Here is a 64,034-nt window from a genome sequence, read left to right as displayed (position 1 = left end):
CGGCGGGTCTTAATTTGTTGCATTGCATCAACGCCATTTCAGAAATTTAAAGCGTTAGGTGGCCAGTAACTGTAGTGGATTTTCTGAAAGCCATCCACTTCGAGTCAGATTTGCGAAAGTGCAAGTCTTAAATCAAACCGATCCGTTTTCCATTTCTAGTACAAATCAAATGGAAAAAAAAAATCTCTTTTCGGATCACTACACCAACTCGTACTAAATTTTGGGATTTCCACTACACCCAAGAGATTTTTTTTTTGCAGAGTCGGGGGGAAAAAATACAGAGGGTCTGCACAATTTCATTACTTACTTACTTACTACTCCATCCATTTCCAAATATTTGATGTTGGTTAATTAGTTTAATTTTGGGCAACCAACATTAGTAACAAGAAAATCCAGTTCTTGCAGTTGCACTTAAAATGCTCATTAGCTTACAATTAATCTATCAATTTTTAGTATATTAATATTGCACTGACCAAATTAACCCCAGTCTACGCTTGCTGGAGTTCCTTCATGCTCCTCCCAGTAGTCTTGAGCTTGTGGCGACATAAAAAGGCCCAAAACGGGTGGCCTATCCTGCACTGCATCACAAAACCTCATCTAGAGCATCGAGCTGAGAGGTAAGGAAGAGAAGAAAACAATGGCGGGGAAAGACGACGACGTGAAGGTGCTCGGCGTGGTGGTGAGCCCGTTCGCGATCCGCGTGCGCATCGCGCTCAACATCAAGGGCGTGAGCTACGAGTACGTCGAGGAGGACATCTTCAACAAGAGCGAGCTCCTCCTCACCTCCAACCCGGTGCACAAGAAGGTCCCCGTGCTCATCCACGGCGGCAAGCCCATCTCCGAGTCGCTCGTCATCGTGCAGTACGTCGACGAGGTCTGGGCCGCGGCGCCATCCGTCCTCCCCGCCGACCCCTACGACCGCGCCGTCGCCCGCTTCTGGGCCGCCTACGTCGACAACAACGTGAGTACTGTACTGTACACTGTACTGGCCATGGCCATGTCTCCAAAGCTGTTCGATGAGCAGCTGCTGGTAATAAGCTTGGTTGGCTTGCAGATGTTCCCTGGAATGGCTGGCGTTCTTTTCGCGGCGACGGAGGAGGAGAGGGCGGCGAAGGCCGAGGAGACGCTGGCGGCGTTGGCGCAGCTGGAGAAGGCGTTCGCGGAGTGCGCGGGCGGGAAGGCGTTCTTCGGCGGCGACTCCATCGGGTACGTCGACCTCGCGCTCGGGAGCAACCTGCACTGGTTCGAGGCGCTCCGCAGGTTGTTCGGCGTGGCGCTGCTGGACGCCGGCAAGACCCCGCTCCTGGCGGCGTGGGCGAAGCGGTTCGTGGAGGCCGAGGCGGCCAAGGGGGTGGTGCCGGACGCTGGTGTGGCGGTGGAGCTCGGCAAGAAGCTGCAGGCTCGTGCAGCAGCGGCTTCCACCGCTGCCTGAGTGGCTTGGAATAATTATTCGTTTCGGATGGATCAAATCGATGGGTTCATGTGAAGATAAAACCGTGCGTTATATTAGAGTGCCATTTGAAGTCTTGTTTAGTTCATTTGTGGGGCTATTATGTAAAGTCTGAGCATGCGTGCGTGTGTATATATATGTATGCTCTCTGATTCATCGATCATTTGCAGATATACAGTGCTATTGTTGTGTTATTTAACGTTTTACTGCTCTACGCTCTATCACACACACACTGTATGCGTGGGGAAAAGAGAGGCCACGTAGCACTGTATTGGTTACTGCAGGAAAGGGAAACAACTACTGAATTGAGTTGAGAGTGCAGAAGATGATAAGCAGATACAGTGCTACGATTCCTGAACAGAGTAACACGCTGACGTCCCACGAAGGCGCAAAAGGTCGGTAACGGATTCTGCGGTGATATGGCAACGGATCTACTACCAATGCAGGCCGCCTTCGTCGGGCTCCGCACGGCCCATAGGCTTGGCATATTGTGCCGGGCTGAAGCCGTGAAGCCCGTCACTACCGCACGTGGAGTCTCAGGCCGCGCGCCTGCGAGTGGTTGACGGCCCGGGTGTTGCTAACTTGCGCGCGCCAGCTGCCCCCCGGCCCACGGCCTTTTTTTTTTTACTCTTTTATCGCCGATTTTTTCTTTCGTTTTTTTTTGCGATTTTTTTCCTTTTTTTTTTCGTTTTTTTCTGATTACTTTTTTTAATCTTTAGCAAACTTATTTTTTAAAAAATATTTTGAGTTGAAAGTTTTTAATCTTAACTTGAAAATTTTTAATTTTGATTTGAAAGTATTCAAATCTCGAGTTGAAAGTTTTCGAATCTGAGTTGAAAATTTTTAAATCTCGAGTCGAAAGTTTTCGAATCGAAGTCGAAAGTTTTCAAATCTCGAGTTGAAAGTTTTTAAATCTGAGTCGAAAGTTTCATATTTTTTCAAATCTTAACTTAAAATTTTTCAAATCTGTACTTGAAAGTTTTCAAATCTCGAATTGAAAGTTTTAGAATCCGATTTGAAAGTTTTCGAATCTGAGTTGAAAGTTTCTGAATCTCGAGTTGAAAATTTTTAAATCTGAGTTGAAAGTTTTCAAATATGAGTTGAAAGTTTTCAAGTCGAAATTGAAAGTTTTGAAGTCGGAGTTGAAAGTATTCAAATATGGGTTGAAAGTTTACACATATATGGAAAAACCACCTATAGGGCCGTGTGGGCCGGCGCGTACGCGCCAATTAGGATTCCTGGACAGGGGTCAGTATCAGATGGGCCTTTGACCGGTAATTTCCAAAAAAAATCAAACCTCCTAAGTCCTTTTTCCCACTAAAAAGAACTGTAGGAGATTATTATGACAAAAATAGTGACGTTCCACTAAAAAAATATAATAGCGATGTTATGCGGCTATATTTATGTGCTCAATAAATCTTGAGTATGATATTTTGTGAGGATGAAGTCGTATGGTCATACATACTCCCTCCGTCCCTTAAATATTTGATGCCGTTGAGTTTTTTAAACATGTTTGATTGTTCGTCTTATTAAAAAACTTTTGTAAAATATGTAAAACTATATGTATACATAAAAATATATTTAACGACGAACAAAATGATATGAAAATAATTAATAATTACTTGATTTTTTTAATAAGACGAACGATCAAATATTTTTTAAAAAGTCAACAGTTTCAAATATTTAGAAACGGATAGAGTAGTTAAATAAATGATGTTACAGTTCGTTGTTTCTAATATAAATATCCGGTGTCCTACTAATAGCAGTGTATTTCTCGGCCAATTTAGGTTTACTGAGAGTGGTGATCGAATTGATCGAATAAAATTCGGTTATCCAACATCTAAGATCGGCGTTCTACTGATATCAGTATAACTCAGTCTCGGTCTCGATTTCCCTATGGATAGTATCGATGTCGTTATCGTCTACAGTTTTGTTTCCGCTTCCAAGGAAAAAAATTGGAAAGGCAAACGAGAGAGGCAGTTTTCCAACATATTTCTATCTTTAATTAAGTTGGAGACCGGAGCGGAGCCCCTTCATCTTCATCCTCTTCCTAGCACTCCAGTGGACTTGGAGTTGTGGCTATATAAAGGCCCAAGACGTGTGGTGTTTATCCTGCACAATCGGTCAGTCGCACAGATAACACCATAGTATCAGACAAGACCTCATCTCAGTATCCAGCCGAGAGGAAATCAAAGGAAGAGAAGGGGAAAAGCAATGGCGGGCAAGGACGACGACGTGAAGGTGCTCGGCCTGGTGATGAGCCCCTTCGCGATCCGCGTATGCATCGCGCTCAAGTTGAAGGGCGTGAGCTACGAGTACATCGAGGAGGACCTCGCCAACAAGAGCGAGCTCCTCCTCAGCTCCAACCCGGTGCACAAGAAGATCCCCGTCCTCATCCATGGCGGCAAGCCCGTCTCCGAGTCGCTCGTCATCGTGCAGTACGTCGACGAGGCCTGGGCGCCCTCCCCCACGTCGCCCTCCATCCTCCCCGCCGACCCCTACGACCGCGCCGTCGCCCGCTTCTGGGCCGCCTACGTCGACGACAAGGTGAGTACGTACAGAGCACTGTACTATAGTGGTGTAGCTCTCGTGTTCGATCTGTGCTTCTGTTGGATCTTGGATGAGCAGGTGAATATGCTTTGCATGCTTGCTTGTTTGTCTGCAGATGGTCCCTGGTATGGTTGGCGTTTTGAGGGCGGCGACGGAGGAGGAGAGGGCGGCGAAGGCCGACGAGACGCTGGCGGCGATGGCGCAGCTGGAGAAGGCGTTCGCCGAGGTGGCCGCGAAGAACGGGAAGCCCTTCTTCGGCGGCGACACCGTCGGGTACGTCGACCTCGCGCTCGGTTGCAACCTGCACTTTCTCGAAGCGATCCGCAGGTTGCACGGCGTGGCATTGGTCGACGCCGGCAAGACCCCGCTCCTGGCGGCGTGGGCGGAGCGGTTCGTGGAGGTCGAGGCGGCCAAGGGGGTGGTGCCGGACGCGGACGACGCCGTGGAGTTCGCCAGGAAAGTCCAGGCTCGTGTAGCAGCTGCTGCTGCTTCCACCGCTGCCAAGTGAGTGGAAAATCGTTTTCGATTGGATCATTGGGTTTCTTGTAATAAAGAAAAAATCGTGTTATTACAGTGCCATTTTCAAGTCATGGTTAGTTTATTTGTGGGGTTATTAATGTGTAAAGTCTGGACATGTATGCGTGTTATGTTCTCCGGTTCATCGATCATAAGCAGCTATACAGACATACAGTGCTAGTGCTATTGCCATTGTACTGCTGCTCTACTCTCTCTCTCTCTCTCTCTCTCTCTCAAACACACATATATGCGTGGGGAAAAGAGAGGCCACATGGCACTGTATTGCACATGAGAAACAACTACCCAGTTTAGCGTGCAGAATAAGAGTAGATCCCGTCCACAACAGAGAGACCCCACGATGTCAACGGGTGACAACGCCCAAGATGCCGGGCGTCGATGGTCGTAAGACTAATCTACGTACGCCGTCCATTCAGCGTTGTAGCGACTGATCAACAACAGCTATCAAGGCAGGCCGCCTTCGTCGGGCCCTGCACCGCGTGGTTCGTGACGTTGTTTCCACCGATCCACTACTTGAGCGTCCGATTTTTTCAAAATACATTAATGGTTAAATATTTTAGTTTACTACGGAGTGAAATATTAAATAGTACGTGGTGAATCATTTTAAAAAATTAATTGGCACCCCACGTCTTTGCCGCGGGTTTTGTAGTTTTATCATCAAATAAAATCATAGTTTTAAATGGTTATATGCAACTCTACGTATATATACAAAATATATGATAATGTGGATTTATATATGTCTTATGTTATTACAATACAATTTTATTTTTCCAAGCGTCGTTGTGTATTGTTATAATATATGTATTATTTTCATGCGCAATATGGGTATCGTTAGGGTTAGACAATTTTCATTTCTCTACTTCACTTAAGTTTTTTCTGAAAATAGATTCAGGTAACGGTATGTAATAATTATATACTATCTTATCATGCATAATAAAACAAAACACATATATTAAACAATAATTTGAGCTGTATTCGGAAAACATGGTGTTATACACATAATATGTAACAGTGCTATGTGTAACTGTGAGGTGGAGCAAAGGAAGGTGAATTGATAACTAATAAATGATTGAATTGGATGAATAAGTAGTTTCTTGATCCAACGGTTATTATCTTCATACTAATCTGATCTAATGGCTTAAAATTGTTGATGATGTGGCTTCTTGCATATCTTGCTTTTTAGGAGTAAATGTCCCTTAATGGGTATCAACTATATAAAAAGATAGGATTAGCAAACACTGGAAAACATATGTTAAAACATGTCGTTATCATATACGGAACAATATGTTCCAATAATTTGAAATATATGTTTTTTTCACTAGAATATAATCACACGATATCTTATTATAAATATAGATTGATAAAGAGTTTAGATGAAAAATTGTTTTGAAGATTACTACATGCATACATATATGGATGAATATATGGATGAAGTGAAGAGAGAGCAATTATATGACATGAGAAAGAGAATGGACATGTATGTTTGCTAGCCATTGAGTCATTTATTTGACTTTTTTGAAAAACACAATAAAAAACACACTGAAACATATCGCTACATATAAACATTGATGAGTTGAACATACTATTTTTTTATCAGAATATAATCATAAGATATCTTTTATAAAGAATTAATTATAACAAATATAACTGTATGATCGAATTAAAAATTATAGTTTAGACGCTTTTTTTTTAAGATGTTCATATTTATTATATTTATTTATGTGTGTATGGATGGAATGGTGAGAAGTAAAGTAATAATATAACAGCATAGCAGGAAGTAGCTGAGCTGCGTTCCATTTTTTTTATCTTCCGTTATGCTACCGATAGGAAGCATTTTAGTTGTTTCCAGAGTATTTTTGTGGCAAGTACTTCTCAGGCCTAATACGTCCCGTTTATTTCGCTCCTACTGGGCCTGGGCCATGCTATACAAGGGGTGAAGGCCCAGTTCACAGATTCCGACCCGTCAATTTCCGGCGACCGTGGCGGCGGCGGCGTGCATCGCCACGTGAAACTCGCGCAGCCGCTCGACGCTGGGTATCGCCTCCTTGGCGGCCTCCAGCGCGGAGAACCGCGCCGCCCAAGCGGCCAGGAGCGGCGTCCGGGCCCCGTCGAGGAACGCGACGCCGACCAACGCCTCCGCCGCCTTGATCCACCCCAGGAACCCACCGAGCGCCACGTCCACGTACCCCGCGCTGTCGCCGCCGAAGAAGACCTTCCCCTTCATGGCTTCCTCCAAGGTCTCCAGCGCGGAGAACACCTGCGCCGCCGCCTCGTCCTTCTCCTCCTCCTCCTTCGCTTCTCCCATTGCTCGGAACTTCGTAGCAAACTGTAACGCACACATGTCCATGATTAGGAGCTGCATGTGAACTTCCATTGGAAGTTGTAGAACAAGTAGAGAGATCTACCTCGTCATCGATGTAGGTGGCCCAGAAGCGGGCGACAGCGCGTTCGTGGGGATCGGAGGGGAGGAGGGAGGCACCGGCGCCGGGGAACGCCTCGTCGATGTACTGCACGATGATCTGCGACTCGCAGACGGGCTTGCCGCCGTGGATGAGCACGGGCACCTTCTTGTGCACCGGGTTGGAGACGACGAGGAGCTCGCTCTTGTCCCTGATGTCCTGCTCGACGTACTCGTAGCTCAGGCCCTTGAGGCCGAGCGCGAGCCTCACCCTGACGACGAACGGGCTCGGCCATGTGCCCAGCAGCTTGAGCTCGTGGTTGTTTCGCCCTGCCATTTTGCTCCTACAATTTACAAACAAGGTGATGTTGGGGACGGAGGGAGATTGATCTGATGGCGTTTATATGCAAGCTTTTCCAGAGAATAATGACAGAGTTTCGTGTCGTTTAGACCAAGGCACGGCGATGATTATTACTATGTTCCGGGAAGTTGGCAGAAGGTTTGCTGTCCGTTCGAACCAATGATCTCTAGTTCCATTCCAGACATATCAGTCTATACTACTCTCTCTCCGTTTCACAATGTAAGTCATTCTAGCATTTCACACATTCATATTAATGTTAATAAAATCTAAATAGATATATGTCTAGATTCATTAACATCAATATGAATGTGGGAAATGCTAGAATGATTTATATTGTGAAACGAAGGAAGTACTGTACATTCCCTTTTGGAACGAAATTTCTGAAATAGCTGAAATTCTGGTTCCTCCGTTAAATAGTAGAGACGAGTATGTTCTCTTAAACAATATAAGATTATTTAGAAACCGTGTCTTTACAATAGTTGTGACGACAAAGGCTCTAATCATTAACTCAAAAAAATATTCCTTTTATTAATATTCTTTCCATTTTTTTACACCCATACAACCATATTTCCATATTACAGTAATTAAGAGTCATCGTTAAGCCGTTGTTATGTATAACAACGATGTTTTGTCTCTCCTATTTCTCTTTCTTATATGTCAACAATTATTCCTAATTAGCATCGCCATTGACCGCTAGGATGTTCTTTTGGCACTTTTTTGTATAACAAAATTAGCATCAGTTCGTCCATAGGAAGTGTTGTAATCTTAACAGTTATGTTTGCTGAAAATGTTTGAGTAAAGTGCTGTCACACCCCAATCCGGCACCGCCGTACAACGGCACCTGACAGGAGCGTGTCGTAGGAATAACGGCGCGAACCGCTTCCTACAAAACCGCGATCTCAGTACCAGTCCCAGGACATAGTGCTGGTACCCACGGTGACAAATATGAATCATTGCAAATCCTTAAAACAAATAGAGAACTTATTTACCTTAACTTAGGTTGCAGCTCAGGACAGCCTGAGAATACAACCGAAGACACAGACAAGGAAACACCAGCAACAGCAGCAGCAGCGGAACCAACGGTCTAACACCCAACACCACAGGCGACGGCTGGGAACCAAGACGAAACCCTAATCTTCACTTCACTTCATCTTCACTTCACGATGGAGGAACTATATATATTTATATAGAGCAAGGGTGAGTACTTTCGTTATCAGCAAGTCACGGGAACTTAGGTGTTTAATGCAAGCTTGGAAGAGAGGCAAGATTGTTTTGCAAATCCTTTGTTTGAAATCATTTTTGAAATCACTACGTGATTTATTTCTTTTTAAGTTTGGGTCGAAAGGAAACTTGCGTCTCGATTCGACTTAAGAGATGATTTTCAACAACTCAAATGGTAATGTACCGACCTCCCGGGTCAGATCATTACTTATCGGCTCCCAGAGCCATTTCACTTGATTAGGCGGCTCCCAGAGCCTTTTTCATTTTTGCGGACTCCCAGAGTCCAGCTGCCCAGCAGCAAAGCAATCCGCTTCCACTCGGAAAGCCTAGTCTATGATGCCCGTAGACATCCCGAATCACACAGATTCGTTTCTGACCACTCAGGTCATCCATCTGCCACATAGGCTGATTCTGGTTACGATTCCCACACCACAACAACTTTTCACAAAGCATTGGCAAACAAATCTACGCAACGGGAAACACCTCACATCCGCCCTTGACCGTGGGCACGGCTGTTCGAACAGTTAGTTAACCTCTGCAGAGGGGTATACTTTACCCACAAGACACAAACTTACTCCAGACACTGGCCGGTGTCGGAGGTTCGTGACAAGGCCTTTCCAAAGCCAATCCTGGGTCACCTCATGCCACATAGAGGGTCTCCCTGACCAACATCGGGCCAACTCCGGCTTTCCCTTAGGACTCCCGGGTGCCTTCCTCTGTTTCGGACTCCTAGGATGCCTCTACCCCCACATCCCGGCTTTCCGCCTCTATTGGCATACAAGATTTCCCAAAAGCAACTAATTACTTAGCCAGGGTGTCCCATACCACCATGTGGTTGCACTTGTTATGCTTGATGAATTTCCCACAGGAATCGGTCCTTATATGCGAATACGGGACGACGCCACATAGGCACAACACCCGCATCGCGAGTTCTCACAATTCATTTTATTTTCAAACACACCGACACCACATGTCGGGTTTTCAAGGCTTCTCAAACCCATTTCACAAGTTTTCGACAATCAACGGTGTATGTGGGATATTTGGTATACGCGCTCAGAGAGCACGGATACCGAGGTACCACAAGGGTGGAGCGACAAGGAATCAGGGTAGTACAACCTACAGGAATTAGTGCGACTACTGGGTAGGTCCGTCGGTTTGGCACACAAACCGAGGCCAACAAAGTTAAGTGTGTGATTCTAATAATGCGAATTGCAAACAAAATAATAATGATTTTCCAATTATAGGAGCAATTGATCAAAGGGTGACTTGCCTTGCTCAAGGTCTTCACGAAGCTTCACGAATCTTCGAGAAAACCATGATTGACGAAAATCCGGTAACCGCAACTATACGCAAACAATCAGAACCTAAACAAAAGACCAATAAAAGATCCTATTTAGACTAAATTATAGTGCCATTAGATAGATCTCAATTTTACGGAATTACTGGAAGTGGAACGGGGTCAATCGGACGAGCGGTTGAGGAGATATGGATTTCCTAAGATTATTTGGATTTTCTGTCTAAAGGAAAAGGATTTATTAAATCCTTTGGAAAAGGAAATGGACGAGGGATGTGAATCAGACTTGTCTCGGGTGGCATTGGCGCGGCCCGAGGGACTTGCGCAGCTCGGGCAAGCCTAATGGGCCGGCACGGCCGCGAGGAGGGCTGCCCAATGGGGCGCGGGAGGGGGAGGAGACCGACCGGGTGGACCGTGGTCCACCATGCGGGGTCCCGGGACGGGCCCACCTGTCGGCAGCTGGGTTCATGGAGGAATGGGTTCACGCGGGGGCGGCGCTAGGGTTTGGTGAAGATGGCGCACGGGCGGTGCGCTGGATGGACCGAGAGGCAGCGGGCCCACGTGCAGCCATAGGGCTCTCCATGGACCGCGCGCACCGGTCGAGGAAGGGGGAGGCGGCAGGCTGGTCGTGCTGACCCGGTCGCGGCCGATGTGGCTCCGACGTGGCGCCTACGTGGCAACCACGCGGGCCGGCGGGAGGAGGAAGAAGGGGGCGCCGGCATCCGACGGCGGACGGCGACGGCATTCGTCGGAGCGATTCGCGGGGGTTCAAGGGAGGGGTAGTACACCGGAGTGGCGGGAGGGACAAGAGAAAGCAAGCCATAGGCTCTGATTCGCCGGGGGATGGCCGGAATCGGCGGATTGCGGCGGCGGCGGCCGGCGGCAAGATAAGAGGGGAAACGCGACAGGGCGACGAGAGCTCGATTCAAAGCGGTGGGAGTATCTATGGGGGTCGGGGAATCCGTTTCCGGCGCCGGATGGGGCGAAGGAGCACCGAGGAGGGCTAGCGACGGCGGCGGCCTCCTGGAGCGGGCGGCAATGGCGGCGAGGCCATGCCGGGAGGCGGCGGCGGGGCTTGGGGCTTCGTCTACGCGTGTTCGAGAGGCTAGCCGAGCTACCACGCGAGCTGGAGGTGGCGAGAGAGAGCGAGGAAGGGGAACGGAAGGCTACCGCGTCAGGACGGGCGCTGGGAGATGGCCGACGGTGCGAGCGGGCTCTCCGGCCTCGGACCGGGGAAGGGGAAGAAGGAGGGTGCCTGGAGTCCTCTTCGGCTCCTCGCGCGCACGCAGGCTTCACCAGCACGCGCGACAGCGAAGGGATGTGAGGTCGGCAGCTGCGAGGCGGCAACAATGGCGCGGCGGCGGTGGAAGAGAGATGCCGAGAGAGAATGAGATGGGGAGGCTCGGCCTGGGCTTTATAGATGGAGAAGAGGCGGTTTGGGAGGGGGAACCGACATAGGGCGGTCAAGGGTGCAAGGACCGCGAGCTGGTGGTCACGGGCGCAAGTGACCAGGCGGTGATAGGGCATGGCGGTGGTGGTCAGGGGAAAAAGCAGAAAAGGGAGGGAAAAAGGGGAGCTCTGCTCCTTGCCGATTTGGGCGAGCAGAGGGAGGGGGGAGAGCGCGTGAGAGAGGCGCTCTGTCTCTCGGTTTTGGAAGCACGCGGCGTGGAGTAGTGGGACCAGGTGGCAGCGCGGGCATGGGCGGCGACCAGGCGACTAGCCACGCGCGAGCGCGCGCGCGCGGGAAACTGACGGGCGGCGGTGAAAATCGAATGGCGGTGGCGGGAGGATTCAAACCGCGGCAGCGGGAATCGGCAAAGCGGCGGTGGTCGACCGGCGAGAGAGAGAAATCGAGCGAGAGAGAGAGAGAGAGAGAGGAAGAGAGACGACGCTCTCTCGGGCGGCGCACATGCATTGCACTTGTGAGGAGGAGGGAGGAGATAGGCAGAGGGGAGATGGGCCAAGGGGGACAAAATCGACCCACAAAACTTGAGGGAGGCGATTTAGATTTTCACAAAGAGGGCTGATTTGGAGAGAATTGAAGTTTGGATTTGGATTCAAATTCAATATTCAAACTCGAGAGTTCAGGGAGGAATCAAGGAAGACTCAAGGTAGTGTTTGATATTTTTGGGGATTGGGAGTGAGTGTTTGGCGAGGATTCAAAGGATGCGATTGAATTTTGAAGTTCGATCTCGGAGACTTGATTTGGAATAGGGATTTCGAGGAGGAGGATCAAGGAGATTTAAATTGAGATCTACTGCATGACTTAGACTCGCACACAAAAAACGAAATTTTCGCATATAGGATTTTGCCGAATTAGTTTTTAATGTCCCACGAGAAGCGGAGCGTTACAAGTGCACAGGCGGTCCTTAAACTTGTAGGAGTATATCATATAGGTCCCTAAACTCCCAAAATGCATATCTAAGTCACAAAACTTGTCATACTGTGTCATCTAGGTCCCAAATCGCCACAACCTCTTCAGAATCCTACGTGGCGCTGATGTGGCATGCCACACGGACAAATAGTGGCATCATTTTGACTGACAAATGGGACCTATTTATTATTTTTCTTTTTTTCTTTTCTTCTCTGTTTTTTTCCTTTCTTCTCGTTTCTCTGTGACCCGAGCAGAAGAAAGGAAAAAAAATAAAAGAATAATAGAAGAAAACAAAACGAAAAATAAAAAGAAAAGAAGAAAAAAAAAGAGAAAATGACACGTCACGTCCATGTGGCATGCCACATCAACGCCACGTACGATTCTAGAGGGGTTGTGTCGATCTGTGACTTTCATGATACACTTTGACAAGTTCTGGGACCTGTATCTGTATTTTGAGAGTTTAAGTACCTAATTGACACAACCTTACAAGTTTAAGGACCACCTATGTACTTTACTCAAAATGTTTTTCCTTCTCTCAATCTTACTAAATTTGGTCAGGGCACTTCTTCGCCGCTGACCAAGAAAATAAAACTTTGTTCAAATTTCATCTTTTTTGGCATGTATTGTTTTACAAGGATATATAATGTCTGTGCGTTTTTTAAAATAAAAGGATACAAATATATTTATTGGTCATAAACAAACACGACATGGAACAACGACAGACTGACTGAACAAAACACTGGCATGGAACAAGTTGCGCAACGTAGGCAGAGGCGCAGAGCAACAATGAAGCAGTTGACACTTGACACAAACAGGACACAAATTATTAACTCGCTTTCCCCAAATCGACACTTGCAGGGGCGAGTCTGCTCAGCTCATCGCAGTTGGTTGGTGAGTGGTGATCAGTTGGCTGCTGCGTTCGCGGCGTCAGACTCGGCCTGCCTCATCTTGGCATACTCGATCAGCCTGCCGAACTCCGGCATGGACGCCTTCGCCGCGTCCAGCGCGAGGAAGCGCTCCGCCCAGGCCGCCAGAAGCGGCGTCTTGGCGGGGTCGAACAGCTTGATGCCGGACAGCGCCTGGGATGCGCGCACCCACCCGAGCTGGCTGCCGAGCGCGATGTCCACGATCCCGGCGTTGTCGCCGCCGAAGAATGGCCTCCCCTTGGAGCACTCCTTGAACGCCTCCTCCAGCACCATCACCGCCACGAAGATCTGCTTCAGCCCCTCCGCCTTCTCCTCCATCGACTTGCTCCTGAACACCTGGAACCATGGCGCCACTAGCTGCATTCGCAAACCAATAACCAAGCATGCTTGACATCAGCTCCGATTCGATCATTTCATGCAAGCTCAAGCTCCAGACGCTGTAGAAGAGTATCTCACCTTGTTGTCGATGTAGGAGACCCAGAAGCGAGCGACGGCGCGTTCATAGGCATCGGTGGGGACGACGGACGGGCCGACGCCGGCGAAGGTCTCGTCGATGTACTCGACGATGATCATGGACTCGCAGAGTGGCTTGCCGTTGTGGAAGAGCACGGGTACCTTCTTGATCGCCGGGTTGCTCTTGAGGAGGAGCTCGCTCTTGTTCTTGAGGTCCTCCTCGATGTTCTCGTAGCTCAGGCCCTTGAGGTGGAACACGAACTTCACTCTGGAAACGAACGGGCTGAACCATGTGCCCAGAAGCTTCAGCTCATCTCCTCCTCCGGCCATTTCTGTCGATCAGTTTCAGGAACTCGGCTGTGGGGGTGGCTAGAGATTTGAACCTCTTACTACTTCTGCTCGTGTTTCTAGTTTGTGTTCTTGATGATCACAACGAATGGTTTGGAGATGTATATATAGTTGGAGTTGGGTGCGTAAAGCCTGAGATATTGACACTGAACTTGTTCGATAAGGAGACCGGGAAAGATATAATTTGTCTCTGATCCAATTGATTTGGAGAGGATATGTATAGCTGGCAACTCGATTCATTTCCTAGTATATGTAATCTTCCGGATTTGCTACAATCCTTTTAATTATTTAATTGAATATGGCCAGAACATGTGCTTAAGCTGTAACAAGTCCACCTAATCAGGCCATAACCACCCGGCACGTCTTTCCTCGATGAATATGTTTTCGGTAATACTCCTGATCGGTTGACCAATCTCTATAGAAAATTCAGAACCGTCACTCCATAGTCCTCACGAGCGCCACAAAATATAAGAAAAATAAATTTAAAATTATACCGTTGAAGTTTTATTTCCTCAGAAATATACGAGATGAGAACGGATTTACACAAATAAACCGTTGTCCCGGTTCGGTAGTGCGAAATCATGACGAAATCGTAGGACGAACGCGTGATACTGATGGAAGCGTGATGACAGGGGCAAACTCGTAAGGCGAAAATGCCAGACCGGCCTCGGTGTCGCTTGTTGGCCGAGCGAGATGGCCACACTGGATAAAAAGCACACACTTAAATATAACATGGAACATATCCGATGCATCACCGAGGCAGCTCTCTGGGCAGAGAACTTAACGGAAGATGATCGATTTGTAATCTCTGTTTGGAAACAGATCTTCTCCTCCCCCTTACAATCTATCAATCTTTTGTAATGAGCTTCTTACCTCTAATTGCAATGATAAATTCAGGTGGGGAATCTCTCCCCCCCCCCCCCCCCGATTTAGTAAAAAAAAAAAACATGGAACATATCAATTTTTTTAAGAAAAAACTGAAATCAAGTACAAAATATGGCACCATATATTTTTTTTAGCAAAATAGTTCTTTATAATATGAGTTTTTTTTCCATCCAATGGTACCTTGCGGTATCAAATCCCAGCCATTGGATCTGGTAGAGTTTGGTACCGTGAGGTACCAATTCTGTCCCTGATGCGGTACCTCTTGGAGAATAGAGGTGGAAGGGCAAAAATATAATTTCACGTGCAATAGATGGATGGGAGGAATAGATGGGCGGATAGGGTGATGTTCCCACCAACGCCATCGCCGCCTGGAGTGCGTCGATCTCGTCCGCGTTGTGCCGAAAAAGAACTCCTCCTCGTCCGCCCCTTGCCGCCGGGAAGGACTTATCCTCCTAGGCCCCTTGGCGCTGGGAAAGAATCCTCTTTCTCCTTCCATCGGCACCAGGAAGGAATCCTCCTTCTCCGCCCGTCGACACTTGGAACGATGACTTCAACTCCGCCGCTCCTACTCACACGCCGTTGGCACCGGGATTGAGTGCACCCCTGCTCATTTTCTCTCCCGATCCTACCCATCCCGGATTCAACGGTCGGATTAGTTTTGGTAACAACGGGTACCTATACTGCTGGGTATAACTTGCTGGACGGTAAACATGCTCTTATAATATACTGTGACACACAGGAATTGATAGGCAGGCAGATAGAGAGATTTGTTTAAGTGTCAACCTTTTGGCATGTTCATTTTTTAAGGTCTGTCGCCTTTTTATTTTGTGTGCAGAATATTTTATTTTATTGGTCATAAGAAAACACAATTTCCAGTCGTGCAACAGTCGTGCCACCACCGTGCACGTGCCATATTATTTTAACTCGATTCCCCCCAAAAAAACATGTGCAGGGGTTCGTTCCTCGCAGTAGAGCGACGTCGCAGCTCGCAGGTGATCACTTGCTTGCATTGGCGGCATCGGTCTCGGCCTGCCTCATCTTGGCATACGCGAGCAGCCTACCGGACTCCGGCATGGACGCCTTCGCCGCGTCCAGCGCGAGGAAGCGCTCCGCCCAAGCCAGCAGGAGCGGCGTCTTGGCCGGGTCGAACAGCTTGATCCCGGACAGCGTCTCCGACGCGCGCAGCCACCCAAGCTGGCTGCCGAGCGCGACGTCGACGATCCCGACGGCGTCGCCGCCGAAGAAGGGCCTCCCCTTGGAGCACTCCCTGAATGCCACCTCCATGACCGCCGTTGCCTCGAACATCTGCTTCAGCCCCTCCGCCTTCTCCTCCTTCGTCTTTCCCCTGAACACCTGGAACCATGGCGCCACCAGCTGCACAGCCATGCGTTTCATGCTTGACATCAGCTAGACCATTTCATATGCTCTGACACGGGAGATGCACTGTACACAAGAGAGTATTTCACCTTGTTGTCGATGTAGGAGACCCAGAAGCGAGCGACGGCGCGTTCGTAGGGGTCGGCGGGGACGACGGACGGGCCGACGGCGGCGAAGGTCTCATCGAGGTACTCGACGATGACCATGGACTCGCACAGCGGCTTGCCGTTGTGGAGGAGCACGGGGACCTTCTTGATCACGGGGTTGCTCTTGAGGAGGAGCTCGCTCTTGTTCTTGAGGTCCTCCTCGATGTTCTCGTAGCTCAGGCCCTTGAGATGGAACACGAACTTCACTCTGGAAGCGAACGGGCTGAACCATGTCGCAAGAAGCTTCAGCTCATCTCCTCCTCCGGCCATCTCCGATCCGACCAAGTCCGGCAGTATCAGCTACTACTCGATTTAATTTGTTTGCAGTTTGTGTTGTTGATCACGAGGAGGTAGAGAGGTATATATGGTTGGATATGGATGCATCAAAGTCTGAATCAGTGGCATTGATTCACTGTTCGTCGACAAGGATACTTGGTGATGTGCAACAGTGCACACGGTCCATCGAAAGTGAGGAAACCGCAGGCGACCGGCGCGGTGGTTGTCAACCCATAAGATAGTATTCGAATCCCGTGAGTCATTCACCGCTGGAAACACGTTATCCGGCGGTAAAATGGGTGCGGCAGGCGGCAGCGGAGCGGCGATTTCTCCCAAGCCCGCACGCAGGTTGGGAAGCAGAGTTCTGATTAGAACTTTAGAAGTCAACAACTGGGTGTCTTTGCTGTTGTAAGTCAAAGCATGACGAATTGGCGGTGTGCCGAAACAGAGCACAGATGAGACAGCACTTTGTCCAATTTAGGCCCAATCTTGTGTGACCAAATACTTTTGGCCCAACCCAACGTGGACGGACTATTAGATCCTCCCTCCAAGCCACAACATAGGCCCAGTTTGAACCGATGGGCTATTTTTTAGCCCTCCCTCAAATAGTTCAAATAGCCTAAAAGTTCTTGACAGGTGAGCTGTTAGGGCTATTTGGAAATAAGCCCTGTTTGGAGAAGTAGCCCAGAGTTATTTGGAGAACTATTTTTTACACAAGAAATAGCCCTCCAATGAAATAGCCCTTGAGCTGTTTGGATCCCAGGGCTATTTAGCCTTTAGTGCACTTTCCCAATTATAACTACCCCTTTTCTCTCTCTTTCCACAGGATCTTTTGCGCATGTGTCTTGGTGTGGCCGGCCGTAGTTGTGCAGATGATGGAAATCCTCGCCGGCCGGCGGCGGCTCGGGCGGGGAGAACGAATAACGGCAGCGCTAGTGGGGGCCGACGTCGCCGCGAGTGACGGCCGCTGCGCCGGCGAGGAGTGGAGGCGGTGGCGTTGGTGGGGGCCGGCGGCGCGGCAGGCGACGGCCGCTTCGCTGGCGAGGAGTGGAGGCGGCGGCGTTGGTGGGGGCCGGCGGCGCGGCAGGCGACGGCCGCTTCGCCGGCGAGGAGTGGGGACGGCGGCGCTGGTGGGGAGGAGGAATAACGGCGGTGCCTGCGAGGAGTTGGGGCGGCGGCGCTAGTGGGGGCCGGCGGCGCCGCGGGTGACGGCCGCCGTGCCGGCGAGGAGTGCAGACGGCGGCGCTGGTGGGGGCCGGTGGCGCGGCAGGCGACGGCCGCTTCGCCGGCGAGGAGTGGAGGCGGTGGCGGCGGCGAAATGAGAGGCCCCTGCGCGCGGATAAGGTCGTGCGGAGAGAGAGGGAGGAGCGGGCAGCTTTTTTCCTTTGGGTTTTCTGATCCCGTGCGCCTGTGGGAGAGAGAAAAGCCACTTTTTTGTGGGCCCCACCCAAAATAGCTCCAATTAGCACCTCTTGGGTGGGATAATTTTTTTTGGGTGGGCTATTTCCAAATAGCCCTCAAATAACTTACCCTTTTGGATTTTTTTAGGCTATTTGGGCTATTTGAGGGAGAGCTAAAAAATATCCCTTAGATCCAAACAGGGCCATAACCCATAAAAAAACTATCCTCCTCAAGGGGTGCTAATTGGGGCTATTTCGGGTGGAGCCCACTAAAAAGTGTATTTTCTCTCTCTCCATGGGAAAGTGCATTAAATGCTAAATAGCTCTCAAAATAACCATTGGATCCAAACAACTTAGGGCTATTTTATTAGAGGACTATTTCCTTATGCTAAAAAATAGCTCTCAAAATAACTCTTGACTAGTTCTCCAAACATGGCCATATATACAGACTTCAGCCATCCATTAGATTGGTGATATTATTAAATTTTTTTCCATAGAGATTATTGAGCTACTCCATATATATTACTTTCTCTGTCATACTGATTAACACGCGATCAAACTTGACATATTAAATATACTTTGAATTTTTCAAATACTACGATGTTTGTTGTAAAAAGTTACAATTATATAAAGTAAATTCAAATGTCAATACAATCCAACGATATTATTTTTATTCAATCTAATTCTAGTTTATGAAGGTAACAAGTTTTATACTAGAAAATAGAAAATATAGTACACCCGATATCTTTTTAAAAATGCTAAAATTACCCATATTTAGATACTTCGTATTACTACTGTGTATAATGAAAGAAATGGACAGATGGAGGTGCAAAGCACGCGCTCCAAGTCTCCAAGTCTCCAACAGCCCAACACCAACGGGAAGAGTGATAATATTGTGGGAGTGGATTTTGATCTCTCAAGAGAATATCCCTATATAGTTTTCATGTCACTTAAATGATTATGAAAAATTTGAGAAGATGTATTTACATATGATATATCACTTCACAAACATACAAGTTTAAATTCAACTTCTACATAAGCTAGTTAACGTATATTCTCAGTGAAATTTATTTTTTTCGTTGTAAGATATAGAAGCTGAATTTAAACTTGCATGTTTATGAAGTGATATATCACATGTTAATATATTTTTCATAATTTTTTTATAACCATTTAAGTGACATACAAACAACGAGTGGACATCCCCTCGAAGCATCAACATAGCTTCCCCAATATTGATCAGTTGCGCGCAGCTGCTGCCTCTGCAGCCTCCAGCTCGACATGCCTCATCTTGCAAAACTCGACCAACCTGCCGACGTCCGGCAGCGCCGCGTTGGCTGCATCCAGCTCGCCGAAGCGCCGCGCCCACGCCGACAGGAGCGGGGTCTTGGCGGCGTCCAAGATCTTGGCGCCACACAGCTCCTCGGTCCCGTGCAACCAGGAGAGCAAGCCCCCCAGCGCGACGTCGACGTACCCGACGGTGTCGCCGCCGAAGAAGGCGTTCCCCTTGGAGCACTCCTCCATCGCCGTCTCCAGCGCGTCGACCACCGCAAGCGTCTGCTTCATCCTCTCGGCCTTCTCCTCGTCCGTCTTTCCCCTGTACGCGTGCACCCACGGGGGCAGTAGCTGCACACGCACACGGCACACGTACACGTCAATCTTTGATTAGTTCAGCACATCGGCAGATCAAAATGCTAAAGTTAACTTCACTGATCAAGCCAATGAGTGATCGATCATGCAAACCTTGTCGTCGATGTAGGCGGCCCAGAAGCGAGCGGCGGCGCGATCGTGGGGGTCGGCGGGGAGGAGGGTGACGCCGGCGTCGGGGAAGACCTCGTCGATGTATTGTACGATGACCTGCGACTCGCAGATGGGCTTGCCGTTGTGGATGAGCACGGGGACCTTCGCGTGCACCGGGTTGCAGCTGAGGAGGAGCTCGCTCTTGTTGGTGAAGACATCCTCCTCGACATAGTCGTAGATCAGGCCTTTGAGGTGGAGTGCGAGCTTCACTCTGCAAACGTAGGGGCTCGCCCAAAATCCCAGGAGCTTCAGCTCATCTTCTGCAGCCATTTCCTATACTGATGCGTGTTTCACTAATAGTGTACAAGTCTGAACTACTTCTTCAGCTTAAATGCTTAATTGTGCTTGCTGCAGTATCTATATAAACATTGCAGTTCGGGAAGGATATGCTCATGCTATGGTTTGATGGATATAATTTTCCACACCTATTTGCAAGAGATTGTGACGTTGAACCTAGGAGCCAGTCAGCATGGAGTAGATTAAGAAACTAGCCATTTAAAAATTACTCTGTTGTAGTACTTGCTGCTCAAGCTATAGAACCCTTCTTCTGCTATAATGATAAAATATTGTCAGTGGGCATGTGAATCAAGCTAGTAAGAAAGCTTGTAGATCTTTGACAATATAATGTCGATTATTTTTTTCTGCAAATTTTTTCTTTGAAAGTACACCGAGTCATTGATCCGAAGGCTAATCTATTGCTCTCACCAGTAAAAGAAAAGAAAAAAGAAACCATTGTTTGAATTTTGTAGGTTGACGGGTGTCTGCATTACACACAATGATTTGTGCAACTTCGTTTTCAAAGAAACAATCTTACAGGTTGACCGCGTGTATTTGTAGTATGATAGTAGCACAATAGTTTCTGTTCTTTTGAGTGGAGAAAATACACAAAACGACACAAAACGGAGCGGCAATTTCTCCCAATCTCGCACGCAGGTTGGGATTGGGGAAGCAGAGTACTGATTAGAAGTCAACAACTGGGTGTCTTGCTGTTGTACGTCAAACATGACGAATTGGCGGTGTGCGATCTAGGCCGAAACAGAGCACAGATGAGACGACACTTTGTGCAATTTAGGCCCAATCTTATGTGACCAAATACTTTTGGCCCAACCCAACGCGGACGGACTATTAGATCCTCTCTCTCTAACAAGCCACAGCATACAGACTTTAGCAATCCACTAGTCCCGCGCTTTGCTGTGGTATATATGTTAGATAATGGAGAAATGATGAATGATTTGGATTGAAATATTATAAAAACGATTTGAAATGATGATTTAGTATGTGTATGTTTAGTTTTAGAATAAAATGAATTGTAGATATAATTACTATGTGTTTGCATGTTGAGTTTTGTAAGCTTAATTGGTTGATGTGGCATGCTTGCATGTAGGTTTTAGTAGTGCTAATAAATACTATGTTTGCATGTTGAGCTTTAGGAGTGTAGTGGGTATTAGCTTTATAGAAAGAAGAGATTAGATTGGTGAAATTATTAGATGTTCCCATAGAGATTATTGGTGCATGTTTGGATTGATATCTCGCCAAAATTTTGGTAGTACCAAATCGTAGATAAGTTTTGGTACTACCAACTTTGATAGGATAAAGTTAATAATCTTCATTTGGATTGAAGCCAAAATACACCCATAAGAAACAAGTTCATGGGCAAAGCCAAATTTGTGACAAACATAGTGTTTTAATAGACATTTTTGGTTTGTTAGCAATCCAAACTAGCCCTGACCCCTGAGCTACTCCATACGTTGAGCCTGTTCAAATTATAGCCAAAATAAACCTTACCAAGTTTTAGCAATGCCAAAATTTTTGACAAAATAACAATATTGTTAAAATTTTGCTAAAATTTTGGCAGGTTTTTTTTATGTATTGACTAAATTTGGCAAAAAAAAATAAACGCATACCTTTTTTTTTTTTTTGGCAACTTTGCAAAAAAAAAAAAGGTATGGTTGAAAATGGCATCAAAGTGAACAAGCCCGTATTACTCCCCTCTATCACACTAATCTATTACATTGTTTAAGGCGCGATTAAACTTGACACGGTTAAATATATTTTGAATTTCTCAAATATATAATGTTCACAAATTTGTGAAAGTAAATTCAAATTTCAATCCAATTCAATGATATTATTTTTTATCAAACACAACTTAATTTATAATAAAATATTATTAGTCAAATATTTAGTTATTTAAATTTTAAAGTACGGTTTATTCAGTTGTAGGAACACATCAACACAACAACCTGACAACACATTCAGTTGCGGGAAACTGTTGTAGCTGCCATTGCAGCCTCCAGCTGAACACGCCTCATCTTGGCAAACTCGACCAGCTTGCAGACGTCCGGCAAAGCCACCTTGGCGGCGTCCATCTCGCCGAAGCGCCGCGCCCACGCCGACAGGAGCGGGGTCTTGGCGGCGTCCAAGATCTTGGCGCCACACAGCTCCTCTGTCCCGTGCAACCAGGACAGCAAGCCCCCCAGCGCGACGTCCAGGAACCCGACAGCAAGCCCCCCAGCGCGACGTCCAGGAACCCGACGGCGTCGCCGCCGAAGAAGGGCTTCCCCTTGTAGGACCACTCCTCCATCGCCGCCTCCAGCGCATCCACCGCCGCGAGCATATGACGCATCCCCTCTGCCTTCTCCTCACCCGTCTTTCCGCTGAACGCCTGCTTCCACGAGGGCACTAGCTGCAGAAGCATTCGTATATATACATCAACTTCTGATCAGTTTAACACGCAGACCGATCAAAGTGATAACCTTGTCGTCAATGTAGGCGGCCCAGAAGCGAGCGACGGCGCGGTCGTGCGGGTCGGCGGGGAGGAGAGGTGCGGCGGTGTCAGGGAAAGCCTCGTCGAGGTACTCCATGATGATCAGCGACTCGCAGATGGGCTTGCCGTTGTGGATCATCACGGGGACCTTCTTGTGCACCGGGTTGGAGCTGAGGAGGAGCTCGCTCTTGTTGTTGAAGTGATCCTCCTCGACAACGTACTCGTAGCTCAGGCCCTTGAGGTGGAGCGCGAGCTTCACTCTGGAGACGTAGGGGCTCGCCCATGTTCCCAGCAGCTTCAGCTCACCTTCTGCGGCCATTTCGGTAGGACTAATTAGGAGTATTAATCTGCTGCTCTGAACTTCAATTATTCAGATTAATTGTGCTTGTTTGGTGTCGAGATCGCCTTGAGTAGCGGTATAAATATGCAGCGAGGGAAAAGGCACGAAACATTACAATGCATCATCCATGATGCTCATGCTATAACGTTTGATGGATATGATTACTAGTACTAGCTATTTACTGTTAGATAGATCTCCCACCCGTCGGGCCCAACGGCACAACGGACCTTGACCGCGCCCTGATCGGGGGCGTCCAGCCCAATGGCTGGTGAGCCCCCGTCACACTGCGCCATATAAAAGAGGGGTGGAGGTCGGCACGGCACAGAGTACGAGATTCACCGCCGCCGCCAACTCCACCCTACAAACCCTAATCCGATCGAGAGGGGGCGCAGCCAGTGACGGGAAGCGCCACCGCCGCGCCACACCTCATCACCGGGACATCTACGACCGTCACTCCCGCAGCCGTCATCGCCGCTGACCTCACCGGCGCCGCATCCACGACAACCGAGCGCCAACGACGATGATGACCGGCACTTCTTCATCCCCCAACACCTCAACCGGTCGGTCTATCTAAACCCTCTCCCGTTTTCAATCTCTATAGTTCAAACATCAATCCCAAATAGAACCACCCGACTAGATCTAACCTAGGTGATCCTAGAGCAAAGTCTAACAATGGTATCAGAGCAACCCTAGTGATTAGATCGGTTCGGGGAAAGAAATCCAAAGAAAGAAAAGCACAAGATCCGCACGGATCAAAAGATCGAAACCCTAACCCTACCTTGTCGCCGGCCGTCGCCGGCAAAAGGGGGGAGGGCAAAGGGCACAACCGAGGAGCCACTCGACGGCCGTGCGCGCACCCGCCGGTGCACGCGCGCGCCGGCGAGGGGGCCCGCGGCGGCGCCGCCATCTCCGTCTTTTCGGCCGCCGCCATCTCTCTCTCACACGGTGGGGGTTAGAGACGGTGGGGGGAGCGGAGAAGAAGAGAAAAGAAAGGCGCGCCGGTCATGGCGTGGCGGCGCGAGGGCCGCCGGCGTCGGTGACGCCGCTCGGCGCGGCCGCGCGCCCGCGAGAGAAGAGGAGCTAGGGTTTCCGGCGGCGGGGGGGGGGGGGGGGGGGTCGGGTTTTGATCTCCCGATCTCCCCTCCCGGCCGTCCGATCGAAGCCCTAGCAGATCGGACGGCCGGCGGCGGTCGGGCCAAAAACGGCCCAAGAGGGAGAGCGCGCGCGGCGACTTTCCCGGCCCAGGCCCAGGTTGCGGCCTGGGGGGAGGGGGGAGCGCCCGTGCGCGCCAAAAAGGCCGCGGGTCGACCGGAAAAAGTCCATATGAGGTCCCTCGGAGGCCGAAAATGAATAAAAGAGACCAGTACCAATTTTTCCATTTTATTTTGTCAATTTTTCATGCAAATTTCAATAGAATTTTGAATAGATTTTTGCATGTTTTACCTCTGTTTAAATTTGAACCAAGGGGAGAATTTTCACAGAGAGAGAATTACAGAGATTTTGCTACTATTCATATGATTTTTATATAGTTTTCCGCTGCAAATAGATGAAATTGATGAAAATTAGTGTTTCTAAAATTAAATTTCGAACCAACGGGAGAATTTAATTTTAGGAACATTAATTATGTGCTATGATGTTGTAATTTTTCTGACCAACGTTGATAATTGCAATATTATAGTTATGGTGATATGTGTTATGTCTAATTCTGCCCAACGGTGATATAGGCTTAATGCATAATATTTTAATGTTAATTTTGTTCTCACCGCACATGATTATTTCAGGTGGCTACTCCTTGATGGGTTGCATTAAAGATATTCCGACCCTAAAAGGAGATCTAACCTAGGTGATCCTAGAGCAAAGTCTAACATTTACAAGTAATCGTGACATTGAGTGTTCTTTGGGGAGCCAATTAATCAGCAAGGAATGAATTAACAAACTTTTGCCATTGAAAAATACACTCTGCTGTGTACTTGCCGCACAAGTCATGGAACACCCGTCTCCTGCTAAAATAATACTCCTCCAGAGAAGAGTAGAGTATTGGCAGATGGCGGCGAACGCGCGCTGGTGGATGCGGCGGTGGTGGCAGCCGCGGGTGGATCCAGCGGCGGCGGCTCCCTCCGCTCCCTCTCGTCTCCCTCCCACGGCAGATCCGGCGCCAGTGGCGCTGTTATCAGCAGCCGCAAGTGGATCCGGCAGCGGTGGTGGAGACTATGGGCTGATCCGGCGGCGGCAGCTCCCTCTGTCCCTTCTCGCTTCCCTCCCACAGCAGATCCGGCAGTGGTGGCAACGTCAGCGGCAACCACGGGTGGATCCGACGGCGGTGGCTCCCTCTGTCCCTTCTCGCCTCCCTCCCACAGCAAATTCGGTGGTGGCGACAATGTCAGCGGCAGCCACGAGTGGATCTGGTGGCGGCCGAGGGTGGATCCAGTGGCGGCCGCGGGGGTGGATCCGCTGTGGGAGGGAGGTGAGAGGGAGAGGAGGGGGCGAGGGAGAATGAGAGATTTGTGGTGGGGGGCAAGTACGGATAAGGACGGGAGATGTCGCGCTCGGCTCGGTTTTTGAAAGAACTGGTAACCTATGGTATACTGATACCTAGGCAAGTACGGATAAGGACGGGAGATGTCGCGCTCGGCTCGGTTTTTGAAAGAACTGATAACCTATGGTATACTGATACCTACAGTATATTATAGGTGTCGGTTAATTAAAAGCCGACACCAATAATATATTGTAGGTACCTTTAAAAAAGATACATGTAGTATAGGTGCCGGTTTTTCTCTGAAACCAGCACCTTTGTTTAAAGGTTCCTATTTTTTTTAATTTTCAGCCCGTAGAGATGGGAGAAACACTATATGTGTCGGTTTTGGCTGTTCCGGCACTTATATAGTGTCAATATGCATGTGTGTTTCTATAGTAGTGTAACGACAACAGCTAGTGAAAATATTGAGCAATCTAATCCAGACGTACATTTGTCCGAGCAAGCTAGCCAGCCGGAGACACGTACGTAGCCACGCCTGCTTAACTTAACTAATTCAGTCGTTTGCGGCGGTGGCGGCATTCCGTGCGTACCGCACCTTGGTGTGCTCCACCGCCCTGTCGACGTCCTGCAGCACCGCCTTGGCGGCGTCGAGCTCGCCGAAGCGCTCCAACCACGCCGCCAGCAGCGGCGTCCTCGCAGCGTCGAAGAGCTTTCCACCGGTGATCATGTCGTTGGCGTGCACGAAGGAGACGGCACCCCCCAGCACGACGTCGACGTACCCGACGCTGTCGCCGCCGAAGAAGCATCCCTTCCCCTTGGAGCACTCCTTCAGGCCTCCCTCCAGAACGTCCACCGCGACGAACATCTGCTTCATCCACGCGGCCCTCTCCTCCTCCGTCTTGGCCCTGAATACCTTCTTCCATGGCGCCAGTAGCTGCACGCACTAGAGCACACACATCTCGTCAACGATTCGATCATCATCACCATGGCAGTGCAGAGATTCACACAAATTCAGAAGAGCTCAAACCTTGTCGTCGATGTATGCGGCCCAGAAGCGAGCAACGGCGCGTTCATATGGGTCGGCGGGGAGGATGGAGTCGCCGGCGCCGGAGAAGACCTCGTCGATGTACTGCACGATGATCTGCGACTCGCGGATGGGGTTCCCGTTGTGGATGAGCACGGGCACCGTCTTGTGCACCGGGTTGGAGGCGAGCAAGAGGTCGCTCTTGTTGCGGAGATCCTCCTCGACGTACTCGTAGCTCACGCCCTTGAGGTGGAGCGCGAGCTTCACTCTGGTGACGTAGGCGCTCGACCAGTGGCCGAGCAGCTTCAGCTCGTCGTGTCCGGCCATCTCTCCTGTGCTCCGATGGACACGATGTGTCGATGTGTGTGTCTTGCGTTAATGGGTTCCTCTTGGTCAGAACGAGAGGAAAAATGCGTATGCTCATTTCAATGTAGTGCGTGGTGTTCTGTGTTCAGGTTGGGTTTTCGACTTGTGGTTGTGGGTGATTGTGGAGAATGGAGCAATGCATCAAGCGTCATTCATGATGTTACCTCTGTGCTGATTTTTCCATGTAAAAAGATGCGTGTGCTGTTTGCCTTTGATTTGTTTTTTTAGAAGGGTAATTCTATCATTCTTTAACCTGAAGTCATCATATTTTGGAGCGTAGAATTTGATATCTGGTATAAAAAAATTTAATGAAAATTAAAATACCTCGAAATACATTTTTAAGGACTGTAAAATTCTTATATTTAGAACAAAGGAAATTCTTCCGTTTAGAACAAGAGCAATTTTACAGATCTTGAGGAGGTATAAAAATTTTAGTATAAAATCATGGCCCATTTGCAGGTTGACCGGTCCAACCAGTAGCGGTATTGCAGCAAGCATTGATCAAATGGGCCTTCAGGCAGCCCATTTGCAGGTTGACTAGTCCAACCAGTAATGGTTTTATGTCCCATTCACCTAAAAACCGGTTCAGCTGGTTCTAAGCAGACATGTTTGGTCTTTGAAGTAAACCAAACCGTGCTTAGGTCTGGTTTCGGTTTTCTCCAGTCGAACCATCGGTCCTCCAGTTTTTTATATTATGGTATAGATACGATCCGAGTATTTGGTATGGATACGATCCGAGTATTTTTTTTAGTGCTCAAGTTTTTTTATACAGTTTCTTTTTCTATTGTACTTAAAATAGAACGGAGGGAGTATATATTGAGCAGTCTGATCCAAACCAGACAACCGTACATTTGTCCGAGACAGCCAGAGACACGTCGTACGCCGGCTTAACTAAACTAACTCAGTTGTTTGCGGCGGTGGCGGGATATCCCGTGGTACAAGCACAACACCTTGTTGTATTCCACCGCGCGCCCTGTTGACGTCCTGCTCGCCGATCGAACCGCTCATCATTTGCTTAGGAAACGATTTATTTCATGGCAATTATTTCAGCAATCAACAGATAACGACCACAGCGAGTGAAAATACTGAACAATCTAATCCACAGCTGTCCTCCGTACATTTGTCCGAGCAATTGTTAAATATGTAATCCGAATTTTGGGCTCACAATATATTCGGATTAGTTTCCTAGTAGGAGTCCTATTAGGTGTCTTTCTATTATCCCCTATATATACTCTTGTAAGCCGTACGGGAAGGGATGACGTTCCCATTGTGATTCCCCTACGTTTGTAATCATCTCCTATATAGTGATCATTGCCGGTCGGCGCCCGTGGTTTTTCCCGCAAGGGTTTTTCACGTAAAATTTGTGTCTCCATTGTACATCTATTTTTATAACAAGTGGTATCAGAGCATTGGAGATTCGATCAACAACTATCCCACCGTCGTTCTGCAATTCGGTGAGATTATCCACCGGCGCACGTTCATCATCGGCGACGGCAGGCGCGTGTCGTCGCTCGTCTCGTCGATTCGTCTCATCTTCGTCGTGCTGCCTACGCACGCGAGAAAAAACAGGAGGAGCAGCAGTCGGTCTCCACACCACACGTCGGGAGGAGAAAAAGCAGCAGAAACCAATCTAATTGCGCACGGATCCCAAAGTGAAGAAAAAGTAGGGCAAGTCAGTCAGAGCCATCATCACCCTGTTCTGTGAATTCAATTTCACGTTGAGAATTGCTACGGCCACCTAAGCTTGTGTACCAGGAGATTCCCTGATCTACGCTACGTGCACACAGAAAGTGCACCCAGAGGTTCGCGATTTTGCTAGGTTTACCCTAATTTCTTACTAGCAAATTTCAGGATTAATTCCTATGGCGAGTTTGAAGTATGATCTACCGCTCCTGGACCGAGACACAAGATTCTCTCTTTGGCAAGCGAAGATGCGAGCCGTTCTTGCACAGCAAGACCTCGATGATGCGCTTTCTGGATTTGACAAGAGGACTCAGGATTGGTCCCACGATGAGAAGAAAAGGGATCGTAAGGCTATGTCATATATTCATCTTCATCTATCTAACAATATTTTGCAGGAGGTGATTAAGGAGGATACAGCCGCTGGGCTGTGGTTGAAGCTGGAACAGATATGCATGACTAAGGATCTGACCAGTAAGATGAACCTGAAGCAAAAGTTATTTTTGCATAAGTTGCAAGATGATGGGTCTGTAATGGACCATCTCTCCACTTTCAAGGAAATTGTTGCTGACCTTGAGTCTATGGAGGTAAAGTATGATGAAGAGGATTTAGGCCTTATTCTATTGTGTTCATTGCCTAGCTCATATGCAAACTTCAGGGATACTATACTTTATAGTCGTGATACTCTAACTTTGAAAGAAGTTTATGATGCTTTGCATGCCAAAGAAAAGATGAAGAAGATGGTACCCTCTGAAGTTTCAAATTCACAAGCAGAAGGCTTGGTTGTTCGGGGCAGGCAACAGGAGAAGAACACAAAGAACCAATCAAGAGATAAAAGCTCAAGTAGCTACCGTGGGAGATCAAAGTCCAGAGGCAGGTATAAGTCATGCAAATACTGCAAGAGAGATGGACATGATATCTCTGAGTGTTGGAAGCTACAGGACAAAGACAAGAGAACTGGAAAGTATATACCATAAGGTAAGAAAGAAGAGGAAGGTAAAGCCGCAATTGTTACTGATGAGAAGTCTGATGCAGAATTGCTTGTTGCTTATGCTGGTTGTGCACAAACTAGTGACCAGTGGATTCTTGATACTGCATGCACCTATCACATGTGCCCTAATAGGGATTGGTTTGCCACTTATGAAGCTGTGCAAGGTGGTACTGTTTTGATGGGTGATGATACACCATGCGAGGTTGCAGGTATTGGAACAGTTCAGATCAAGATGTTTGATGGCTGTATCAGAACATTGTCAGATGTGCGGCATATTCCAAATTTGAAGAGAAGTCTCATCTCTTTATATACTCTTGATCGCAAAGGGTACAAATATTCCGGTGGAGACGGAATTTTGAAGGTAACTAAAGGCTCTCTTGTTGTGATGAAAGCTGATATTAAATTTACCAACCTGTACCATCTGCGAGGTACAACTATATTAGGTAATGTTGCAGCAGTTTCTGATTCATTATCTAATTCCGATACTACTAATCTTTGGCATATGCGTCTTGGGCATATGAGTGAAATTGGTTTGGTAGAATTGAGCAAGCGAGGATTGCTAGATGGACAAAGCATCGGGAAGCTCAAATTTTGTGAGCATTGCATCTTTGGCAAGCATAAGAGGGTGAAGTTCAACACATCTACACATACTACTGAAGGTATTCTTGATTATGTGCATTCTGATTTATGGGGGCCTGCTCGTAAGACATCTTTTGGAGGTGCTCGTTACATGATGACTATCGTTGATGATTATTCGCGAAAAGTTTGGCCTTATTTCTTGAAGCACAAATATCAAGCTTTTGATGTGTTTAAAGAGTGGAAAACTATGGTTGAAAGACAAACTGAAAGGAAGGTGAAAATCCTTCGTACTGACAATGGGATGTAGTTCTGTTCTAAGATATTTAAATCATATTGCAAGTCTGAAGGCATTGTGCGTCACTACACCGTTTCTCACACACCTCAACAAAACGACGTAGCTGAGCGTATGAACAGAACAATTATATCAAAGGCCCGTTGTATGTTGTCTAATGCAGGTTTGCCTAAACAGTTTTGGGCGGAAGCCGTTTCCACTGCTTGTTATCTTATAAATCGATCACCTAGCTATGCCATTGATAAGAAGACTCCAATTGAGGTATGGTCTGGTTCCCCAGCAAATTATTCAGACTTAAGAGTATTTGGTTGTACTGCTTATGCTCATGTTGATAATAGTAAATTAGAGCCTAGAGCTATTAAGTGCATTTTTCTTGGTTATCCGTCTGGTGTGAAAGGCTATAAGTTATGGTGTCCTAAAACTAAAAAGGTTGTGATTAGTAGAAACGTTGTCTTCCATGAATCAGTTATGTTACGTGACAAACCTTCTACTAATGTTCCTGTTGAGAGTAAGGAGAAAGCAAGTGTGCAGGTGGAGCACTTGATCAGTTCAGGGCATGCACCAGAAAAAGAAGATGTTGCTATTAACCAAGATGAACCTGTTATTGAAGATTCAAATTCTTCTACTGTTCAGCAGTCTCCAAAACGTTCTATTGCAAAAGATAGGCCCAAAAGAAATATTAAACCTCCTCAAAGATATATTGAAGAAGCGAACATAGTTGCTTATGCTTTGAGTGTGGCAGAAGAAATTGAAGGTAATGCAGAACCTTCTACATATTCTAAGGCTATTGTTTCTGATGATTGCAATAGATGGGTAACTGCTATGTATGATGAGATGGAGTCACTTGAAAAGAATCATACTTGGGAATTGGTGAAGTTGCCAAAGGAGAAGAAACCTATCCGTTGCAAGTGGATCTTCAAAAGAAAGGAAGGTATGTCTCCAAGTGATGAGGCAAGATATAAAGCAAGGCTAGTTGCTAAAGGTTATAGCCAGATTCCAGGTATTGATTTCAATGATGTCTTTTCCCCTGTTGTGAAGCATAGTTCAATTCGCACTTTACTCAGTATTGTTGCAATGCATGATTATGACCTAGAGCAAATGGATGTTAAGACTGCATTTTTACATGGGGAGTTAGAAGAGGACATTTATATGGAGCAACCTGAAGGTTTTGTTGTTCCTGGAAAAGAGAACCTAGTCTGTAGGTTGAAGAAATCTCTTTATGGGTTGAAGCAGTCACCTAGACAGTGGTATAAGAGATTTGACTCTTTCATGTTTTCTCAGAAGTTAAGAAGATCCAATTATGATAGCTGTGTTTATCTCAAAGTTGTTGATGGTTCAGCTATATATTTGCTTCTTTATGTTGATGATATGTTGATTGCTGCAAAAGACAAATCAGAGATAGCAAAGTTGAAGGCACAATTGAGTAGTGAATTTGAGATGAAGGATTTGGGTGTAGCGAAGAAAATTCTCGGTATGGAAATTATTAGAGAAAGACATTCTGGCAAGTTATATCTTAGTCAGAAAGGTTATATTGAAAAAGTTCTTCGTCGTTTCAATATGCATGATGCAAAACCAGTGAGTACTCCTTTAGCTGCACATTTCAGATTATCTTCAGATTTATGTCCACAATCAGATTATGATATTGAGTACATGTCTAGAGTTCCATATTCAAGTGCAATTGGTTCACTTATGTATGCCATGGTATGTTCTCGTCCTGACTTATCACATGCTTTGAGTGTTGTCAGTAGATACATGGCTAATCCTGGCAAAGAGCATTGGAAAGCTGTTCAATGGATTTTCAGATACCTACGTGGTACATCTAGTGCTTGTTTGCAGTTTGGGAGATCTAGAGATGGATTTGTTGGTTATGTGGATTCAGATTTTGCTGGAGATTTGGATAGGCGAAGATCGCTCACAGGTTATGTTTTCACTATTGGAGGATGTGCTGTTAGTTGGAAGGCAAGTTTGCAAGCAACGGTTGCCTTATCTACTACTGAAATAGAGTATATGGCTATTTCTGAAGCTTGTAAAGAAGCTATTTGGCTTAGAGGTTTGTACAGTGAGCTTTGTGCAGTTACGTCTTGCATTAATATATTTTGTGATGGTCAAAGTGCAATATGCCTTACAAAGGATCAGATGTTCCATGAGAGAACAAAGCATATTGATCTGAGATATCACTTTATTCGAGGTGTGATTGTTGAAGGTGATGTCAAGGTATGCAAGATAAGTACTCATGATAACCCAGCTGATATGATGACAAAGCCAGTTCCTGCTACTAAGTTTGAGCTTTGCTCAAGCTTGGTTGGTGTTACAGTATAGTCCTAGACACTATTTGGCGCGCGGTGATTTTACCTACATGAGGTATTTTTTGGTGATTGATGTTTTTATGCTACAAGAGGAAATTCGCCCCAAGGTGGAGATTGTTAAATATGTGATCCGAATTTTGGGCCCACAATATATTCGGATTAGTTTCCTAGTAGGAGTCCTATTATGTGTCTTTCTATTATCCCCTATATATACTCTTGTAAGCCGTACAGGAAGGGGTGACGTTCCCATTGTGATTCCCCTACATTTGTAATCATCTCCTCTATAGTGATCATTGCCGGTCGGCGCCCGTAGTTTTTCCCGCAAGGGTTTTTCACGTAAAATTTGTGTCTCCATTGTGCATCTATTTTCATAACAGCAAGGCACGCAGCCAGCCGAGAGCCCGAGACACGTCGCGACGCCTGCTTAAGCTGAGTAAATTCAGTTGTTTGCGGCGGTAGTGGCGGCATTCCGTGCGTACAGCACCTTGGTATACTCCACTGCCCTGTCGACGTCCTGCAGTACCGCCTTGGCGGCGTCGAGCTCGCCGAAGCGCCTCAACCACTCCGCCAGCAGCGGCGTCTTCGCCGCGTCGAAGAGCTTTCCACCGGTGATCACGTCGTTGGCGTGCACGAAGGAGACGGCACCCCCCAGCACGACGTCGACGTAGCCGACGCTGTCGCCGCCGAAGAAGCATCCCTTCCCCTTGGAGCACTCCTTCAGGCCTCCCTCGAGAGCTTCCACCGCGACGAACATCTGCTTCATCCACGCGGCCCTCTCCTCCTCCGTCTTGGCCCTGAACACCTTCTCCCATGGCGCCACCAGCTGCACGGCACGCACGAGATCACACACGTATCATCTCACCGATCATCGGCAGTGAAGAGAACTGAATTTATTCACACACAAATGACAAATTGATCAGAAGAGAACCGAATTTACCTTGTCTTCGATATAGGCGGCCCAGAAGCGAGCGACGGCGCGTTCGTGGGGGTCGGCGGGGAGGAGGGAGTCGCCGGCGCCGGAGAAGGCCTCGTCGATGTACTGCATGATGATCTGCGACTCGCGGATGGGGTTGCCGTTGTGGATGAGCACGGGCACCGTCTTGTGCACCGGGTTGGAGGCGAGGAGGAGGTCGCTCTTGTTGCGGAGATCCTCCTCGACGTACTCGTAGCTCACGCCCTTGAGGTGGAGCGCGAGCTTCACTCTGGTGACGTAGGCGCTCGCCCAGTGTCCGAGCAGCTTGAGCTCGCCTGCTCCTCCTCCTCCTGCCATTTCCTGCACTACGCCCGGGGAGTTTTCAGATTTCCTAATCAAAATCAAGTATGCGCCTGCGTATATAAAATCCGACTTGATCGGTTGCTTAAGTTGCAAGTTGCAACATATGCAGAGGTTTGACTATGGAGATGCAGACATGTCTTCCTTGCACGAGAAGCCGAGGAAATTACCACCATGAAGGCATTTGCGGTTTGACTTGAGAGAGGATCGAGCCAGGAATATACAAACCTCCCGTTGATTCCACGAGTACTGGGTTTGTGCCAATATAATTTACAAGGTGATGAATGGGTTCGGTAGAACCGTAGAACACTGTTCAGCTAAAATAAGGCCACGGGGGCATGTCACATGTGGATAAAATAGCTCGCAAGAATTAAAAAAAAAGGTTGATCTTCGCATTTTCAATCCAAATTTTCCCTTTCTATTTCTTTTAAGAACTTAGATTGTCCATTTTATGCGTTTCTCTAGTTGTCTTATTCAGGGTTAGTATATATCAAACCACTTTATGAACCAAGATTTGTTATGGGCCTGTGGGGAAGATCTGTTAGTAATAAGGCTTGTGGGCCCTCAGTTAACTAGGCCTATCGAAATGCCCACTAACAATTAATAAGGCCGCGATAAAAGCCCAATGAGGTGGCATATTCTTTTCCCCATCACACATATTATAGAAGTAACTTAAAACAAAACAACGGCGTTAAAAGTAAATCTATTATGAGATAAAATATTAGTCTATCTATAAATTAAATTTAATCAACATATTATAGAACTAACCAATAAAGTACACACAACAGCACATGCCATTTTTTCTTCTTATAAATTTTTCTCTAAAATTATTTATCCGATTACACCATTATGTATGTTGCAATTAAATCTTTACAATAAGATCTTATATAATTATATTGTGATAAAAAAAACTATGTTGTAAAAGTTATTTTTATTACATATAAAAATTACTTTTAGATTTAATTAAATTACTTTTTATACATTCATAATTTTCTGAGTTGTTTATTTTATTATCATTTTTAGTCAATTTCATAATTTATACTGATTAAATTTAATTTCTGGATAGACTCATGTTTTTACCCCCATAACAGATTTACTTATAATGCCGTGTGACAAGTTTCTTTTCTTTTCTTTTAAGTTACTTCTATAATATGAGCTAGGGAATTTTTTAATTTTAAAAATAGACTCTTACAAAATTTATTTACAGAATTTGAACCTTTTGGCGACGTCAGCCCGTGGCAAAATAATATTGACACGCTACACATAGCGGCCGTGACAGTTATGTCCCGCCATGCCAACGAGGGTGGCGTGATCAAATAATGCCATGCCAGCCAGACCGGTGTGACCAAATAGCACGCTGTCATGCCAACTAGACTGTTGTGACAGTATTAGTGTTTAGATCTGGAAAATATATTTTTGAAAGGGTTTATTTTTAAATTAAAAATTTAAAGTTCATAAAATAAAAAAAATCGGAGCCGGGAGACGCATCACATCTGTTTGGGCAGGCACAACACTCCGCATCTTTTACTTTTGAGAGAACGTGGATCAGGTTCTTGATAGGAATCAGCTAACATGGTCAACAAAAGTGGCATTGAATAATTCAATAATCTGCAGCAGATCTCAGTACTTCTCTTGGACGTCGCAATGCCGGCCTAGTTTACTGCTTGTCGATCTGCAGCCGTGCCGGAATCCCTTGGCTGGAACTTCTTGGTGTACTCGACCACCTTGTCGACGTCCTGCAGGACGGCCTTGGCGGCATCCAGCTCGCCGAAGCGCCCCAGCCACGCCGCCAGCAGCGGCGCCTTGGCGGCGTCGAAGAGCTTGGCGCCGGAGAGCTTGTCGCTGGCGTGCACCCACGACACGAGGCCACCCAGCACGACGTCGACGTAGCCGACGCTGTCGCCGCCGAAGAAGCACCCCTTCCCCTTGGAGCACTCCTTCAGTCCTCCCTCCAGCACGTCCACCGCCGCGAGCGTCTGCTTCATGAGCTCGTCCCTCTCCTCCTCCGTCTTCACCCTGTACACCATTCTCCACGGCGCCGCTAGCTGCACAGTCCACACGCCGGTGAGCGGCGTCGCACCGGTGAAAATACACGAGAGTTAAGTTGCAATTTACACGCGCGCGTACCTTGTCGTCGATGTAGGCGGCCCAGAAGCGAGCGACGGTGCGGTCGTAGGGGTCGGCGGGGAGGAGGGAGGCGGCGGAGGAGGGGAAGGACTCGTCGATGTACTGCACGATGATGCTCGACTCGCAGATGGGGTTGCCGTTGTGGATGAGCACCGGCACCGTCTTGTGCACCGGGTTGGAGCGGAGGAAGAGGTCGCTCTTGTTGCCGAGATCCTCCTCGATGTACTCGTAGCTCACGCCCTTGAGTTGGAGCGCGAGCTTGGCTCTGCTGACATACGGGCTCGCCCACATGCCGAGCAGCTTCAGCTCGTCGCGTCCGGCGCCGGCCATCTCTCCTGTGCCTCCGATGGACACGATGTGTCGATGTTTGTGTGTATGTGTGTTGCGTTAGTGGGTTCTCTTGGTGTTCTGTGTTCAGGACTTCAGGTTGGGTTTTCGACTTGTGGGTGATTGTGGAGAATGGAGCCGTGCATCAAAGCGTCATCCATGATGCTACCTTTGTGCCGATTTTTCCATCTAGAAAGATGCGTATGCTGTTTGCCTTTGATTTATTCTTTTTTAAACAAAGGCTCAGTTGCTGCAGAATTAATAAGTATATGGTCCATTGGTTGTAGGTTAATCTAGACCGTTCCTTTTTTAGTTTTTTATTAGGGCATCATTACTTAAAAAAAATTAAACAATTAATACAACACTTAAAACATTGCGCAAACGCACCACAAACTTTAAGATTTAAAAATTGATCTTAACTTAATTTAAGTTGTGCCCAATAAATTAAATATAATTATTTTATTAACTTATTATTCACACTAGTTCACCGGATTTTTATGGCTTGATGGGATTGGGTAGAACCCACCTTAATTTCATTTCATCCCTATAACATTGTAGAGCTGGTATTAACTAATGTCATTTCCACCGGATATGATCAACTGTTACATATACATTGAATTTGCTCTTATACTATATCTTACGTACTCTCCTCTGTTCTAAAATATATCTAATATTTCTAATATAAATCTATATAATAGATATAGCTATATTTTAAGTATTTAGTACTAGACTAATTTATTCTACTAGAAGTAAAACTTAACAATCAACAAATAAAATTACTTTAATTGGTGCTAATATTGGTAGAATATTAATTAATACTTCTCCACCGAGTTTAGATAGCCATATGGCTCAAGGGTTGACGGCATGGCCCGACTCAGGTCGTGCTCGTGCCGGCCGTGCCCGACAGCCGTGCCGTGCCTAGGTTGCTACCTCGGCACGTTGGGCCGACACAGCCTGGCACGAAGTTCAGGGATGCTAAACAGATTTATTTTCAACCATATGTAAGGCACGACACAAAAAATATGGAGGAAAATTAGACGTACTATATGGCACGGCCTAAACTTATTTAGCTATATATATATATATATACATATATATATATATATATACATATATATATATACATATATATATATATATATCACAGCCTAAAGAGAAGGATATGAAATAGACTTATTTCAAAAAAGACACGATGGGCCACCCGTGCCTTCGGGCTGGCACCAGTGGCGATCCTAGGTACATTTTCCCGGATCCTCGGACCCTGGGTAAATTATTCAATTCTAACTAACTTATATGGTGTTAATTAGTATATAAGTAAAAAAATTAGATAATTAGTAAGCATTGGACCCCCGATAATTTTTGTTCTGGGTTCGCCACTAGCTGGCACGGCACGGCCCGACTGCTGGTGGGGCGTGCCTGGGCCTGAGGTGTAGCCTGTGGACAGGCACGGCACGGCCCGAAATGCCGACCGTGCCGTGCAGGCCCGATCGCCTTGGACTGTGCCTGGGTGGGGGCGGGCCTTATGGCCATCTATACCACCGAGCTTTGCTCCCGCTAGCAGCCTTCAGCATCCTCGCCAATCGAGTTCCACCTCCAACCTCTAACAACCTATGCTGTCAGGCCCCGGCTCCAAATTAACCGATCTCCGCCTCTAACCGCACCCACCCAACAGAGACATGTAGAGAGAGGGATGAGATATCTGGGCTATGATTTTCTTTTTCTAATTGGATTGTCACCTAAACGCCATGCGTACTATCTCGAGCCGGTCTAGAATAATTTTGAAAGAGTTATTTACCTGATTTGAAGTACGTGTATTGAATTTATAGTTTTCTAGTTTAACGAATTATTTGGACCATCGCAATAGTTTAAGCGGGTAATTTGAACTTCTTCCTTTCTTTTATTGAGTTAAATGCGCCAGAATCACATGACGATCCGATCGAACGGATCACTGGAAGAAAAAAAAAAGTCACAACTCAACCTCACGGTGTGGAAGGACTATGGTGCACCAGCTTTCATCCTCCACGAGACCACGAGCAACGAGAACGGACACACACCAACTACAGGTTTGCTTCGTCGGCTCACTTCTTGTTCGCAGCAGCCAAGGCGGCAGCAAGCTTGGCGTAGTGCGCCATCCTCATCTTGCCATACTCGATCAGCTCGGCATTGTCCGGCAACACCGCCTTGACAGCGTCCAGCGCGACGAACCGCTCCATCCACGCCGCCAGGAGAGGGCTCCTAGTGGCGTCGAAGAGCTTCCTCCCGAACAGGACCTCGCCGGCGCGCGCCCAGCCGACCACGGTGCCGAGCGTGACGTCGAGGTACCCGGCGGTGTCGCCGCCGAAGAAGGGCTTCCCCCTGGACAACTCCTTGAACGCCGTCTCCAGGTTCTCGATCGCGGCGAGCATCTGCTTCACCGCCTCCGCCTTCTCCTCCTCCGTGAGGCCCAACGACGCCTTCTGCCACGCCGGCATGAACTGCGACGACAATGCAAACACACACACACCCCTCATCATCAGCTATTCTCTCTTGATTTCTCTGGCAATTGGTCGTTTTTTACCTTGTCATTGATGTAGGCGGCCCAGAAGCGCGCGACGGCGCGGTCGTAAGGGTCGGAGGGGAGGAGGGACACGCCGGCGTCAGGGAACGCCTCGTCGACGTACTCCACGATGATCTGCGACTCGCAGATGGGCTTGCCATTGTGGATGAGCACGGGCACCTTCTTGTGCACCGGGTTGGAGCTCAGGAGCAGCTCGCTCTTGTTGTGGAGGTCCTCCTCGACGTTCTCGTAGCTCAGGCCCTTGAAGCTGAGCGCGAATTTCGCTCGCAGGACGTACGGGCTCGCCCACAATCCGAGCAGCTTCAGCTCGTCTCCTCCTCCTCCTCCGGCGGCCATTCTTCTCTGCTTGGGCGAAGCTTTGAGACTGTTCTGGTTTGTATTTTGTTTTGCTATCGCTTGATCAGAGCAATCAATTATATGCTTGTCTGATGGTGGTAACAAGTAACCTTCATGTATTGATGCTTGACGTCACCATAGGAGTTATTGAATATTATCTGATGGGGATATTGAATCAATGATTCAATGCCCTCTCCATTATTATACACCAACTTGTGGTCCTTCCGTCCTTTAATTAGCTTCGGACATGGCCACATGCACATATCGATCGCTGCACAGTCCTCATCAGTCATCAGGTAGGAGTATAATAGTTGTTGCATCTGCTAAAAAATGGTAAGGCTCCATTTAAAGTCGAGGAATTTTCGAGAATTTCTACAGGAGTTGAACAAGTCCTAAATAAGCACGGTGAATGACGAGACAGACTTGTTTTTAAGCCAAGACTGGTAATTTCCTCAATGCCATTTCTAGAAATTACAAGAAGAGATTCTCCAGAACACTTCGAACTCTGAACTCGCACATCAAAAATAGACTGCACAACAACATAAGGGAATGTACAAAGGCTATTATTTACTATTATTTACCGTCTCTCTCTGGTGCCACCTAAACAAATTTGCTTACATGGAAGAAAGAGAAATGAGAGCAGGGAGACATCGATGCTTCAGGTGACAACGGCGCGACATCGACTCATCTAGCAAAAAGAACAAGGAGACGAGAGGAGAGACGGGCGCTATACAATCCGAAGAAACGCAACTTCAGATCAAATATGCAAATTCATGATTTAATTAGTGTGTATTAATGTAAAGTCAACTAACCATTGTAGGGGGTGGGTTTTTTTTTTTATGTGGAATACATGAGAGCCCCCTACTAGACCCTACCTACATGACCTAATCATTCCACCACACCTAGCAAGAGGATGGTGCATACTTACAACTGAAAAAAAAAAGGCGTGGTGACACTAATGTTTGATCTGATTAATTATTTGAAATGCTACCATTTTAAGCATTTTCATACAAAGAAGACACATATGTGCACATTTTCATTCAAACGAAAAACATATGTACATTGCCCATTTTTCACCCACAAAAACAATGTTGCATGGAACATTTGATTGTGCGCAACAATGTTGTATTGATTTTTTTTTTGCATTTTCAATGAAATACATCTGGTCATTTCCATGAAAAAAATTCAAATAATATTGTAAACACATTCCCATTAAAACATACATTTCCAAATATGCACATTTAATTTCCATGAAACATGTGCAACTCCATTGTACAAAAACATATACATGTTGAAAAAATAACAACTGCACACTACCATTCAAAAGAACACTTAGCATCACTCTTTATTGCCCCCCTTATGTTTTCTTTTTCAGAATAACATCTGCATTTTACATCCGTATGTTGCCTATTTTGTTTCAATTTTATTATAACTATTTAAACGGCATGTGAGAAATGATATAGTTCGCCATTGCAGGCTTAAAATCATTTGTCCAAACATCATATACAATATATGACAATGAGAAAAAAAAGTCTCTGCTACATCAATTTTTTTATTTAAAAGAGGCAGTTGGTGTTGGTGACGATGAGTTTGCCATCATACACTCTCATCACCAACTAAAATACAGGGGCCAATAAAGATTGAGACATACATACCATCCATTCCTGAAGTTACGAAGGATAGTAATGCATATATACATTAATTATTTCCATGCAGATTAAATGTTGATAGAAAAATCAAAGATTTTTATAGGATAAATTATGATGACACGAGTCATATACGCTAAATTTGATATGCACTTAGAGAAAAGAGAAATTTGATGGTCCTTAAGAGGTAGTACTGTGCAAATTTCCATTCCTTACTGGAGGTACTAAGAGATAATAAATTTTATATTAGAAAATATTGTACATCCCGTTACCTCCTCAAGGAATGTAAAATCACTCCAGAGAAAACCTAGCTAATTATGTGTCAGTATATAATGATCTATATCATTGTAATATATTTGTTCAATTTCTTATGCAACTATTTAAATAACATGTATTCACCTGGAGCATATGCATCTGGTTGAACAATCTGACGTCTAGGCACGCAATTGAAATAGAAAATTCAGTTTTTATATCACATACTACTAAACAATTTAAATACCAAAATTCAACATTTTCCTTTATTGGAAGAAATGATGTCCCGGTAACAAGGAGATCCGATCGAACGGATGACCCGGAAGAACATCACACTTTTGCAACTTGAAAAATGACAATTGGCCAAAGGCCCAAAGCAGTGACAATGAGATTTGTTTCGGTTCAGCAAAAAGTAATTGAGGTACCGGTACCTCACAGTACTAAATCGTTTCCCATCGATGGACATTGTTAGATTCAACGGTTGGAAACGATTTGGTACCGTGAGGTATCAATACCTTAAGATACTCTTTGTTGGAGCAGAGCAAATCTCGTACCAACTGGGAACTGACCAATACAGTATTGTTTCGGCTTCAGTTGTTCGCAGCGGCAGCCCGCCTCACCCTGACGAACTCGACCAGCTTGTTGTTGTCCGGCATGGCGGCCTTGGCGGCGTCCAGCGCGGCGAAGCGCTCCATCCACGCGTTCAGGAGAGGGCTTCTAGTGGCATCGAAGGTCCTCCTCCCGTGCAGAGCCTCGCCGGCGCGCATCCATCCGATCATGGCGCCGAGCGACACGTCCAGGTACCCGACGGTGTCGCCGCCGAAGAAGGGCTTCCCCTTGGAGCACTCCTTGAACGCCGTCTCCAGGTTCGACACCGCCTCCAACGTCTGCTTCAGCGCCTCCGCCCTCTCCTCCTCCGTCTTGCCCATCGACGACTGCAGCCACGACGGCATCAGCTGCAACGACGACACACGCGAGCACACGCACACAACATCACACCAATCGATGCAAATTCAGATCGATTAACCGAGGCAATTTGACGATTACCTTGTCGTTGATGTAGGCAGCCCAGAAACGAGCAATGGCGCGATCGTAGGGGTCAGATGGGAGGAGCGAGACGCCGGAGTTGGGGAACTCCTCGTCGAGGTACTGCACGATGACCTTCGACTCGCAGATGGGCTTGCCGTTGTGGATGAGCACGGGCACCTTCTTGTGCACCGGGTTGGTGCTGAGAAGCAGCTCGCTCTTGTTGCTGAGGTCCTCCTCGACGTACTCGTAGCTCAGGCCCTTGAAGCTGAGTGCAAGCTTCACTCGGTGAGTGTATGGGCTCACCCACAATCCGAGAAGCTTCAGTTGATCATCTCCTTCTCCAGCCATTCTCTGATTAATCTCTGGCTGAACAGTCGCTCGGTCTCTTGGAATGCGAAGCTTGGAGGTGGTTAAATGGTGTTTTGGCTTGTGTTTTGTTGTGCTAGAACTTGACCGGAGAAAGATCGAATATATATGTTTGTCTGATGGAGGGTAACCAGTAAGCTTCATGCGTGATGGCTACGTGGATTTAAACAACCACATAATGAGAATACGAGATATGTACTGTATTGCTTAATGGACGGCCTGTTGAATGCGCTCGATCACACTGTTGAGTGTTGAGATGTCCTCAAATCCTGTGATCGTCGAATGTAAGTGTGTGTGATGGTGACCGCCTGACTCATGCATCGATGAGTGGTGACAGTATAACAGCATCATTCCACCAGACCACCTACCTAGTAAGTGTGAAATCACAGTGATGACTATATTGCAACAGATAATTAGATAAAATGTTAATAGCAATAGTTTGGTGTTTCGAGGTGTTATGGCAGCTTTGGTTTGACCGGCGTGGAAAGGACTATGAATTTTCGCTTTGAATATGTTTTTTTCTTTGAATTTTTTTCTTTTTGAAACAAACTGCACAAGACGGTGCGAGTTTCATGTATTTGCTTTGAATGTTGCTTGAGGGTCTGAGGAGCATGGTTGGTGATAAGATCGAAACTAAACCCTAAAGGAATGAGGTTCAGATAGTTAAGAGAAGGACCGGTGCATATAAAATTCAGATTTACGTATGATATGATGTATGTTGTATGTGTATATTGAAAGGGGTCAAATTTAGAGGTAGTCTAAATTTGAGAAGATTGATGAATGAATTGGAATAAATGTGTGAGGGAACGCCAGTAGAATTGAGAGACCTAGCTAATAAATCAAAATTTGGAGAGTGCAAAATTAAGAAGATTAGGAAATAGTTAGAATAAATGCGTCAGGGATTTCTAATAGGATTGGGTGTCCTAACTGATGTGGTTGGTTTTGACTATATAAATACTACTAGAAAAAGATAGCAATTACGTACCTAAGATACTTATGTGGAGAAAAAGAATGGGTTTTAGAATTTCTACTTTTTCATCTAGAGTTTAGTTGGTGAGATGACATATCACTACTACAAAACACCGGTTCTTAATAAAAACAAAACTGACACCCAAATATTGTCACGTCGCATGTACCGTTTTTCTTTTATAAAAATCGACACATATAGTAACCTTATAGGTGCCGATTTTTTAAATAAAACGACACCCTAAACTGTTGAGCCGAGTCGATCGACCGAGTCCCTTCGTCCTTATCCTCTCCTCACCTTCTCCTCCCCTCCCGCGACTCTCTCTCTCTCTCTCTCTCTCTCTCTCTCTCTCTCAAACTTAAACTCGCCAGTGGAGGCGGCAGTGTGCGTGCTCTCGCGAATCCTAGGTGAGCGACTCCTAGCGGCTCCCACGCAGAACGTGGGCACCATGGCGCAGCATTCACGTCGCACACCGTGCATGAGGTGGGAGGGAGGCAGTGAGGGGCGGAGAGGAGGCGGAGAAGGGAAAGGGGAAGCAGATGCTACAGTCGGTGGGGGTGCTGTTGCATGGTCCGTCAACAAGATCAGGTACCTCGCCGTGTACAACAAGTAGAGCACAACCCCTCCCCCTGGGCCCGCTCACCAGGGCGACGTGACGATGCCGTCTCGAGCTCGATAACCACCAGATCTCGTTGTGTTCCCTTTCCCTTTCCCAATCGTTGCCGCCCATCCCTTCGATGACGATGAGTTTTTTTTGTTGGATTTGTTATTTAGTCATGACTTAGAATGTACAACAGGTCTTATTTTTTTAATTTGTGATTCAGCTTGTACATAAGTTTTTTTTGTTCGATTTTTTTGGGGTAACGGGGAGCAACTCAATGTATCGGTTGGAATCGAGCCGATGCATGCATTGAGAATTTGAGACTTTTTTTGCCACATGTGTGCCTCAAAGGTGTTTGCTGTGGAACCACACCAATTATCCAAGGTCATTAGTCCTGCCTGAGTGGTACTAGATAGGAAATCCCAGCATCTATGGGCTTGTTCGGCTGCCATACTACAGTAGTTGTGTTGCTGCCTCTGTCGTAGTGATTATAGGTGCAATATTGTAGCAGTTGGCTGTGTTGTATCCACATTTAGGCATACTTAAATTTCCCAACGAACACCAAAGTGCTTTTCTCTAGTATAGTGGATGAGTAATTCGATACACACTATAAACACTTTGATGTAATAAATACCATCTTTACACAAAGGAAAATGTGGTAATCTCATTCTCTTTCGTGTTCTTCTAGTTTTGCTTAGTTTTTGTTTTAGTTTTATTTGATTTTATATTTCAAAACAGTGACAAAACAATAGAAAAAAGTTCCCTTTTTGTCCTTTATTGTCCAGAGGCACTTTTAATGTGGATCCTGCTAGGTTGCTTGTGGGGCTACTTTCTTTTTTTGCATTATTTGTGGGGCTACTTAATTCTAGAACTATCCACACAAAAGGTGTGGTCGGTTGGTGACTCATGTTTGATATGATCGATTGCTTGCATTATGCAATATCATTTATTTTATGACAATACTCTGAACAACAATAGTCGAGCTATCCAGATGTATCGGTTAACAGTGAAATTTGATAAGCCCGGAGTAGTCATCGGCTTAAAGACAACATTGGCTTCGAAGTCCAGAGATTAGCCGATGAGAGTTGTCAAGTCGTCAGTTGTCGGATTCTTGCTATATTCGGTTAAGGAAATTGATCTACTAAAGGAAGCTTATCCAGAAGAGACCGAGTTCAAAGAGAATGCGGCATGGCAAGTTATCTATTAATTAGGAATAGTTTGTTAGTTTCCTTTTATCTTTAGGAAAGTGTGTTTAGTGTCCTATAAGGACTTTATCTTTTCCTTTTATCTTTAGGAAAGTTTCTTTCTTGTCCGACAAGGACTTGTATCAACCCATGGGTATAAATATGTACACCCGGGGTCTATGTAATCTATCGCTACAATCAATACACTTCGGCGCATCGCCATCTTTTACCTTTTCTACTTTATTTTATCGTCCGGCGGGACTTGGCACCTGACGCGGGGCTGCATCGGTGTTCGATCTCCTGCTAAGGGGTAAGTCCAATGTTCCGCCGGCCTGGGCAATTGTATTATTTACGTCGGCGTTGTTCAAGGCTGCATCAGTACATTCGACCTCTTGGATTGCTCTGGTTTGGATGATATATTTGCCTACTTATTTATCATATGTCTCTGTTAATATAGTCTTAGCATATCAATTTAGCTCTATCGGCTGCTTCTCGTTTTAGGGTTTCTGTCGGTATCGGCTAAATCGCGTTGCTAGATTAGATTAGCTTAGACATCTACCACCCTGAAAACTCAGTCAACGGCTTGATTGTCTAGATATTATGTTTCTTTTCATACTTAGTGCTGCATCAGTTAAATTTGATCTACTAAGTCGTGCTTAGAACCATAATCTCTACCCTACTTTTTGACTGCCAATAAGGGTTTCATCGGGGTTTCAGCCGGTGAGTTATCTGGACGTTGCATCGGCTCATAAGGATTGCATATACATATGAATTGGATTTAGCCGATGACAACAAAGGTTTCACTGTTTAATCTAATATTGTGGATTTCATGACATCGGACCTCCAGCCGATGTGTGCTTTAACCTTCGGATCGATGCTGTTTTATCATATTATTATTTGCCGATTGGTTTATACTGGACTATATTATTGTTATATTTTATTATCAGCAGGCGATTGCCTTTATATCATTTTCTACATTGGACATATGGCCGATTGCTTAAACCCTATCGCTATCGGCTGGTATCGACATCGGCTATTATCAGCTATCGGCTGGAACTACTCCATCGGCTTGTCAGCCGATCGGCTGTTTTGATCTACTATTTGCATATCTTGTTAATTGCAGGATCAAACTGACTGGCACGCTCGTATCTAATCAAGATTTGGATCTGCACAGGAGCTAAGCAGATCTCCCAGGTCGGTGTGTTCGATTTTCTCGTCAACACAGATTGGCACGCCTGGTGGGACCACGGATTTTATATCCACATGTCTGAAGAAGAAGTCAATGCCAAGATCATTCAATCTCGGCTCGGGGGCAAGCGTATAAGTTTCAGCATGGTGAAGCACATCAGTATCAGCTCATGAAAGCCGATTGCAAGAAGCGAAGGAAGATCGGTTTTGGAGTTATCAAGACAAGAAATTTTGAAGCATGAATTCTCATACTCCTAAACTGGGGGGCATGTGTTAACAGTGAAATTTGGTAAGCCCGGAGTAGTCATTGGCTTAGAGTCAGCATCGGCTTCGAAGTCCTTAGATTAGCCGATGAGAGTTGTCAAGTCGTCAGTTGTCGGATTCTTGCTATATTCGGTTAAGGAAATTGATCTACTAAAGGAAACTTATCAAGAAGAGACCGAGTTCAAAGAGTATGTGGCATGGCAAGTTATCTATTAATTAAGAACAGTTTGTTAGTTTCCTTTTACCGTTAGGAAAGTGTGTTTAGTGTCCTATAAGGACTTTATCTTTTCCTTTTATCTTTAGGAAAGTTTCTTTCTTGTCCGACAAGGATTTGTATCAACCCACGGGTATAAATATGTGCACCCGGGACCTATGTAATCTATCTTCACGATCAATACAATTCGGCGCATCGCCACCTTTTACCTTTTCTACTTTATTTTATCATCCGGCGGGACTTGGCACCCGACGCGGGGCTGCATCGTCTTTGATCTCTGGCGAAGGGATAAGTCCAATGTTCCGCCGGTCCAAGAAATTGTATCATCTACATCAGCGTTGTTCAAGGCTGCATCAGTACATTCGACCTCTTGGATTGCTCCGGTTTGGATGATATATTTGTCTACTTATTTATCATATGTCTCTGTTAATCTAGTCTTAGCATATCAATTTACCTCTATCGGCTGCTTCTCGCTTTAGGGTTTCTGCCGGTATCAACTAAATCATGTTGCTAGATTAGATTAGCTTAGATATCTACCACCCTGAAAACTCAGTCAACGGCTTGATTGTCTAGATATTATGTTTCTTTTCATACTTAGTGCTGCATCAGTTAAGTTTGATCTGCTAATTCGTATTTAGAACCATAATCTCTAGCCTGCTTTTTGATTGCCAATAAGGGTTTCATCGGGGTTTCAGCCGATGAGTTATCTGGATGTTGCATCGGCTTATAAGGATTGCATACATATTGGATTTAGCTGATCGCAACAAAGGTTTTACTGTTTAATCTAATATTGTGGATTTCATGACATCAGACCTCCAGCCGATGTGTGCTTTAACCTTCGGATCGATGCTTATTTATCATATTATTACTAGCCGATTGGTTTATACTGGATTATATTGCTATTTTATTACATCATCATCAGCCGATTGCATTTATATCATTATCTACATTGGACATATAGCCAATTGCTTAAACCCTATTGCTATCGGCTGGCATCGGCATTGGCTATTATCGCTATCGGCTGGAACTACTACATCGGCTTGTCAGCCGATCGGCTGTTTTGGTCTACTATTTGCATATCTTGTCAGTTGCAGGATCAAACTGACTGGCACACCCGCATCTTATCAAGATTTGGACCTGCACAGGAGCTAAGTAGATCTCCCAGGCCGGTGTGTTCGATTTTTTCGTCAACAACTGGAAAAAAACATTTTTTCAGGTGGACTAAACAAGTTTTCGTCGATGGACAACTGGTCCGCATGCAAATGAACGCCTGCGAAAATAGCTCCCAGCATTAAAAAAAAGGGCAGCCACCGTCCACTGCCGTTTCGACCGGTAGCAGCAGCTTCCTGTTCTCCGTTCTCCTCCCATTCCCCCATCCAATCCAGTTTCCATTCCCCATCAAACCAAATCAAATTCACAAAAGCATCACAAATTAACATAGAAGAATCATAGTAGTTCACAATCAAATCAAACGCATCACAAATTAACTTTCAAAATCAAAACAAATGCCACTGCCTCCACCATCACAGCCGGTAGCTGCCGCCGCGACCGCCCTCCGTGCCACCGGATCTGGGAGGAGGGAGGGGAGATGCCGCTGCCGCCCTCCGCGCCGCCAGATCTAGGAGGAGGGAGGGGAGACGCTGCAGCCTCCGCCCTCCTCGCCGTCGCAGCCTCACGGATGCACCCCGCCGCCGTCCAACCCGAGCCGCCGGCCACCGGCCTCCCCCCTCCTCCCTCCGGCCAGATCTGGGAGGAAGGGAGGGAGGGGAGCTGTCGGCCGGCGAGCACACACTGCGCCCCGCCGCTGTCCGCCCCACGCCGCCGGCCACCGGCCTCCCCCCTCCCCCCTCCGGTCAGATCTGGGAGGGAGGGAGGCGAACCGTCGCCGGCCAGCGAGCACACACTACGCCCCGACGCGGGTCCGCCCCGCGCCGCGGGCCACCGGCCTCCCCCCTCCTCCCTCCGGCCAGATCTGGGAGGGAGGGGAGCCGCCGCTGGCCGCCCCGCGTCTGCTCCTTCCACTGCCCTCGCTAGGGTGCGCCACCACTGCCTTGTAGCCGCCTCCGGCCGGCGGCCGGGGAGAGGAGAGGTTAGGGAAGGGGAGAGTAGAGGACAGGTGGAGGGGAGGGGGAAGAGGGAACGGGAGATGAGAGGAGAAATGGGACTTGGAAAAAAAACCGCTCCGATGTCGCCTCTATTTATATTGTACACTAATTTTTGTAGACGGACCATCCGCCTGTGAAAATAAAGGGTATTTTTACAGGCGGAATGGTCCGCCTGCAAGACAGTAAGCTTCAGCCCGGTTTATATTTTTGTATGCGGTCATTTGGTTTCAATGGTTATGTTCGCCTGTGAAAAAAAAAAACCCACATTTGAAAAATGCATTTTCTAAGTAGTGGTAGGAGTGAAGGACTAATTAAGGAGGACGACCAGTAGAGATAATTCCATTACACGTTGCCGGTGTGTACTTACGAAAACTTAACGACTTCACAATTTTATTGCGTATAGTAGCAAAGTTCACACAGTCGTCACATCGTGCGACAGGACTAGCTACGTACGGTACGGGTGGCACACCAACACCAACTTCATCTCCCCACGAGAGTACCAGACGTGGCCATGCTGGCTCAGTTGGTGGCAGCTGCTGCCCACTCTGCCTGCTTCATCTTGGCGTACTCGGCCAGCCTGCCGGTGTCCGGCAACACCGCCTTGGCAGCGTCCAGCGCGGCGAAGCGGTCCAGCCACGCGTCAAGGAGCGGGCTCCGGCTCGCATCGAACAGCCTCATCCCGTGCAGGGCTTCACCGACGCGCACAAACCCGATCACGGCGCCGAGCGTGACGTCCACGTACCCGACGGCGTCGCCGCCGAAGAAGGGCTTCCCCTTGGAGCACTCCTTGAACGCCGCCTCCAGGTTCGCCACCGCCGCGAACGTCTCCTTCATCGCCGCCGCCTTCTCCTGCTCCGTCTTGCACATCGACGCCTGCAGCCACGACTTCAACAGCTGCAACAACGATGCACACACAACGCATCAGTTCATCTCGTCATTTTCGATCGATGCAAATTCAAGACGATTGGGTTGAGGCAATTCGTCGATTACCTTGTCGTCGATGTAGGCGGCCCAGAAGCGAGCGACGGCACGGTCGTAGGGGTCGGATGGGAGGAGAGGAACGCCGGCGTCGGGGAACGCCTCGTCGATGTACTGCACGATGACCTGCGACTCGCAGACGGGCTTGCCGTTGTGGATGAGCACGGGTACCTTCTTGTGCACCGGGTTGGAGCTGAGAAGCAGCTCGCTCTTGTTCTTGAGATCCTCCTCGACGTAGTCGTAGCTCAGGCCCTTGAAGCTGAGCGCGAGCTTCGCTCGCAGCGCGAACGGGCTCGCCCACATCCCCAGCAGCTTCAGCTCATCTCCTCCACCGGCCATTGTCTTCCTCTCTGAAGCTCTGAGATGGTTTTGGCTTGAGTTGTCTTTTGCTAGCTAGCTAGCACTTGATCGGAGCACAACACGAACCGTGAATATTTGTATACGCTATAGAAGACTAGTAGTGCGTCACGAGTGATGCTTGATTGCACAATTGAAATAGGGGTTTCCACAACTACTCTTTAACACGTCGAAAGCTCTTTTCAGTGTTCAGATGTATTCAAAAACATGCGATCAGTAACTTTAGTCAAAACATGTGCAGATAAATCAATAATAAACGGATATGGTGACACCGACACGTTTGACCAGGCTGATTGTTTTCAAACTGGAGTACACTTTTTTTTTCCTGAAAATACTCCAGTCAGCATCTCTGAGACTGTCAAGATGCGTCTTCTACTCTTTCTTGGAGAAGAGGAAGCTTAGGATCTGGGGCATTAAATTAAACAAACCTACAGATCATGGCGCTGCTCCCCGTCATAGTATCGCTTTGCTTTACCAGTTAAAGTACGTTTACTTTGACCTGTGAGTTTTGAGAGCCCAAGAACAAAACCAGTGGCAGTGGATGACATGGACATCGCGGGCACTTGTGGGTGTTTGTGCATTGGGGCACAAGAAATGATTACAAAACCTTAGTAATATTTTTCGCAAATTATTTCACAATTATTCGCATGCATGTATTTTGGCTTTTGGGAATAAGAGAGTATCACCAGGGGCGGATCCAACGTGGAGTCCCCCTATACTCATAAGACCCACGGATATCTCCGTAACACCCCCTTCGATTTTTTCACCATAATTGATAAATTAAAGGTTTCTAAATGGTTGGAGATTGAATATACTACGTAACTGAGCCCTTCCAATTTTTTTTCCTGGATCCGGCCCTGAGTATCATTAAAGATGTCAACATACACCCCTAGTGTAAAATTACAAGAAAATATATACCGTCAATATAATATAAATATTTTAAAATTTAGCCACAAGATTAAAAATGTGGTGGTTGGCTTACTTGGCTATGAAGGTGTTGGCGCGCGTGGACTCATGGTGGCTGCTGGCGTCTCATCGTGGTGAAGGATGATGAGGAATAAGGAATGAGATCGATTAGTGAAAACACGTAGTATCGTTTCACACTATATTCTACGAATTTACACCCAATAGTGTAAAAAATATTTTTACCCTTTTAATTTTATACTACAAACTATTTAAGTGAGAGAACAAATCAATCTAAACTCTTGGATTATTTATATTGGTGATATATATTACCACTATATACTGTAAAAGTTCCCAAAATTAAAGGTACAAGCACCATAGAACATACGATTCATCTGAATAATTAAATGGTATGAGTAGTTGCAATGCTTGGAACAAATTATTCACCGAATTACTATCACAGATATCTATCAGGATAATTAAGTACTTTAATAAAAAATAAAATTAATAAATAGCTCGTAACAACAAGTGATCTGCTAACACCATATAAGAAATTTTTTTTTGAGAAATCATACTTTTAGAAATATGGAGTAAATAAATCGCAACAATAATATGATAAACAAGCTAAAAGGAATGGGGGGGGGGGGGGGCGGAATCCACAATATTTGAGATAAAACTTCACCCTATAGGCTCTTTTATAAAGAAAAAAAATGGGTTACGTCCCTGTCTCTGTCGTAGGTACCCAACCAATAAACTTTTGAATGGTAAAAAAAGACAAAGTGATGGAAAAAAAATTCCTACTACACACTGCCGAATTTTCAATGAAGGAAATGGATAAATAAAGGAGAACAAAACAACCGTGCAAGTTGCAAAATCTCTGAAGGGCAACAGGGCCAACAGCGAGTAACAGAGAAAACAGAGGACAAGCATCTTCATTTTTTTTAATAATAGAATAAAACATTCCGGCCTTTATTCAAAGAGTTACAGTCAATTATTTCAGAACTCACACAGAAAAAAACTTATATAGAAAGTTCACGATAGTATAAACAAAGCTAAGCAAACACAAACTAATAGACACCAACAGAAGAAAAAGATCCCCTAACTACTTAATATACTTAATAAACAGAGGACAAGCATCTCCATGACTTCATTGAATATTCCTTGCATTATTCAGACATAAATCAAGATACTGATACAGAAAAAACACTAAATCAACTAAATCTATTCTTTTCCAACAAGCACATTAGTTTCTCCCAAATAATTTTTCCAACAAGCACATTATTTTCTCCCAAACAATGGGAGTTACCACGACATAACCAAACATATCCATCTTAGCTTTTTGAAGCCGCCGCGGCAGCCGCAGCTGCCTCTGCCAGCCTCATCTTAGCGAACTCGACCACCCCGTCGACATCCGGCAACACCTTCTCGGCGACGTCGAGCTCGCCGAAGCGCTGCGCCCACGCGGCCAAAAGAGGGGCCTTCTCCTCGTCGAAGATCTTGGAGCCAGCGAGCACCTCGGTCGCTTTCACCCACGAGATGAGGCCACCAAGCGCGACGTCCACGATCCCGACTGTGTCGCCGCCGAAGAAGGGCTTCCCCTTGGAGCAATCCTTCAGGGCTCCCTCCAGCGTCTCCACCGCCGCGAGCAGTTGCTTCATCCCCTCCGCCTTCTCCTCCTCCGTCTTGCCTCTGAACGTCGCCACCCATGCCGGAACGAACTGCACGCACGCGCCACCCAACACATCATCGCATCAGTGAGATAAAAACCTCGAGAGAAATGCCCGGGAGTTTTCTGGCTAGTTTCACAAGGTGGTGGGCTAGTCGATTTGGGTCTAGAGCATCATCCTTCGAATTATTTGATATTAGATCATTCCCTAATATTTGTGTTTTGAGATAACAGCTCGAACTGTGACACAAATGAAGGAAAGGTAGCTTAGCTATCCTACCTTGTCGTCGACGTAGGCGACCCAGAAGCGAGCGACGGCGCGCTCGTAGGGGTCGGCGGGGAGCAGGGCGGCACCGGCGCCGGCGTCGGGGAAGGCCTCGTCGATGTACTGCACGATGATCGACGACTCGCAGACCGGCTTGCCGTTGTGGATGAGCACGGGGATCTTCTTGTGCACCGGGTTGGAGGCGAGGAGGAGCTCGCTCTTGTTGACGAGGTCCTGCTTGACGTACTCGTAGCTGAGGCCCTTGAGGCCGAGCGCGAGCTCAACCCTGGTGACGAATGGGCTTGGCCATTTGCCGAGCAGCATCAGCTCGTCTCCTGATCCGGCCATCTCGCTGGGGTGAGAGAGCGGAACAGAGAATGATTGGATGAACACGCTTTGGATTGTGTTTTGCTGCGTATACTTGGATGCTTGATCAGAGCAGGGTGGTGATGTATATATGGTGCTCCAGATTGAAGTGGAGGGTGGCGGGTGATCGATGCATCATCCATGATGCCTGCGGCGTGCCAATGCATCATCCATGATGTCATCGATGAATGCAGACTGAGATTATTCAGAAACGAATAGATTCTGCTGTTTTGGGAATTAAGTTGACTAGGTTCCATTTTACTACCTCAGGTTCTAAACAAATGATAATGTTGTTGATTTCCTTTTACAGATGTTTCACCATTTATCTTATTAAAAACCTTACATAATTATTATTTATTTTATTGTAACTTGCTTTATCATTAAGTGTACTTTACTCATTACTTACATTTTCACATATTTGTGCATAAGTTTTCAATAAGACTAACCGTCAAACATATGTCAAAAAGTAAACGACATCATATATTAAAATTTAGAGGAAGTGTCATTTATGTGGATTCCCCAAAGTTATTAATATATAGTTGGCCACATAATCAAAAGATGAAATTGTCAATAGGTTTGGATCATTTATACTGTGATGCAATACTACAATAGAGATGACTGTAAACTGTAAAGGAACAATCGGTTGATTCACTTTTCCCCAAATTCTCCCATCCGTGTGGTATGGTTTAGCCGAATTTGGGCTGTTTAAAATGCATCTGCATGGGGTACCTAACTCTAATAGGTGGTTTGTACCATGCCGGGATCAGGGTTCAATATTTCGTTTTTGGCATTTGTATCCAGAGGTGGGGTACGGCGAAATTTCCAAAATTTTGAAAAATTTCAGTCCAAAATTATTGGAATTTTTTAACAAAATTTGGTCAAATTTTTTTAAAAAAACAAATTCTCAAAAATAAAAAATTATGGTAGAAGATCCTCACCAACTGGGACCTGCACACAATTGTTGTGCCGAACGCGTCTCCCATTGCTCCCCTATCCATGTGGCCCACTTGATGAATTAAAAATGAATTCAAACAATAAGTTTGAAAAAAAAGAAAGAGAATACTAACTAAAAGGAAAAAAAAAAGACATATACTCAGAAATATTGTGTGGACACATTTGATCGGGCTAATTGTTTAATTACAAACTACAAGTTACTTATTTTTCTTTCTTTTCTAAAAGCATTTTAGTAAGTAACCAAGAAAGTCATGTCTTCCACCCTTTCTTGGAGAAATAAAAGAGGAAACATAGGAAATGGTGCAATAAGGCCATTTACAGTGGAGGCACATGGCGAGTGCCCATTAGCTCGCCACATCATATCCGTGGCTCCAGCTCAGGCTCTGTCGTGCCATCACAGAGGCACCCATGTCCTGTAGCGGACACGGCTGTCTCGTCTGGCCACTTTAAAATTACTTGATTTCTAGCCATTTCAATAAATTTTAGCGAGAGAAATATTGTTTTCGCAATATGCAAGAGACATATTCACTGCCAATTTCAATAATACACCAAAATGTTTTAATAATTGGCTCAGGTAGCTAACATATATTTGCTAAATCCTTAAAATTTGTGTGATTTTTTTGGCTTTCAGTTGTTTTTATTACTTAAGGGTAACTAGGATTTAGTCCAACTACACTTTTCCTTATGTAAAAGCCCAGGATGTAATAATTTTCGTCATCTTTGGAAAAAAAAAAGTTCACTCTTGTTCCTCTAAAAACTAATAATTCCATTTATTGGAAGAAACGGGCTAACCAAAACCACACGAACAATATCCAACCGTAAGAACGCAGACAGACAACAAATTCACGTGGCAAACAAAGCCCACATCGCCACATGTGACGGGACTACAAGTGGCACACCATGACACCAAATTCATCGTCGAGGCCCAACCACGTCGCGAACCACGGCCCCTGCATGCCAGTTCAGTTGTTCGCAGCCGCGGCGGCTGCCCGCTCCGCCTGCCTCTTCTTGGCGTACTCGGCTAATGTGCCGGCGTCCGGCAAGACCGCCATGGCCGCATCCAGTGCGGCGAAGCGGTCCACCCACGCGTCCAGGAGCGGGCTCCTGGTGGCATCGAAGAGCCTCATCCCGTACAGGGCCTCGCCGGCGTGCACCCAGCTGACCAGGGCGCCGAGCGTGACGTCCAGGTACCCGACGGCGTCGCCGCCGAAGAAGGGCTTCCCCTTGGAGCACTCCTCGAAGGCCGCCTCCAGGTTCGCCACCGCTGTGAACGTCTCCTTCAACGCCTCCGCCTTCTCCTCCTCCGTCTTGCCCATCGACGCCTGCAGCCACGACTTCAACAGCTGCGACGACGCACCAAGCGCAGCAGTTGACAGTTAATCAATCACCAGAAACATCGTCATTTGGTATTGATTCGATGCAAATTCAAGACAGGGCGTTGCGATTGATTTGAGGCAATTTGTGAATCACCTTGTCGTCGATGTAGGCGGCCCAGAAGCGAGCGACGGCGCGCTCGTAGGGGTCGGAGGGGAGGAGGGGCACGCCGGCGCCGGGGAACGCCTCGTCGATGTACTGCACGATGACCTGCGACTCGCAGATGGGCTTGCCGTTGTGGATGAGCACGGGCACCTTCTTGTGCACCGGGTTGGAGCTGAGCAGCAGCTCGCTCTTGTTGCTGAGGTCCTCCTCGGCGTACTCGTAGCTCAGGCCCTTGAAGCTGAGCGCAAGCTTCACTCGCAGAGCGAACGGGCTCGTCCACATGCCCAGCAGCTTCAGCTCATCTCCTGCTCCGGCCATTAGCTTCTTCTAGCTGTAGCTTGGTGGTGAACTGTGAATCGTGTGAGTGAGGTTTTGAGATTTGAGATGGTTAAATAAATGGTTTTGGTTCGTGTTCTGTGGACGGGGTAGCTAGTATACTGATTGCGTGGCTCGTTGAATGCGCGCTCCCATATTCAGATGTATTGAAACATGTGATCCGCTAACCTGGTCTAAAAAATTAAACGAAGGCATATTGAAAAGAAGTAAATCGCTACATGAAGGTATTGAAAATGACACCTGGATCGATGACCTGGAGCTAAATAGGAACACTACTTTTACAGTGGACCTGATCAGCCAACTTGTGTCCCTATGGAGCGCAACCCAGGACATCATGCTAAACCAAAATGAGTCAGACCACATCGTCTGGAAGCTCTCGAATCATGGAGAATGCTCAACCTCTTCGGCATACAAGGCTCAGTGTCTAGGAACAGTCGGCACCAACTTCAATCCCCTAATTTGGAAATCTTGGGCTCCTGCAAAATGCAAATTCTATGCGTGGCTTGTAATTCAAAATAGAGTCTGGACTTCCGATCGACTAGCTATAAGAGGATGGCCAAATAGCGGAGTGTGCCCCCTATGCCGTACGACGAACGAGACGACATGCCATCTATTAGCTTCCTTTAGATACACCAGAAGGATCTGGAGACTGATGGTCGGCTGGGTGGCTTATCAGTAATTGGACCTGAGCAATTGGGAGCCATGCCAAAGCGTACATGAATGGTGGGAAATGCTAGCCAACAAAAAAAAAAGTGCCCAAGAAAGGGCTGCGATCCTTAATCCTACTCATAGCCTAAGAAATCTAGAAAGAAAGGAACCAAAGGATCTTCGAGCACAAGGAAACGGTAGCCCCCAACCTTATGGCAAAAATAAAGGAAGAGGCAAGAACCTGAATAATGGCAGGCATAAGGTGACTTGGAGAATTCCTCCCAACTTAACCACAACGCTTATGTAATTTTGTACAGCTCTTTTTTTCCTCTAGGGGATGTATTTTTTTACGCCTATATCTAGTGAAATAGCACAATCTCGTGCCGTATAGCATTCCCCAATAATTGTTACAATTTTATTTTAAATGCATACATATGCATAAACTTATCTTAAAATGTTCGATACTCTCTTAAAAAGATACCAAAGAGAAATAGCCTTTCTGGTAAAATTTGATGCCTCTCAGTATCCCACGTATCAAATTTATTATCTCTCGGTACCTTCTTTTTAATGCCGGTAAAATTTATTTACGAATAGGCATTGTTATTAGATTATGACCGCTAATATATTATAGGTGTACCTTTTCATTGTCCCGCACAGTATAGTCTTCTCTCTTTTTTTTCACAGCCAAATCTGTAATTATTTTCATTGGGCCATGTTATTAAGTTGTAAAGACCTTTCTCACCCAGACGCCACTTGTACTAGTTTCTTTTCTCTAATTAACACTATTCATTTCGGTTTATAACATTTTACCTTGGACAAACTGTTCCCTAGATATTTTTTCAACCCAAGTTACTACTACTGTAGTAACACATCTGAACTCGTAACGTACACGACACTCGACTGAGAAACAGATGGAAACAATCCCAACATCCGTTCGTCTTCGGCATGACACGACAAGTCAACTGTCACTTCAGTTGGTGGCGGCGGCGGCGCGAGCCTGCAGCACCTTGCCGAACTCGATCATCTTGTCCATGTCCGGCATGACGGCCTTGGCGGCGTCCAGCTCCACGAAGCGCTCGGCCCACGCCGCCAGCAGCGGGGTGGTGGCCGGGTCGAACCTCTTGACGCCGCGCATCACGTCGGTGGCGCGCACCCACGCGAGGAAGCCGCCGAGCACGACGTCGAGGTACCCGACGGTGTCGCCGCCGAAGAAGGGCTTCCCCTTGGAGCACTCCCTCAGCCCGACCTCCATCTTCTCCAGCGCCTCCACCACCTTCTTCTCCCCCTCCGCCCTCTCCTCCTCCGTCTTCCCCCACGACGCCGCCTGCGACGCCTCCACCAGCTGCGAACAAATCAAATTGAATCAAAAACGGAAGAGTCGGAGACGATGCGGATGATCGCGATGTGAGGTGACATGGTACCGACGTACCGTGTCGTCGTTGAAGGCGGCCCAGAAGCGAGCGACGGCGCGTTCGTGGGGGTCGGCAGGGAGGAGGGTGGCGCCGGCGCCGGGGAACGCCTCGTCGAGGTACTGGAGGATGACCTGCGACTCGCAGACGGGCTTGCCGTTGTGGATGAGCACGGGCACCTTCTTGTTCACCGGGTTGGAGCTGAGGAGGAGGTCGCTCTTGTTCATGAGATCCTCCTCGACGTACTCGTAGCTGAGGCCCTTGAGACTGAGCGCGAACTTCACTCGCAGAACGTACGGGCTCGCCCACATGCCCAGCAGCTTCAGCTCGTCTCCTCCTCCGGCCATGGCCTCTGCCTCAAGTCTCACTCTCGACTCTGTATTTGCTTGTGAGCGGTGTCCTCTGTTCTGTCTGGTTGGTGTTGAGGAGGAAGGACCGAAGGAGACGAAGTGTATTTATGGAGCTAAGGCCCCCCAAATCGTATGAGATTAGTCTGCACTTGAACTCAGCAGTTTGCCTGAAGAGGGCGATTTTTCTTTGTTTGACTTGATTGGCAAGCTATATTTGGATGAAATTTCTGGTTTGGATAGTCAAATTCATATACTTGGACAAGAATTCATATGCTTTTCTTTTTTTTTGCGGGAATTCATATACTTTTCTGGTTTGAAAAGTGTGATCATAGTCGAGTCAAGCCATTCTCTTTTTTTCTCCTTCGGTAATTAATTACCCTCCATTCAAAAAACTTCATTTCTACCAGTACAAGTATTTGTGGGACCGAGGTATTAGTATATTGGCCGATGCTAAGTTGCTAACTCAAACAACCATATAAATTTAGTAGGCGATGACACTTGTCTTAGGGTGTGTTTAGTTCACGCCAAAATTGAAAGTTTGATTGAAATTGGAACGATGTGATGAAAAAGTTAAAAGTTTGTGTGTAGGAAAGTTTTGATGTGATGAAAAAATTGAAAGTTTGAAAAAAAATTGGGAACAAAACCAAGCCTTAGACTTCATTGCAAAGGAAGCATAGGCTGACAAATCTCTTCCTGTAACGCTCCGCTTCTTGTGAGACGTTAAAAACTAATTCGGCAAAATCCTATATGCGAAAATTTCGTTCTTTGTGTGCGAGTCTAAGTTGTGCCAAGGATCTCAATTCAAATCCCGTTGTTCCCTCTCATCGAAATCAAAATCCTCCACCTCAAATTCCTCTTCCGATTCAAGTCTCCAAATCAAATTCCGAAATTCAATCGCATCCTTTGAATCCTCGCTAAACACTCGCTCCCAATTCCGAAAAATACCAAACCCTATCTTGAGCCTTCCTTGTTTCCTCCCTGAACCCTCGAGTTCGAATATCGAATTTGAATCCAAATCCAAACTCCAATTCTCTCCAATTCAATTCCTCTGCAGAAGTCTATTTTGCCTCCCTCAGGCTCAGTGGGCCGACTCTTCCTCCCCGGCCCATCTCCCCCTCTCAGTCCAGCCCACCTCTCCCCTCCCAGCCTTCCTCTCCCCTCGCACATGCGTTGCACGCGATCGAGTCGAGAGAGAGAGCGCCGCTCTCTCCCTCTCTCCCTCTCTCTCTCGCTCGTTCTCCCTCTTCTCTCACCGTCGCCGCCATTTGAACCCGCCACCGCCTTTGGTTCCCGCGCACGCGCCAGTCGTGGCCGACCGCCCGGTCGCCGCCACCGTCAGCGCCTGCGCCGCGCTGCCGCTCGGCCCCGCTGCCTGCCGCGAGCTCTGCAGCGCGTGCCCGAGCCGCTCCACGCGTGTCCTGCCAAAACCGTGAGGCCGAGCTCCCGCTCCCATCCCTCTCCCTCCCCAACTCGGCAAAGAGAAGAGCTCCCTTTTCCCCTCCTTTTAGCTCCCTTTTTCCCCTCCTTTTCCACTTTTGCCCGACACCGCCGGCGTCATCACCTGCCGCCGCCTTGGCTGCACGCGTCAACGACCGCCAGCTCGCCGCCCTTGCATCCTTGACCGCCCACGAGGTCGGTTTCCTCCCTCCCCAAACCGACATCCCCCGCGCCTATAAAGCCCGAGCCTCCTCCCCATATCCCTCTCGTTTTTCCCTCGCCTTCACCGCGCCATTGTTGCCTTCCCGCTGTCCTTGCCGTCGCCGTCTGTCGCCGAGCACCGAGGGAGCCGGTGCGTGCGTGGACGCGTGACGAGGAGCTCCGGGCGCCACCTCTCCCTCCCTTCGTCTCGCCGCGACTCCATCCGCGCCGCCAACGCCGCACCCCTCTCGTCGGTGAGCTCCCCACCGTGTTCTTCGTCTCGATGAACGCAGTGCCGTCACCCTCGTGCTCTCGCGCTTAGACGCCGCGCCGCGCCCGTCGCCGTTCGCCATAGCTCGCCGGCCGCCTTGCCCTGCCCCGGAGGTCGCTCACCGTCGCCATGACTCCCTAGGCTAGCTCGTCGCCGCCCGTCGCTTGAAACGAGTTCCCGGAGCCGTGTAGAAGCTCCTTCCCCGGTGAATTGGACTCCCGTTGCCCCGACGAATTTTTTTCCCCTTTTCTCCGCCGGCGATGGCCGCCGCCGCAATCCGCCGCCGTCGGTCCCCCGCCCGACGATTCCTTGCGCCGCCACCATCCCCGGGCCCCCTCGAACCTCCCCGGCTCGCCGCCGCGGCCGCCCGCCTCGTCGGCCGCGCCCACGCCGTGCCACCCATCCCGCCGCCGCACGGCCGCCGTCGCCGGCCGCCGTCACGCCTCCCCTCCCACATCCGAGCCGGTGGATGGAACCCCCTTGGCCCCCTCTCGCTTCCGGTGCCCGCCGCTCGCTCCGGTTCGCCGCCGCTCGCCGGAACGCCTCGCGCGTCGTCGGCCGTCCGATCTCCGGGCGCGCCTCCTCCTCCCGTCTCGCCTTGCCGCCGTGGCTGTCCACGTGGACGCCACCTCAGCCGCTCGGCCGCTTGACCGAGTCCACCCCTGCCCAGTCAGCCACCCCCCTCTCTCCTCTGGCTCGTGGGCTTGGCCCATCGGCCGACCCCCCCTCCTCAGCCTATTAAAACAAACGAAGTCTATTATTCCTCCCTCTTCCCAAGCCGAGTGTCCATCCCCCAAGAACAAAGTCCATTTAAATCCCCTCCTTGAACGGTACACCCTTGGCCCCACTCGTCAGTGACTGTCAATAATATTCTTGTGAATATTATTTCTATAAATTCCATAAACCATTTCTCGTATTCCGGAAAAGTCCGATAAATCATTTCCTTGTCCGGAAAATCCCATTCGAGCTTCCAAAAATTCATATCTGACAATCCGTAGCTCCGATTGACTCCGTTCAACTTCCAGTAATTTCGTAAAATTGAGATCTATTTAATGGCACTATTATTTAGTCTAAATAGGATCTTTCCTTTGGTCTTTTGTTTAGGTTTTTGATTGTTTGCGTATAGTTGCGGTTACCGGATTTTCGTCGATCGCGGGTTTTCTCGAAGAATCGTGAAGCTTCGTGAAGACCTTGAGCAAGGCAAGTCACCCTTTGATCAATTGCTCCTATAATTGGAAAATCATTATTATTTTGTTTGCAACTTGCATTATTAGAATCACACACTTATTGCTTGGCCTCGGTTTGCCTGCCAAACCGACGGACCTACCCAATAGTCGCACTATTTACCTGTAGGTTGTACTACCCTGATTCCTTGTCGCTCCACCCTTGTGATACTTGGGTATCCGTGCTCTCTGAGCGCGTATACCAAATATCCCACATACACCGTTGATTGTCGAAAAATTGGGAAATGGGTTTGAGAAGCCTTGAAAACCCGACATGTGGTGTCGGTGTGTTTAAAAATAAAATGAATTGTGAAAACTCGCGATGCGGGGGTGGTGCCTGCGTGGCGCTGTCCCGTATTCGCATATAAGGACCGATTCCTGTGGGAAACTCATCAAGCATAACAAAGTGCAACCACAAGGTGGAATGGGACACCCTGGCTAAGTAACTAGTCGGTTCGGGGAAACCTCGCATGCCAATAGTTGGGAACGCCGGGGCGGGGTCGGTTGGAGCCAAACCGGGTTCCTGGTAAGGCAAGAACATGAAACTTGCCAGATTACCGATCGAGGTTGTTGGAGTTTGATTTGTGAAAACTAAAATGGCCTATATTTATGTGAGGATTTGATCCTTCTATGTGGCATGAGGTAACCCTGGGTCGGCTTGGGAAAGGCCTTGTTGCGAACCTCCGATACCGACGGGTGTTCGGAATAAGTTCGTATCTTGTGGGTAAAGTGTACCCCTCTGCAGAGGTTAACTAACTGTTCGAACAGCCGTGCCCACGGTCATGGGCGGATGTAAGGTGGTTCCCGTTGCGTAGATTTGTTTGCTTGTGCTTTGTGAAAAGTTATTGCGGTGTGGGAATCGTAACCAGAATCAGCCTATGTGGCAGATGGATGACCTGAGTGGTCAGAAACGAATCTGTGTGATTCGGGATGTCTACAGGCATCATAGACTAGGCTTCCCGAGTGGAAGCGGAATGTTGTGCTGCTGGGCAGCTGGACTCTGGGAGTCCGAGAAAATGAAAAAGGCTCTGGGAGCCGCCTAATCAAGTGAAATGGCTCTGGGAGCTGATAAGTAATGATCTGACCCGGGAGGTCGGTACATTACCATTTGAGTTGTTGAAAAGCATCTCTTAAGTCGAATTGAGACGCAAGTCTCTTTTCAGCCCAAACTTAAAAAGAAAGAAATCACTTAGTGATTTCAAAAATGATTTCAAACAAAGGATTTGCAAAACAACCTTGCCCCTCTTCCAAGCTTGCATTTAACACCTAAGTTCCCGTGACTTGCTGAGTACGAAAGTACTCACCCTTGCTCTATATAAATATATATAGTTCCTCCGCCTTGAAGTGAAGATGAAGTGAAGTGAAGATTAGGGTTTCGTCCTGGTTCCCAGCCGTCGCCTGTGGTGTTGGGTGTTAGTCCGTTGGTTCCGCTGCTGCTGCTGTTGTTGGTGTTTCCTCGTCCGTGTCGTCGGTTGCATTCTCGGGCTGTTCTGAGCTGCAATCTAAGTTAAGGTAAATAAGTCCTCTATTTATTTTAACGATTTGCAATGATTCATATTTGTCACCGTGGGTACCAGCACTATGTCCTGGGACTGGTACCGAGATCGCGGTTTCGTAGGAAGCGGTTCGCGCCGTTATTCCTACGACACGCTCCTGTCAGGTGCCGTTGTACGGCGGTGCCAGATTGGGGTGTGACACTTCCAATCCTATTGATATCACCATCTATGTTGACAAATCTCTTTCTTTTCTACATGATATATGAGGGTAGAATGGTCATTTCATTCATACCGCTGCATGCGAGGATGACTTGACATACTCATGTGGTATTTTTTTGGGTCTAAGGATTATATTAACCTACATAATTAATTTGGAGGACTTGCTTGGACGATATGAAATATCGAGGGCTAAATTAAGCCCGAAGCGAAACTTCAGGGATTGTATTGGCTATTCACCCTTCTTTTTACTATACATGCATATGTTTGTTGTTCCACTCGTATGCACCAAAATCAGCTAGCATCATGTTTGACTTGAGCCCATGAATAAATTACTTCACATTATCAACTGAAAGATAATGTTAGCCATTAGTTATATGTAAAGATATCCTATATTAAGATACTGAGACGAGTTGACTACTTAAGAAATTTTAA

General features: G+C 47.1%; 9 protein-coding genes and 3 pseudogenes across 11 annotated transcripts; 1 reads left to right on the top strand and 11 right to left on the bottom strand.

Annotated features, from left to right (window-relative positions):
* Nucleotides 1-547: 547 nt before the first annotated feature.
* LOC127785948 (uncharacterized) lies at nucleotides 548-4,713 on the top strand (annotated as a pseudogene).
* Nucleotides 4,714-6,231: 1,518 nt separating this feature from the next.
* LOC127752567 (probable glutathione S-transferase GSTU6) lies at nucleotides 6,232-7,344 on the bottom strand. The gene is made up of 2 exons (XM_052277978.1): nucleotides 6,940-7,344; nucleotides 6,232-6,860 (listed from the first exon to the last, which is right to left on the bottom strand). The coding sequence occupies exons 1-2, from the start codon at nucleotides 7,267-7,269 to the stop codon at nucleotides 6,498-6,500; spliced, it is 693 nt and encodes a 230-aa protein (XP_052133938.1). The 5' UTR covers nucleotides 7,270-7,344; the 3' UTR covers nucleotides 6,232-6,497.
* Nucleotides 7,345-12,750: 5,406 nt separating this feature from the next.
* LOC127785947 (glutathione S-transferase L2, chloroplastic-like) lies at nucleotides 12,751-16,634 on the bottom strand. The gene is made up of 4 exons (XM_052313277.1): nucleotides 16,261-16,634; nucleotides 15,795-16,168; nucleotides 13,565-13,898; nucleotides 12,751-13,465 (listed from the first exon to the last, which is right to left on the bottom strand). The coding sequence occupies exons 1-4, from the start codon at nucleotides 16,585-16,587 to the stop codon at nucleotides 13,085-13,087; spliced, it is 1,416 nt and encodes a 471-aa protein (XP_052169237.1). The 5' UTR covers nucleotides 16,588-16,634; the 3' UTR covers nucleotides 12,751-13,084.
* Nucleotides 16,635-18,740: 2,106 nt separating this feature from the next.
* LOC127752664 (probable glutathione S-transferase GSTU6) lies at nucleotides 18,741-20,227 on the bottom strand. Its single transcript, XM_052278071.1, has 2 exons — nucleotides 19,734-20,227; nucleotides 18,741-19,616 (listed from the first exon to the last, which is right to left on the bottom strand). The coding sequence occupies exons 1-2, from the start codon at nucleotides 20,058-20,060 to the stop codon at nucleotides 19,230-19,232; spliced, it is 714 nt and encodes a 237-aa protein (XP_052134031.1). The 5' UTR covers nucleotides 20,061-20,227; the 3' UTR covers nucleotides 18,741-19,229.
* A 1,688-nt stretch (nucleotides 20,228-21,915) lies between these two features.
* On the bottom strand, nucleotides 21,916-23,652 carry LOC127752663 (probable glutathione S-transferase GSTU6; annotated as a pseudogene).
* A 1,488-nt stretch (nucleotides 23,653-25,140) lies between these two features.
* On the bottom strand, nucleotides 25,141-26,849 carry LOC127753453 (probable glutathione S-transferase GSTU6). Of its 2 annotated transcripts, none has more exons than XM_052278933.1 (2): nucleotides 26,398-26,849; nucleotides 25,141-26,304 (listed from the first exon to the last, which is right to left on the bottom strand). In XM_052278933.1, the coding sequence occupies exons 1-2, from the start codon at nucleotides 26,719-26,721 to the stop codon at nucleotides 25,924-25,926; spliced, it is 705 nt and encodes a 234-aa protein (XP_052134893.1). In that variant the 5' UTR covers nucleotides 26,722-26,849; the 3' UTR covers nucleotides 25,141-25,923. The 2 variants fall into 2 exon arrangements, with proteins under 2 accessions (XP_052134893.1, XP_052134892.1); XM_052278932.1 differs by having other exon boundaries at nucleotides 25,143-26,313.
* Nucleotides 26,850-32,577: 5,728 nt separating this feature from the next.
* Nucleotides 32,578-33,894, bottom strand: LOC127753452 (probable glutathione S-transferase GSTU6). The gene is made up of 2 exons (XM_052278931.1): nucleotides 33,546-33,894; nucleotides 32,578-33,431 (listed from the first exon to the last, which is right to left on the bottom strand). The coding sequence occupies exons 1-2, from the start codon at nucleotides 33,876-33,878 to the stop codon at nucleotides 33,048-33,050; spliced, it is 717 nt and encodes a 238-aa protein (XP_052134891.1). The 5' UTR covers nucleotides 33,879-33,894; the 3' UTR covers nucleotides 32,578-33,047.
* Nucleotides 33,895-35,457: 1,563 nt separating this feature from the next.
* Nucleotides 35,458-39,311, bottom strand: LOC127785946 (uncharacterized). Its single transcript, XM_052313276.1, has 4 exons — nucleotides 38,893-39,311; nucleotides 38,418-38,809; nucleotides 36,009-36,396; nucleotides 35,458-35,926 (listed from the first exon to the last, which is right to left on the bottom strand). The coding sequence occupies exons 1-4, from the start codon at nucleotides 39,226-39,228 to the stop codon at nucleotides 35,534-35,536; spliced, it is 1,509 nt and encodes a 502-aa protein (XP_052169236.1). The 5' UTR covers nucleotides 39,229-39,311; the 3' UTR covers nucleotides 35,458-35,533.
* A 2,025-nt stretch (nucleotides 39,312-41,336) lies between these two features.
* LOC127786170 (probable glutathione S-transferase GSTU6) lies at nucleotides 41,337-42,665 on the bottom strand. Of its 2 annotated transcripts, none has more exons than XM_052313500.1 (2): nucleotides 42,174-42,665; nucleotides 41,337-42,061 (listed from the first exon to the last, which is right to left on the bottom strand). In XM_052313500.1, the coding sequence occupies exons 1-2, from the start codon at nucleotides 42,663-42,665 to the stop codon at nucleotides 41,717-41,719; spliced, it is 837 nt and encodes a 278-aa protein (XP_052169460.1). In that variant the 3' UTR covers nucleotides 41,337-41,716. The 2 variants fall into 2 exon arrangements, with proteins under 2 accessions (XP_052169460.1, XP_052169461.1); XM_052313501.1 differs by having other exon boundaries at nucleotides 41,340-42,082; nucleotides 42,174-42,595.
* Nucleotides 42,666-49,404: 6,739 nt separating this feature from the next.
* On the bottom strand, nucleotides 49,405-50,467 carry LOC127786174 (probable glutathione S-transferase GSTU6). The gene is made up of 2 exons (XM_052313503.1): nucleotides 50,035-50,467; nucleotides 49,405-49,938 (listed from the first exon to the last, which is right to left on the bottom strand). Exons 1-2 carry the CDS (start codon nucleotides 50,359-50,361, stop codon nucleotides 49,564-49,566), a joined length of 702 nt encoding a protein of 233 aa, XP_052169463.1. The 5' UTR covers nucleotides 50,362-50,467; the 3' UTR covers nucleotides 49,405-49,563.
* Nucleotides 50,468-52,401: 1,934 nt separating this feature from the next.
* LOC127786171 (probable glutathione S-transferase GSTU6) lies at nucleotides 52,402-53,636 on the bottom strand. The gene is made up of 2 exons (XM_052313502.1): nucleotides 53,229-53,636; nucleotides 52,402-53,000 (listed from the first exon to the last, which is right to left on the bottom strand). Exons 1-2 carry the CDS (start codon nucleotides 53,559-53,561, stop codon nucleotides 52,614-52,616), a joined length of 720 nt encoding a protein of 239 aa, XP_052169462.1. The 5' UTR covers nucleotides 53,562-53,636; the 3' UTR covers nucleotides 52,402-52,613.
* Nucleotides 53,637-55,233: 1,597 nt separating this feature from the next.
* LOC127785945 (uncharacterized) lies at nucleotides 55,234-58,881 on the bottom strand (annotated as a pseudogene).
* Between the last annotated feature and the right edge of the window lie 5,153 nt (nucleotides 58,882-64,034).

The sequence above is a fragment of the Oryza glaberrima genome, chromosome 10 (genome assembly GCF_000147395.1).
Source record: "Oryza glaberrima chromosome 10, OglaRS2, whole genome shotgun sequence".
In the NCBI taxonomy this organism is placed as follows: Eukaryota; Viridiplantae; Streptophyta; class Magnoliopsida; order Poales; family Poaceae; genus Oryza; species Oryza glaberrima.
This window is presented reverse-complemented; position numbering and strand designations above follow the sequence as displayed.

What these genes read in the sequence shown, in the direction of transcription:
- LOC127786170 (XM_052313500.1), bottom strand. Translation starts at nt 42,665, where the DNA reads ATGAAGCTTACTGGTTACCCTCCATCAGACAAACATATATATTCGATC. An exon ending in CTGCCTACATCAACGACAAG is followed by an intron (nt 42,062 to 42,173) that starts GTAATCGTCAAA and finishes TCGTGGCTGCAG; the next exon opens with TCGTCGATGGGCAAGACGGA.
- LOC127786171 (XM_052313502.1), bottom strand. Translation starts at nt 53,561, where the DNA reads ATGGCCGGATCAGGAGACGAGCTGATGCTGCTCGGCAAATGGCCAAGC. An exon ending in TCGCCTACGTCGACGACAAG is followed by an intron (nt 53,001 to 53,228) that starts GTAGGATAGCTA and finishes GCGTGCGTGCAG; the next exon opens with TTCGTTCCGGCATGGGTGGC.
- LOC127753452 (XM_052278931.1), bottom strand. Translation starts at nt 33,878, where the DNA reads ATGGCAGGAGGAGGAGGAGCAGGCGAGCTCAAGCTGCTCGGACACTGG. An exon ending in CCGCCTATATCGAAGACAAG is followed by an intron (nt 33,432 to 33,545) that starts GTAAATTCGGTT and finishes CGTGCCGTGCAG; the next exon opens with CTGGTGGCGCCATGGGAGAA.
- LOC127785946 (XM_052313276.1), bottom strand. Translation starts at nt 39,228, where the DNA reads ATGGCCGCCGGAGGAGGAGGAGGAGACGAGCTGAAGCTGCTCGGATTG. An exon ending in TTGGCTGCTGCGAACAAGAA is followed by an intron (nt 36,397 to 38,417) that starts GTGAGCCGACGA and finishes GAGAACCCACTA; the next exon opens with ACGCAACACACATACACACA. An exon ending in CCGCCTACATCGACGACAAG is followed by an intron (nt 35,927 to 36,008) that starts GTACGCGCGCGT and finishes TGGACTGTGCAG; the next exon opens with CTAGCGGCGCCGTGGAGAAT.
- LOC127785947 (XM_052313277.1), bottom strand. Translation starts at nt 16,587, where the DNA reads ATGGCCGGAGGAGGAGATGAGCTGAAGCTTCTTGCGACATGGTTCAGC. An exon ending in TCTCCTACATCGACAACAAG is followed by an intron (nt 16,169 to 16,260) that starts GTGAAATACTCT and finishes ATGGCTGTGCAG; the next exon opens with CTGGTGGCGCCATGGTTCCA. An exon ending in GATGCCGCCAATGCAAGCAA is followed by an intron (nt 13,899 to 15,794) that starts GTGATCACCTGC and finishes CTGAAACTGATC; the next exon opens with GACAGAAATGGCCGGAGGAG.
- LOC127753453 (XM_052278932.1), bottom strand. Translation starts at nt 26,721, where the DNA reads ATGGCCGGACACGACGAGCTGAAGCTGCTCGGCCACTGGTCGAGCGCC. An exon ending in CCGCATACATCGACGACAAG is followed by an intron (nt 26,314 to 26,397) that starts GTTTGAGCTCTT and finishes TGTGTGCTCTAG; the next exon opens with TGCGTGCAGCTACTGGCGCC.
- LOC127786174 (XM_052313503.1), bottom strand. Translation starts at nt 50,361, where the DNA reads ATGGCCGGTGGAGGAGATGAGCTGAAGCTGCTGGGGATGTGGGCGAGC. An exon ending in CCGCCTACATCGACGACAAG is followed by an intron (nt 49,939 to 50,034) that starts GTAATCGACGAA and finishes TCGTTGTTGCAG; the next exon opens with CTGTTGAAGTCGTGGCTGCA.
- LOC127752664 (XM_052278071.1), bottom strand. Translation starts at nt 20,060, where the DNA reads ATGGCTGCAGAAGATGAGCTGAAGCTCCTGGGATTTTGGGCGAGCCCC. An exon ending in CCGCCTACATCGACGACAAG is followed by an intron (nt 19,617 to 19,733) that starts GTTTGCATGATC and finishes GTGCGTGTGCAG; the next exon opens with CTACTGCCCCCGTGGGTGCA.
- LOC127752567 (XM_052277978.1), bottom strand. Translation starts at nt 7,269, where the DNA reads ATGGCAGGGCGAAACAACCACGAGCTCAAGCTGCTGGGCACATGGCCG. An exon ending in CCACCTACATCGATGACGAG is followed by an intron (nt 6,861 to 6,939) that starts GTAGATCTCTCT and finishes TGTGCGTTACAG; the next exon opens with TTTGCTACGAAGTTCCGAGC.